Source organism: Nicotiana sylvestris, chromosome 5 (assembly GCF_000393655.2).
Source record: "Nicotiana sylvestris chromosome 5, ASM39365v2, whole genome shotgun sequence".
Lineage (NCBI taxonomy): Eukaryota > Viridiplantae > Streptophyta > Magnoliopsida > Solanales > Solanaceae > Nicotiana > Nicotiana sylvestris.
In genome coordinates, this window is record NC_091061.1 from 81,632,688 (window position 1) to 81,704,411 (window position 71,724).

The 71,724-nt window shown below is 39.3% G+C and overlaps 4 protein-coding genes across 9 annotated transcripts in view; 1 reads left to right on the plus strand and 3 right to left on the minus strand.

The window, feature by feature from the left end:
- LOC104244050 (protein DA1-related 2-like) overlaps positions 1 to 3,303 on the minus strand; it is a 5,348-nt gene extending 2,045 nt beyond the window's left edge. For 2 of the 4 annotated variants that reach the window (XM_070174500.1, XM_009799349.2), the window contains exons 1-10: positions 3,161 to 3,303; positions 2,863 to 3,026; positions 2,564 to 2,651; positions 2,340 to 2,469; positions 1,864 to 1,984; positions 1,640 to 1,723; positions 968 to 1,087; positions 666 to 878; positions 531 to 593; positions 298 to 413 (exon numbers count right to left, since the gene is read on the minus strand). In XM_070174500.1, the coding sequence (XP_070030601.1) occupies positions 298 to 413; positions 531 to 593; positions 666 to 878; positions 968 to 1,087; positions 1,640 to 1,723; positions 1,864 to 1,984; positions 2,340 to 2,469; positions 2,564 to 2,651; positions 2,863 to 3,026; positions 3,161 to 3,206 (1,145 nt within the window). In that variant the 5' untranslated portion in view covers positions 3,207 to 3,303. The remainder of the gene's footprint in view (positions 1 to 297; positions 414 to 530; positions 594 to 665; positions 879 to 967; positions 1,088 to 1,639; positions 1,724 to 1,863; positions 1,985 to 2,339; positions 2,470 to 2,563; positions 2,652 to 2,862; positions 3,027 to 3,160) is intronic. The other 2 variants (XM_009799351.2, XM_009799350.2) reach the window with 2 other exon arrangements.
- A 7,824-nt stretch (positions 3,304 to 11,127) lies between these two features.
- LOC104244053 (protein NEDD1) lies at positions 11,128 to 26,986 on the plus strand. Its single transcript, XM_009799354.2, has 10 exons — positions 11,128 to 11,426; positions 11,506 to 11,609; positions 20,252 to 20,512; positions 20,641 to 20,745; positions 22,079 to 22,144; positions 22,275 to 22,496; positions 24,201 to 24,752; positions 25,485 to 26,087; positions 26,293 to 26,469; positions 26,546 to 26,986. Exons 1-10 carry the CDS (start codon positions 11,279 to 11,281, stop codon positions 26,654 to 26,656), a joined length of 2,349 nt encoding a protein of 782 aa, XP_009797656.1. The 5' UTR covers positions 11,128 to 11,278; the 3' UTR covers positions 26,657 to 26,986.
- Positions 26,987 to 30,600: 3,614 nt separating this feature from the next.
- On the minus strand, positions 30,601 to 32,241 carry LOC104244054 (uncharacterized protein At2g39795, mitochondrial). The gene is made up of 3 exons (XM_009799357.2): positions 31,883 to 32,241; positions 31,087 to 31,427; positions 30,601 to 30,989 (listed from the first exon to the last, which is right to left on the minus strand). The coding sequence occupies exons 1-3, from the start codon at positions 32,153 to 32,155 to the stop codon at positions 30,830 to 30,832; spliced, it is 774 nt and encodes a 257-aa protein (XP_009797659.1). The 5' UTR covers positions 32,156 to 32,241; the 3' UTR covers positions 30,601 to 30,829.
- A 19,010-nt stretch (positions 32,242 to 51,251) lies between these two features.
- On the minus strand, positions 51,252 to 53,745 carry LOC104244055 (mannose-1-phosphate guanylyltransferase 1-like). Of its 3 annotated transcripts, none has more exons than XM_009799359.2 (5): positions 53,429 to 53,745; positions 53,078 to 53,209; positions 52,593 to 52,655; positions 52,279 to 52,518; positions 51,252 to 52,182 (listed from the first exon to the last, which is right to left on the minus strand). In XM_009799359.2, the coding sequence occupies exons 2-5, from the start codon at positions 53,186 to 53,188 to the stop codon at positions 51,511 to 51,513; spliced, it is 1,086 nt and encodes a 361-aa protein (XP_009797661.1). In that variant the 5' UTR covers positions 53,189 to 53,209; positions 53,429 to 53,745; the 3' UTR covers positions 51,252 to 51,510. The 3 variants fall into 3 exon arrangements, with proteins under 3 accessions (XP_009797661.1, XP_009797660.1, XP_009797662.1); XM_009799358.2 differs by having other exon boundaries at positions 53,078 to 53,206; positions 53,429 to 53,610; XM_009799360.2 differs by having other exon boundaries at positions 53,078 to 53,282; positions 53,429 to 53,525.
- Between the last annotated feature and the right edge of the window lie 17,979 nt (positions 53,746 to 71,724).

A 71,724-nucleotide genomic window follows, 5' to 3' on the forward strand; every position in this document is an offset into this window, starting at 1 on the left:
TAATGTTTAAATTGGTGTATGTTCACATTGGAATAGAGAAATGGAATTAATATTGACACTTTGTAGGTATATTTGTGTGAAGAGGGAAAGCTGCCTTAATAGACGTTGAATTGAAAAAGTTAGTTGAATGTCATAATAAGTTTGCTTTCTTTAATTCCTTATCCTTTGAGTTGATTCCTTCTCCTCTCGTCTTGTTTGGAGAGGAGGGTTCGCCACATTCCACGTAACACTTTTCGCTCTTTTGAGAATTATGTTAGAATAAAATAAACTGAAAGTAATTAACACAATGAAAGTTACCTTGGGAGACCAAACAACACTAGAATAGCTGTAACTTCACATTTTCTAGTTAGCTTCTGAGGATGTGTTCTGATTCCTACTACTTCACGACCACCCATTCTTGGCCTTTTGAGTATCTGGACATATGTTCAATAAGATGTCATAGCTCGTATTGCACGATTCAATAGGTTACCTATAGATTTGACAGTTCTAATCTAAATTGAAAATTGATTTCAAGTAAATGAAGAGCTTACACTGGTGACTGTCTGCTCTTCTGATAGGCATAGACCTCTCGTTTCAGGCATATGATGAAAACCCTACAAAAAAATTACGGTCAGAAATTTTCCAGACTAAAGAACAGAAAAACTACATTATGAAGTCACTCTTACATGCTTTTCCCCTTCAATGGCTTCATTAAGTGCTTGTCTTTCAACGAGAAGCATAGGAACTTGCTGATCTATTTTCATGTTCATGCCTTCATAATAGTCTCTGATTGAATGGTAAAGCGGTTGACAGTCCCCGGTATCCATGATAGCAGATTCCATGCACTCCAAACATAAGCTCCTACCATCCCCAAGCGATATATATCTTGCATTCCATGGCTTAAAGAAGATAAGAACAATATCAGCGTGAAGCATATTAGTTGAACGATAGGTGATCCAACATGTTTGATTTCAGCTGATAACCATACCTCCAGACGTTCACAACTACAGCATCGTTTTGTGACATCATTTTCATGTGAAGGACAATATTTCTGAGACCAAAACGGGTGGCACCTATACTCAATCAAGCCTGCTGCATTTGTTGGGATCTGAAAATGAAATGGTGGATCGTAAAACAAACTACTGCATGAGGGATTATAAGGTGAGAAATGGTACTCCTTTCAATATTTGTCTGTAAGTATATTTCAAATTTCATGAAATATTTCCAATACTTTAAACTGCTTCACCAAAAGATAGGATGCAATTTTTAGTGACACACAAAAAATGGCACTATAAGCTGGTTTCTAATCAGACAAAAAGTATTGCAGAACAATTTGACAAAAGATAATCTATGTAAAACATCTCTTTAGGATGGTGAACTAGACAACACTTTTACTCAAAGACGAAAACAGAATGCATCAATGGATATAATAATGACAGCAAGTGATCGATGACACTCTACGGGCACTTCAACAATCATGTGCCAGTACTGTATATGCATTTTTCTGTTTGACGAGCAAGAATCAGTATTATCCTAACAGAACATGCAGGAGAAGCTTATATCTGCAGATGCAGTCAAGATTAAAACCTTGAAATGTAAATTGGATTTGTGATGAGCAATTTCCGTTAACCAACTACATGAAGAAGCACCATGTCCTTACAAATTGGTAGCAAACTTCACATTTGGGGTGAGTCATTTCTCTGAAGCATGATTTGTGATAATAATTGTTCCCTGACAAAGAAAACTTGAATCAACAAAGAAACCAATGAGCTAAACACAAGAAAAGTTTCAAAACCATTAGGTCAATTGAAATTACAAGTTTAATTCAAATTTCATTTGGGAGAAAGATTGAGTGATAGTTAGAGACAAAGGACAAGAATGTACCTCATATTCAGTAATTGGATAACCACAAGCACGACAACGAAAGCAATTTGGATGAAAGAAAGTTCCCATGCATCCCAAATAATTGCCAGAGCCAATATCCCCATGGCAGCCACTACATATTCTGCAAATTATAAATGCGCTATATGTTCATCCGAAACAATCAGTAGTTTTCAACAGATACTCCTTCGAAAATTTGTTTGGATGTGCATATTAATTCAGGTCTTAAATTTGAATTTTGTTCATTCTCCATTTTTCAACTAAAGACAGATTGAAGTTTTCATCTATAATAGGTATTAGCATGCGACAGTTTCCATTTTCAGACAACACTGTCTCAGTAACACATATTGAATTTGATGCCCCGTGAATTTACCACTCTAAAAGGCAGCCTTCTATGAAATAGATAAATAAATGCTATAATTAAGCTGAATTTGAAATGACACAATGCACAAGAGGATATCTCAACAAAATCCAATTACCTATAACTTGTGGGATTATATTGCCAAGGTGCATATAAAGGAGCATAAGGAGGCGGATATGACGATGAAGTAAGGTCATGGTTAAGCGAACTTCCTACATCTTCATCATTCTCAGTCCTCCATTTGTATCCTGCAAAGCACACAACTCTCAGTCTTAACCTCAAAAGAGTGAAATTAGTCATATAAATAGATTCTATATACAAATAAAAACTTTTAATTTCCACCTGGTCTTTTCAAATCTTCGGCCAAAGATAATGCAGTTGCATTTTGGTCTAGTTCCTCTTTTTCTGTACTAGCCCTAGAGCGATCATCCTGATGAACTTTAAAATTGCGTTAAGAAACATTCAATCAGAGGAGCATGAAATTCAATTTAAAACGACAGAACAAAATTCCTATGAGTAAATCAGTCAGATGTTAGAAATAAGGATAAAGCAAAAGATTGAGTCATGACTAGTAGAATTTGACTTCTGAAGCAGCCAAAATTCCTGAATTCAAAATGAAAAGTTAAAAAAATTACTCCTACCAATGATCCGACTGGAGCGCGCCAAACCATATTTTCATCTTCTAGAAACTGGGGTTGACGTCCACGTGGAGATCCCCTATTACATGACCCACCCTTGAAAATCTTAGTCAGCCATTTCATAACCTTTGACTTTCTCTCTGCGTATGAAGAAACAAACTGACCTGCTTTAAACCCCATAAGAATATCAACAACAAAGATCAACTTTTTTCACATAAAAATAAACCAAGGTTCATTGTATACTCAAACGGGTATACGTAAATAGCAAAAAAGTCAAGTCTAGGAACTTTTGAAACATTACCATATATGCATGGCTGAGAAAAATGGTTGATATTTGAAGAAGACATGAGAAGAATTAAGGTGTGTATTGAGAGAGAGAGAGAGAGAGAGAGAGAGAGAGAATGGTACGTAATGTATTAATGGAACAGAAGAGAAGGTGGAGGAGAGAGAAGAAGAATGGCATGATTGATAAAAGGGTACGTAAGTTATAAGAGAAAGAAGAGAATAATTGAGAGAGAAAGAGATTCTTGGCTTGGGAGAAAGAAATAAAGGCTGGGGAGAATCTGCTGAGGCGGATCGTGATGGAAAGGGAAGGAGAAAGGCAAAGATAAACGAAGTGGCATATATACATGCAGTTTATATTTTGGACGGCTCAGAAATGGAGTATGAGTGAAGCCTTAAGAGAACCCATATACATGAAATATATGAAATTCTCAGCATTCAAGAATGTCTCTTCTTCCTGTTAGCATTTTCGAAAGTTGGATGCCGGGGAAAAGGATGTGCTTTTTACTAGTGCGGTTTCTTTTCTTTAAACTTACTCCTTGGTCTCAAATTGGTGATCATTTTAGGGGTCGTTTCGTTAGTTGTATTAAAATAATAATAATTAATCACAATATAATAAAATGACAGTGTTTAGTAATTCAACCTGTTTACCCTAAAAAAACGTATAACAATTGAATTTATACACGGTTTTAAGAATATGTGGATCAATTCAATACAAATGATTGATGACGTTAGTTAAGCAAATAAAAGATAAAATAAACAACCAAACCAGTAGTGATATTGAATCCGGGCTCGGTTGAAAGCTTAAGAAGAAGCCCACCTTCGGTTCCGGGCCAACACTTATGAAGGACTTATGAGCAAAAGTAAGAACTTTGAATAACAGAGAAAACAGATGTATATTGCCTTGGTATGGGTGTTACAGATTGTCCATTGAATAATAAACGTCCCCTTTATATAGTAGGGGAGTTTTACCCGAAGTACAATCCTAAGAAAAGTAAAAATCTTCATTTTCGCTAATCACTAATATGCGGCTGATATGGGCCGAGATCTACGCTGTGATATCCGATTGGGCACGGATATCATGACCCTTTGTTGATCGTGTGAGGTCGTTTGTCAACGCTTTTGGATTCACCATCGACCACCTACTCCGCTTATAAAATCCCCGAACTTTCCAAGAGGGACTACTCAAGCTCGCTCGACGGGCCAGCAAAGCCCCCTTTTCGAGCATTGACGTAGATCGAGACCGAGGCTGGCAGGGCCGCTTCGTTCGGGTAAAGACCGAAGACTTGATCCCTTCCGAGTTCATGCTATTCCCCGAGAAGTGGAATGCATCTATTAAGTGCAGCCTCTCCTTAAGTATTAATCTTTCTTCATTCTCTTCATTATCATTCATATTTGTGGTTGTGCACCTATTTTTCGGGTTCCAAATGCGGTCCCCCGGCTTAAGGAGTGGATCAAGGGCATCTGCAAAAAGATGACGTACTCCGAGCGCGCATGGCACAAGCTTTCAAAGGGTTGATGGGGCCCCGTTCTCATGGTAAGGTCCTCCTCCGAATAGTTAATACTAGGGGTGTACATAGGCCGGGTTGGTTCGATTTTTTCAATTACCAAACCAAACCAATTGTTTCAGATTTTTAAATTTATAAACAAAACCAAACCAACAAAAGTCGGGTTTTTCAATCACGATTTTTCTCGAGTTTTTCGATTTTCTAGAGTTTTTCTAGGTTTTTTCTTACAAAATCTTCATAGCATAAAATTTATAATTTGTGCCTAATATTTCTTAGGTCCTAGGAGGATAAAATTATATAAGATATTACCTAATAAAATAATACAAAATAATATGAGATGAGTCATAATTATACTAAAATACTCAACAAATCGCATAAGATAAATATTGCTAATTAATAAGCCATAATAAAAAATACACATAATCTAAAAGTACTAAGTCATGTGAAAATAAGTACGACTAATAACTACTAAGTATTAGTTATATGACTAAATAATATTAAAAGTGAGTTATGCATTTTCACTATCTAAATCAATGTGAAACTAAAAAAAAATATCCAATACTATTGTCATTTTTAATATTGAATTGATTTTTTTTGTTAGCATTAGTATTGATTTTATTTTCCTTTAGGCTTTATTTGAGTTACTAACTTTTATGGGCTATAAAACATATTTAACCATTCAAAAGTTCTAAGTCCAAACTTTAAATAATACATTAAAAGAGAGAATTATTAAAGAGTTTAAATTATATTTATAAATTACATTACAATAATTATTTTTATGTATAAAATATTTTTAAAACTTGTATACATGTAATGTCCGGTTGGTTTGGTTTCGATTTGACTTTTTTTAGTTAAAACCAAACCAAACCAATTATAGTCAGGTTGTTTTTTCTAACACCAAACCATAATTGAGTTTTTTTTCTCGGTTTGACTCGGATTATCGATTTGGTGCGGTTTGTCGATTTCCTTTGTACACACCTAGTTAATATCATGATTTTAATTTACATCATACAGACCTTTCTTCCTTCTTTTATAGGTTTGCCTAAGACCACTGAACTTGGGCCTTTGGAAGGGGGACGAGGACGTGTCCTTGTCCGTTGGTCCCTCCATTACGGGACAGCCCGGGGCTGCCGGGGGGGGGGGGAAGAAAAAGAATAAAAGAAAGCTTCTAGCTCCCCGAGCATAGTGGTGAAGCCAAAGAAAAGAGTGGCTCGTAAGCCCAAGAAGAGCTCCAATGAGGTCGTGCCTTTTCAATGAGGCGCAGCAGGTGCTGAACCAGGTAAGACATCATTACGTCTTTCTGAATTTTACTTAGGTTTTGATGTTTCTCACGTCTCTCATTGTTTTTCAAGCCTAGGTACTTCATAATGAGAGCTTCCTCCGATAACGGGTCGAGGTCAATCAGCTCGACCTCAAGGAGCAGGCTAAAAAAAAGGATATGTACAAGCTCCTCAGTGAGTAACAGGACGGGGCCACCAAGGACCTTCAGGCCGAGATGGATAGAGCTCTGAAGGAAGGGCAGAAACATGTCGACCTAGTCGAAAAGGTAAAGGTCTTTGAAGTTAGAAACGAGGAACTAGTCATCGCGACGAACGACCAAACCTCGCAGGTCTAGCAGAAGACCGACCTGATCGCCCAACTCCGAGTTGAAATGAATGAGGTCCAAGCCATGGCTGATGGTTGGAAGAGCAAAATGGACCGATTGGCTTCGGGGAAGGAAACCTCCCAAACAAAGTTGGCATCGGTAGAGGTTCAACTTTGGGTGGTGAAGGAGAAAGCCGACAAGAGGTCCCAGCTGAATGACGAACTCCGAGCACAACTGAGCTCGGCTCTAGCAGAACGGGACGCCCTCGGTAAGGAATACGAAGCAATAAAGTCCAAGTTGGACACAACTCCAAAAAGGTATTTTCAAAATTTTCACTTCAAATCACTCACAAAAATTTAAAAATAGCTCCAAAATTGTATTTATGTCCAAACACAACTCTAATTTTCAAATACCATTTTCTCTTAAAATTTCTTTTTTACTTTTTTGGAAAATTCTTCTTATGTCCTAATACCCACTTAAAATGGCAGTGATTCAAAATATAAATACTTAAAGAAAGATTGAGCTAAAAATAAGGAAAACTTTAAATAGGGAAAAGCTAAAAATATAAAAAGATCCGAGTAGCTAAGGAAAGATTGTCACGACCCAATCCTAAGGGTCGCGACGGGCACCCGGTGCCTTACTCAACCGAGTACCGACGTAACATATCTTTCTTATCATACTATCAGGGGTAAAAGATCCAGAAAACCCATCATGATATAACAAGAATAAAACATAAGAGAATACTCAATATATGACGACCCAATATGATATACAAACTTATACATGTGACATACAGACCTATAAGGCCGACAAGGCCATACAAGTATCCATACACCTGACATCTGTCTACAAGACTCTAAGAGTACATAAAATTATAAAGGTCGGGACAGGGCCCCACCACACCAATCAATACATATCCAAAGCTTACTGATGAAATAGGCAACTTCGGAGCAAGTGGAGTGCACCAACACTTTCCGCTGAGTTGATAGCCTACTAGAAGGACTGCCAACCTATCAATCCAGACATGCGGGCATGAAAAGCAGCATCCCTAGGCAAAATGGACGTCAGTACGAATAAAGTACCGAGTATGTAAGGCAGAAAAACATAAATAAGATTAGTAATGTAAAGAGAGGTAGATGAGATACAACATGTGACATCTGAGTGCCTCTGGGGCTACTGACATGAAATGCATAATACATATATATACATAAACTTTTAAAAACATACGCCTCAGTGGGCATCATCATCATCATATCGTACCCGGCCTCAAAGAGGACTAGGTAAAAATGTACCCCACCATCATAAGTCTCGGTAGAATCGTACTCGGCCACGTGGAGCTCGGTAAACCCAACTGATTAGTGGTTGCACAATTGGTGTCGTACCCAGCCGACTATAGTGCGACTAGGTATAGTAAAATAGATACATATATATATATATAATGCATGTAGGACTCGATGGAATCATATTCTGAACCTTTCGGAGTGACGTAAGGTCGATATTCTCCGTACACCTTCTTAGGAATAACTCTTCATCAAGAATCTTATAAGAATCATCAAGTACAAACAACATTGATAACATAAGAATAAGAGAAGCAACCTCAACATCAATTGTTCCATAAGAAGGGAAACAATGTAAGTACTGCTAGCTTCTAAGAGTTGAGTACCTTTGGATGCTCGTTCATTGCATTATGTACAATCGAAGTCATGCAAAAGAAGGAAAGGGATAGCCTCACATACCTTGTATATGTACTGCCAACCTCAAGCTATGAAAATGTCACGACTCCTTAGTCTACAATAAGAGAAATGACATTATCGTTATTGATTAAGCGTTGTAACTATTACATATCGACCAAAACCTATTTTACGATGAAACGGACATCACCTCCCCTATATATATGACTTCACACAAGTACAAACAATCACCAAACAACCCAACATAGCCCTATCATTTCATACACAACACGACAACCATACTAGTGTCAAACAATCTGAAAATGTTACGATGAACGACCAGCAAACAACCCTGCCATTATGTGGTATTTATCCACATCCTTCCTCCTCTCAACTCCATAAAAATAGTAGCAAAAGAGACAACCCAATAGCAACACGAAACATCCCACAAAATAGTCCCACAAGTTCAGCAACTCAAATTAATTTTTCAGTTTACTTAAACACGTTTCGACTTGTCTTTTCTTTCAAATTGAGAAACATAACCAAAAGTACATAATTATACCTCTTATCTAATAAACCAGCCATGAATTCAACTTAAAAATAAGTTCACAACCAGCTAACCATGACACAAGAACAAATAACATACCATTCTTTCGAAACTCGCTAGGTCTATTCTTTACGATCGAGTTACAACTCGCAAACGCATAGATAATGGAAGGAAAAGCATAACCTTACCTTGTACTGAGTATAACCCACGAAACCTGGTCCTTCTTCATAAAAAATCAGTTCCTTAACGCGGCTACAAGAAGGAGAAAGAGAAACTAGCAAACTGTCCGGACATTTCAGCACTAGAATCACGTCGTAACACCCGAAATACCCTAGGGTTTGTGTGGGATTTTTGGGGAGGAGTTGTAGGGGTTCAATTTGATTTTTAAGTTCTGAAAGATGGGTGAAATAAATGAGTTGATAATCCCTTAAAAGTCCCCTCTTGGACAACTCTGAGGCTTTTAATTCAGTCCTCTCATTTTGGCAAGTAGGTGATGCACCTACTTGTCACCTACCAATCTGTGCAGTCTCGCGAAATTGCGAATATCTCTATACTATGAGATCGTATTGGAAAACGGTTTAATGCATTGGAAACTAGACTCGTAGATCTTCAATTTTACATGTAGATAATCCCTTGATTCCAAGTATATTGGGAGAAAAGTGCAGCTACATTTGACCTAAATTTCAGGCACATTATGAATGCAACTTGTGATGACCTTTGCCAACTTTTTATTCCACAACTCGCTTGACTTAAAAACATAACACACGACTATCATACGACTAAAATAACTCATAACTTAACCTCCTCATCATATTAATCACCCTAGTCTCACCCTAAAAGTATATGTTATAACATTCCAACCTTGTCGACTTTCAACGAAATTTATTTTCTTCAATTCGTTTAGCGTCTAAGTTTTCCAACCCTTTTGGTACTTGTTATTCATGATCTTAAAGATTTGTAACCTCCAAAATAACATGATGAACTTACGTTATGTACTTTCAAAAATGATCTCATTTCCGAACTTACATCAATTGGCTTATGACGCACTCTCACGTACGAAAACATGAGATGTAATAAAGATGTTTATCCTTTTCAAATTCAACTAGTTAAGGAAACATGATCTTGTTCCATTCAAAAACCAAAAGTAGAAATGGCGTGGCATATCCACCTTTTAATGTGGTATTTAGTTTTTATCTAGTTTTTTAATATTGAGCAAAAATAGTCACTACTTTATTAAAATTAATACGAAAAGACATTTTTACCATTTCTTCATGAGCGCTGTGTAAATATTAAGGACATTTTGTCCTTAATATTACACTCATGAAGTTAAGGACACCATGTCCTCAGGTTTAACAATAGAAGGGCAAATACAAAACACTTTGGCCTTAATAGTTACATAACACTCATGAAGTTAAGGACACCATGTCTTTAATATTTACACAACACCCATGTCTAGCATAGGGGTATTTCGTTCGGACAGGTACAAATTTATTAAGCATTGGCTAAAGAGTAAATACATTTTAAACAATGGTTAAAGAATAAAGACATCTCTAATTAGTGGCTAACTGTGCATTTTCCCCAAACTAAAAAGGTCCACTTGGGTATGATCCAACAAATACAATATAGCATTTTAATCTAACAAATTAAAAATAACGTATTTAAAAATATCTAAATAGAATCAATTTAAATTATTCATCTTTACCAGTATTTTAAAAGGTGTACCAAAATGCCCCGGGGCGATGGTGTGGGACAAAAGTCTCAAGAGGCGTATATCCAGCAATTCGGGGCGTAAGCCCAGGTATTCGGGGTGTATGCCCGGGTATTTGAGGTGCGTTTTTGTAGTGAGGCGTAAGCCCCAGAGACTTTTTTAAATTAAAATAAAATTTGTTGAATAAGTCCTTCATATAATACTCAAAATCTCAGAAGTGAGCTCGTAATTACTCAAAAGTTTTAAAAAGGAATTGAAATGTATTAAAAAGTCAAGACCTTTTTTTATTGATTGAAGCCTTAATTTATGGTCTTTCCCAATTCTTTATCTTGTCCGCTAGTCTGCTGATATCTCCCAAAAGCAAAGAATATTCATTTTTTTACAAATACAAAGAAAACTCTATTCTCCTTCATAGGAACAAGTTCAAAGTTCAAATTGCAGGTTAGTCATCCTTTTGGTTCCTCCATGTAGAAAACTTTATTTTTTTCGACTCAAGTTGCTTGTACTTGTAAGTAGCGTATAATAGATTGTTTTGAATAGTTTTTTTGTAGGGATAGAGCGCGTGCGCGCATACACACACACCACACACACACACACACACACATATATATATATGCATACATACATATTTATAGTTTTCTTCAATTTTTATACAATTTTACATGTTTATAAATATTTATTGTAATTATATTATTTTATAATTAAATACCCATAAAACTTATGTTCCGTGCCTCAAAACTTACGTCTCGCTAATGCATATGTAAAATGACTCGCCTTAACCACACGCGTTTAAAAACACCGATCTTTACAAGTTAAGACGGTATTATTTTGAACTCAAGTATTCACAACAAAGTTTTTTTGTGCACTTTTAACTTTAACTTTATAGTCCAAACAATTATTTTTTAAAGTATTTATGCAGTTAAAAATTTATTTATTTTTATGCATTAGAGAGAGGGCGCCTACTTTTTGGCCCAGAACTTTTTTGAATTTCCTATATCCTCTTTCTCTCTTAGGTAGGGTTTCAAATCAAACACCTAAAATAGAAATACAAAATGCAGAATTACGCCACCAACTACTTCACTCTCACTTTCCCATTCATCTAAATTGTCAAAGCTAAAGATGGATTCGATAAAGAGCCTGTTGGCGGCAAGTGGGGGTGACACGGTGAAGCTATTTGACCTGTCATTGGAACCGCGTGATCCCTGCATTCTTAGCTACACTCCTTCCCCTGGCTTCCTTATCAACTCCCTCAAGTGGAACGTTACTAGTCAGTTGATTCAATTTATTTTATTTCAAATATTTAACAGTTTTTTGGGTTTTAATTTTGGATGTTTTGGTTGTTGTAGATTTAGTGGTGGCAAGCGCTGGAGACGACAAGAAGATATCTTTGTGGAGGAAAAATGGACAGAGTTTGGGGACTCTACCCACTGATGCTGGTGACAATATCGAGGTTCTTTTATTTTGCTATTTACCTTTTTGACCTTTTGTTGAAATTTAAGATTATTTAGTTTTACCAGCAACTGCAAAATATGCAAGTTTAAACCTTTTTTTTCATTTTTTTAAACATGATCAAGTTTAGTATTCGGCTGCCAATTATTTCAATGTATTTTGGTACAGCATTCTTTGTGAAATGGTGAATTTTGAGTGTAAAGATCTGCTGCATTGCAAGCCGTTTGGACCGACTTTTTTTTGTTTTTGTTTTTTTACCTCTATTTGCTGCTGAAATTTGTAGGAGGATTGGTGCTTTCATTAGGAATGGCAGGCGGGGCGGGTGCGGGGCGGGTCCTGTCTGAACCCGCGAAATTTAAACCCGCCCCGCACTCCACCCGCGTTCACCCGCCCCGCACCCGCATTTTTTTTTCTAATAAAATTTCTTTCTTTTTTAGAAAGCTAGACTTAAATTTGATTTTTTACTATGTGCTATAATTGTTTGTTTCCTCTTTTCACTACATGTGAGTAGGTAAAGTGATTTTATTATTGAATTGAATGGTTACCCCACTCCCTTTTCTCCACACGAGTACTAAATTCTTGACTTAGAAACGTTTAAGTAGTTTGCAATTGTAATTGTTCAATCTCGGACTCAATTACTCAAAAAACATTTGAAGTGACTTAAAATCTTATTTTTTCTGTGTTGAATTTAGTACTCATGCAAGCACTTAAAGCGGACCAGGCAGTGTAAAACTTCCGATAATTAAAAGCTACCAAAATGCAAATTTCAAACAAAGTTCATACCAAATATGTTTGAAATTCCTACCAAATGCATGTGACATAACTCGATCAAGGAAGGACTCATCTCAATGATAAACAGTCACACTGACAAGACTGTTTCACAAGCCAATTAAAAACTATTTCCCAGGAAAAAGCAAAGCATCAACTAGGCTAAACATTAAGCAAAACAGGTTTAGAAACATCAGAATAAACTCTACATTTATCGACACAGGTGCCATTGAGCAGGCTGCTGTGGGAGTTCCAATTGTTGTATTCAATAGGGATGGAAATAAAAGCAAGGAGCAGAATGAAGGAGATGCAGCATCTCAGATGCCGAAGCAATGGATACAGAATGTCAGAATCAGAACTCAATGCCAGAACCAACAACGCTGGACCATAGACCATAGTGTTGAAGCAAAAACACATCTCAAAAGGCATAGAAGTAGTAGCTTTAACAAACTACAATGTCTATTCAGCAAAACAACAAGTCTATACTCGAACAAAATCTATCAACAAATGAAATTCTCTTCCTCTTCTACGACCACTTGAATCCGGCTCTTCCTCTTCGTCAAGTAATGATGGACATGAAACTTTGTTGACCGTTGAAGCCAAACCTAAAAAGAAACATATATAGTATTAAAAATTGAAAATCACTATTAACATTACAAGTCATTGAAAAAATCACTTACCATTTATTTCATTCCATAACCAAGTGCGAGCACACATTAAAGCCTCCAAAGTAGTAGGATAAAGTCTACTACGATGCGGACTAATCAATCTCCCACTAGTACTAAATGTAGATTCTGAAGCAACGGTAGAGACAGGAATGGCTAAGAGGTCACGAGCCATTTTTTGTAAAGTAGGAAATTTCAATCTGTTTGTCTTCCACCAACTTAAAGTGTCAAATGATGGTGTGCGGGGTAGCACATTTTCTTCTAAATAAGAATCCAATTCCGATCTTGTGTCCACGTTCGAGCTACTCGACGCGACAAACCTATCAAAACTAGACAGTCGGTCACCCTCAACATGACCAACAACTTCACTAGAACTAGATGCTTGGGATGACTCAGCTCCTCTACTCTTATATTCTTGAAAGAGATCAACACAATAGTTTCGAACTTCTTGAATTTTATTTGAAGCAGCTTCTCCACCATAAATATGTGTAAGATAGAACTCCACCAACCTCATCTTATACCTCGGATCAAAGATAGCAGCTACACCCATCAAAATATGCACTTCATCCCAATATTTCTTAAATTTCAACAACATTGATGATGCCATAGAGCTAATCAAAGGATTTAAACTTTTCACCAAGGCTTCCAATTCTAGCTTAATATCACAAACTTTAGAAAAGTATAGAGTAGAAGTGGGATATTGAGTCCCTGAGAACTCTTCAGTGATATGATAGAAAAGCTTTAATGTATCACAAACTTCTTTTGCTGCACTCCATTGCCCTTCGCTTGGAAAACAACGATAACTAAGGTCACTTAGGCTCAACTTCATAAACACATCTTTGTATTCCAGGGTTGTTCTCAACATTAGATATGTTAAGTTCCACCGAGTAGGGCAATCATACTCTAACTTTTTGTTACAAGAAATATGTAGCAATCGTGCAGCTTCTTCAAACCTTTCGATTCTGCCTGAAGACCCTATCCAATATAAGACACTGTCACGCACATTATTTATACTATCTTGTATCACCTTTAGTCCTTCTTGCACAATCAAATTCAAGATATGTGCGGCACATCGTACATGTAACATTCGACCCATCAACAATAAATCCCTTTTACAAAGTTTCTCATCTAGCAAGGTTTTCATCATAGCATTGTTTGTGCTACAATTATCAACTGTAATTGTTGAAGTTCTTCTTTCAAGATTCCACTCTAACAAGCAATTAAGCAACGCACTACACAAAGTATCCTTATCATGTGGAGCAGGAACATAAACAAATCTAAGAATATGGCTTTGAAGTCTCCATGAATCATCAATAAAATGTGCTGTAATAGCCATGAACCCTTTTTTGGTGTTGTCCGAAGTCCACATATCAGTTGTTATTGCAATTTTACTTGTAAGTTTTTCCAATAACATAGAAGTTTTTGATTTCAAATTGTCGAAAATCTTCAGTATATCATTCTTGATTGTGTTCCTAGACACCATTTTGAACAACGGTTGGAGACTAGCAACAAACTTCTTAAATCCTACATGATCAACAATAGACAATGGATACTCGTGCAAAATGATAGCATGAGCAAGCTCTCTGCGTGAAACATCTTGATCAAAATAGTGTTGTTGACTACCATCACCCCCCGAACTAACCTCATTGTCTAAGTTACTTGGCTTTTTGCGACATCGACTACGGATATGATCTAACATGGACGATGTCCCACAATTTCTTGTTGATTTGATACGAGTATTACAATACTTACAAACACCAAAACGAACACCATTAATCATCACCGGTGTAAAATGATTCCATGCGTCAGAAATAAGTTTTCTTTTCCCAGTTTCCTCAACAACTTCATCGACTTGGATAGGCAATTGACTGTCACTCTCTATAGGAAAAGTACTAGAAGATGAACCAACCGGATTCTCTTCATTTTGAGACTTCATACTTTTCTACAAAAAATAAGCTAAATTAATATTATGAGACATTTCTAAGTGCACATGGAAAATGAAAAAAGAGTCAATTAATTAGTAAATCCAACTTAGTCAGTTATACTCAGTTTGATCCAAAAGAGTCAAATAATTACATTACATACAACTACAACAGAATAATGCTTGCAACTCTGTGAGCTAAAAATCAGCAATAATGAGGCAAGCCCGTTTATCTTTAGATGTAATATAAATATGTAATTCACATGTCAACTACAATCAACATCATTATTGACAAAATTTTAGTTTTATTTCAACATAAATTGACATGAGACTTAAATTAAGCTACATCATTGAGTCAAATTAAGCTACTATAAACTTGAGCTTACAGGAGTTATCACTATTTTCAGAATCCGAAAATCAATCCAATAAAAATAATCTCCAGAAGAAAAAAAGAACACAATATTTCACCAAAAAGAATCAAATTCAGCAATCAACAATAAACAGAAATTCAAGACAATAAAAAGGCAGAGAAAAGAACCGATGGAGAATCAAACAGGAGAAAGTCGCCGACGGTCCACCTTCTGAGAATTGAAGAACCGTTGGAGAATCAAACACCGTGTTACGGCCGAAAAACAAGAGTTTGAGAGAAAAATTGAGACGAGAGTTTGAGAGTCGACGACGAGTACCTATTCACGAGGACGAAGGAGCGTCTCTGCGTCCGTCGTCTGAGAGAGAATGAGAGATGACTGTCTGGCTAGTGACTGACGAGCCGTTTAAGTCTGAGTGAAATTGGGAGTATTTGGGACTTGAGTTTTAAATATTATTCAGGCTTTTAAAATTAAATCCCCAGTCCCCACCCGCGCCCCGCCCCGCCCCGCATATTTTTTTTAATTTAAAAATTGAACCCGCCCTGCCCCAACCCGCACCGCCCCGCTAACGTTCAAACCCGCCCCGCACCTGCACCGCCCCATTGCCATCCCTAGCTTTCATACGATAAATTTTCTTTTAGAATGCACAGGCACATATTAGGGATATTAAAATCAGGTTCCAAAACTTAATAGCATAAATTGACCAGGTTGCTTTTGCTATATACATTTTATGCAACATGGATCATTCTGTGCGGGGCTCATAATACAGAAAAGTATACTAAAGGGAAAATAGAAAAAGATTTCAGTTGTTTTGCTTGTAGTAGCTTCAATTGTTGATTTTTTTTTCCAACGAAGTAACTTCAAATATTGATTATGATAAATTGTCCCACGGGCAGGGCTTTGGTCTAGTGGTAAGAGAGCAATATGCAATGAATGGCTTAGGCAAACTTCATGTGTTACATGGTATTTACGTGGAGAAGGTAGATGGTTTGGCCCATTATCTACCGAGTTTTGAACCATTCACCACGGGCCCTTGGTGGTTTCTCGGTTATAAACAAAATATTGATTATGATAAATTATGCATGTATCATCTAATACACTGATGGTGTCACTTTGATTAGTGGATGTTGCACTCAAACATTCTCCAATAATTAGTTGTCTTTAGGGGTTTCTCTATTTCAGGTGTTTAATGGTAAGTTTTTTAAATACTGTTAAGAGTGTTAATACGCCAACTGCAAGGTTGCAGGTTCAAGTTCACTAAAGAAAGACATCTAGATGAGATCGTTCAACAACAACAACAACAAATCCAGTAGTTTCCCACAAATGGGGTCTGGGGAGGGTAAGATGTACGCAGTCTTACCCTTATCCTAGAAAGGGCAGAGAGGCTGTTTCTGATAGACTCTCGGCTAGAGAACGACCGAAAAAGAAAAGGTAATTGCAACAACTAGGAATAACAGCAATATCAAATAAGATTGAATCCAAGAATGCAGTCAAACTCTAGGTAGTAATAGCCATCTATGATTAAAAGATATCATACATGCTACCGAACTGAGCAAGACAAAGAGAAACGCTCGACTGCCTACGAACCTTCTACCCTAATCTTTGACATCCACACCCTCTTGTCTATGGCCATGTTCTCAGTCAGCTCCATCTGCGCCATGTCCCGCCTAATAACCTCTCCCCAAGACTTCTTAGGCCTACCCCTATCCCTCCTGCTGGCCACCGAGGCTAACCGCTCGCACCTTCTAACGGAGACTTCTATACTTCTCCCCTTAGCATGCCCGAACCATCTCAACATCGCCTCCCGCATCTTATCCTCCACAGGGGCCACTCCCACCTTTTCCCGAATAACTTCATTCCTAATCTTATCCAACCGGGTATGCCCACATATCCACCTCAACATCCTCATCTCAATTACTTTTAGCTTCTAGGTATAAGAGCCAACACTCTGCTCCATACAACATAGTCGGTCTAACTACAACATTGTAAAACTTACCTTTAAGTCTCAGTGACACATTCTTATCACACAAGACACCGAAAGCGAGCCTCCGCTTCATCCATCTTGCTCCGATACTATTCGTGACATCTTCATCAATCTCTCCATTACCTTGTATTATAAATCCAAGATACTTGAAACTACCTCTCTTGGGGATGACTTGCGTATCAAGCCTCACCTCCATATTCCCTTCCTGGGTACCATTGCTGAACTTGCACTCCATGTATTCCGTTTTGGTCCTGCTCAACTTGAAACTCTTAGACTCTAGGGTTTGCCTCCAAAACCTCCAGCCTCTCGTTAACACCACCCCGCGTCTCGTCAATTAAAGCTATGTCATCCGCAAATAACATACATCATGGCGCCTCACCTTAAATGTGTCTCGTCAATGCGTCAATCGCCAAGGAAAATAGCAATGGACTAAGAGATGATCCCTGGTGCAACCCCATCATAACCGAAAAGTGTTTCGAGTCTCCTCCTGCTGCCCTAACTCAAGTCTTAGATTCATCATACATGTCCTTAATCACCCTAATGTAGGCTACTGGGACCCCTTTAGCCTTCAAGCATCGCCAGAGCACCTCTCTCGGGACTTTGTCATATGCTTTCTCTAGGTCAATGAACACCATGTGCAAGTCCTTCTTCATCTCCCTATACCGCTCTACCAATCTCCTTACAATGTGAATGGCTTCCATAGTCGAATGCCCCCGCATGAAACCGAACTGGTTCTCAGAAAGGGACACACTGGTCCTCACTCTCACTTCAACCACCCTTTCCCAAACTTTCATAGTATGGCTTAGCAGCTTAATCCCCCTATAATTAATGTTATCAAAGGTGAAAAGTGCAAAAAAGCTTTAAGGTCCGTTGGAGCTTTAAGCGCAAAGCGCAAATAAAGCGTGAGCTTTAATGAAAAAAGGCGCAACTGGAGAAAAAGTAAAAATATATATATGTAGTCCAAAACTAATAATTATAAGCATGAATAACAAATATATGGACAAAGAAATTGAATTTTTTTTACGATAAAGTGAAATATCAATTGTTTAATATTGCCTTTTCATGATACACTCATTGATAAAGAATAGTATGCCTTAGAGACTTGATGCGATACTAAAGCGCTCACAAAGCGAGGCAAAGCACTCGACATATTTTGAGCCTCGCTTCAGGGCTTAAACACGCTTTAAGCGCACCTTTGACAACATTGCCTATAATTATTGTAACTTTGGATATCGCCCTTGTTTTTATACAGAGGAATCATCGTACTCCACCTTCATTCATCGGACATCTTCTTCGTCCTAAAAATGACGTTGAATAGCCTAGCGAGCCACTCCAAACTTGCCCTACCTGCATTCTTCCGAAATTCCGCAGGTATTTCATTTGGCCCGGTAGCTCTACCCCTGTGCATCTTACACATAGCCCCCTCGACCTCCTCTACTCTTATGCGCCTACAATACCCGAAATCCCGACGGCCGACGTATTTCGGAGTGCTCCAAGTCGCCCAACACAATGTCCCTATCACCTTCTTTGTTCAGGAGTTTATGGAAATATGCCTGTCATCTTCGTCTAATCTGAGCCTCTTCCATCAAAACTCTACCTTCCTCTTCTTTGATACTCTTAACTTGATCCAGATCACGGGTCTTCCTCTCTCTCACCTTGGCTAGCCTGTATAGCTTCTTGTCCCTGCCTTTGGCCCCAAGCTCTTCATACAAACGCCCAAACGCCACAGTCTTAGCCGCAGTAACCGCTAACTTCGCCTCCTTCTTAGCCCTCCTATACCCCTTCCTGTTCATCCTCTTCGCCTCCTCGTCCATGCTCTCTATAAGCGTCAAGTACGCCGCTTGCTCGGCTTCCACTTTCTCTTGTACCTCCTCACTCCACCACCAGTTACCTTTGTGGCCGCCAGAGAAACCCTTCGAGACCCTAACACTTCTCTCGCAGCTACTCTAGTACACTCCGCAGTCGTGGTCCACATACAGCTCGCGTCCCCACTGCTCCTCCAGGTTCCCATAGCTAACAACTTCTCCCCCAACTCCTGCGCTTTGTCACTAGTCAAAGCACCCCTCCTGATCTTGGGTTGACAAAACGCAGCCCTCTTCCTCCTCTTCCTCACGATCTCTAAGTCCATTACCAATAATCTATGCTGAGTCGTGAGATTCTCGCTTGGTATAACCTTGCAATCCATGCACAGGCTCCTATCACACTTCCGGAGGAGTAGATAATCAATTTGAGTCTTGGCCAACGAACTTCGGAATGTAACCAAGTGCTCCTCCCTTTTCGAAAAACACGAGTTGGCAATCACCAAATCAAAGGCTTTAGCATAGTCCAACAACGAAGTACCTCCTCCGTTTCCTAACTCTAAAGCCAAAGCCGCCATGCACACCGTCATAACCCCCAGATGTCGCCCTAATGTGACCATTGAAGTCACCTCCTATGAATAACTTCTAGATGAGATCGTTCGAACCACAAAAGTTTTGTTAAGTGGTAGTCAAAATGATGTCATTATTGCTAAATAACAGCGTTTTTGTTGTTGGCTTATCAAGAAATCCATAGTTTACTACTTTATTTACTCTAAAAAAAGAGTCTGTACTTTACATCTTTGTATTTTTAATCCACTGTCATAGAATTTGTGTTCGCCTCTGGGTTTGAATGGGACGAAGATAGGGTTTAGTAGGGTAAAGAAATGGATCCCTGAAGGTTCGATTATCCTATATAGGTTTATGAAAATACGGATGCTGGATTAATGTGTGCTATATTGCTATCCGTGGCAAAAAGGTGAAGACAAGACGATTGGTTAGAATAAAGTTAGCTTCCTATCCCATCTGCCACAACCTAACATGGTTCTATAGTATAAGCTGTCAACATTTATTGGAGTCCACCTTGTTTAGTGGGCTATCAATCAATTATCCACAAGTAGTTACTTTATATCACTTGCAGGAGTCTATTTCAACAATTAACTTTAGCAGCAAAGCATCCAGATACATTTGTTCTGGAGGCAGTGGTCAAGTTGTACGAATATGGGATTTGCAGCGGAAGCGTTGCATCAAATGGTTGAAAGGTCATACTGATACTATTAGCGGTGTAATGTACAATTGCAAAGATGAGCACTTAGCTTCTATCAGTCTTAATGGGAATCTCATACTTCACAACCTGGCTTCTGGTGCGAAGGCTGCTGAACTCAAGGATCCAAATGAGCAGGTTAATTCATTCTTTCTAAGTCCTACTTTGCTGTAAAGCTGCTTATAGCTGCAATTTGCTTTTGGTGTTTGCTACGATGCTTTGTTTTTCTGATGCCATCTATCTTTGTCTAATTATCACAAGACCAGGTTTTGAGAGTCCTTGATTATTCCAAGATTAGCAGGCACTTATTGGTGACGGCTGGTGATGATGGATCGATCCACCTGTGGGATACTACTGGTCGCACTCCCAAGGTTTGTTGTATGTCATTTTGGTGTTTTGAGACGATAAAATTTGATCTCGTTACATCTCCTGCTAGTGCCTATATCCGTCTTGGTTAAATGGGTTATCGGTTTAAAAGTACTAGGGAATTCTTTTCTTTCTCCTCGACATCTGCATGTGCAAGTCAAATCTCATCTGGCTAATTTGGTATAGGCACTAGGCTATGATATAGAACATTTCTGGCAGAGTGTTTTCTGAAACAAGCATCCACTATCCATTTGCAACTTACAACTGTTACATCTCAAAGGGCTTGACAGTTTTAAGAAACTCATCACTGCTCTTTGGGGGTCTCACAGTGTTTTACTCACAACAACAACAACAACAACAACGACCCAGTATAAATCCCACAAGTGGGGTCTGGGGAGGGTAATATGTACGCAGACCTTACCCCTACCCCAAAGTGTTTTACTCACGAAAAGAGAAATTCTTACTGCTATTGGTGCGGTGACTGTTTGAAGCACTATTCTTTATAGCTTGCGGACTTCAAAGATGGAATGTGAGCTTGCACGTGACACTGAATAATGGTTATGAATTTTCTGAAGTTTCAGATAGATAATTATTTCGGAACCTCCAAGCCCCTGTCTCAATACTTATTTTGCCTCCCCACCTGACGAAGTTGAGAACATGTCATGGTTCTTCCTCTGATCCTTCTCCACTGCTCTTCCTTTTCCTACTCTTCCCTCCCTTTATTTATTTGAAAGATGAGACGTGGATGTCCTTTTTTTTATAAGGTAAAAGTTTTATTAATAAAGGTACCAAGAAGGTACTCAACAATACAACCAAACAAGTCAGCCCCTACAACAATTTCTAGTTACATATTTCCAAGTGGTCCAGAAATTCCATATACTGATCAATACTCTCTAGTGTACTCCTTTTACACCAAAAAACAGATTTTGCAAACAAAGGTTCCTGACTCCAGAGATGCGGTTCTTTTTATTCTCGAAACAACCACTGTTTCTCTCTATCCAAATAGTCCAGAAGACGCATAAAGGGATAGTTCTCCAGATCTGCTTTTGTATCCTTCCAATCCTCTGTCCGTTCCAGCTCTCCAACAAACTCTTAACATCTGATGGCATAACCCAAGCCACACCATCATCAGACATGCTTTGATAGCCATAATGGTTGAATTTTCCAAGTTCCTGAAACTTTCTTGCTTTGCATTTGTGTCAATCTTTTATTAACCTTTAATTTAGTGGTTGGCTTCTTTGGGGTTGTTGTCTCTCTCTCTCTTATGCAGTTATATCTGTCTTGCCAGCTGTAAAATTTGTTTCATTGGATAACTGGTAGTTATTTTTATCTCTATAGGTTTCTTGGCTAAAGCAGCATTCTGCACCAACTTCTGGCGTTAGTTTCTCACCATCAAATGACAAGGTTTTCTCTATTTTACTCATTAACTAGTACACCTATTGCATACCTGTTCTAGTGAAGAATTGTAAATCCTTCCTCAGGCCAAATGATTGTAAGCATTTTCTTAGGTATGGTTTTACTCTTATGATTGCAGATTGTTGCTAGTGTTGGTATGGATAAGAAGTTGTACACTTTTGACTCAGGGTCAAGAAGGCCATCATTTTGCATTCCTTATGAGGCACCTTTTTCTTCACTGGCATTTACTGATGATGGCTTCACTCTAGCAGCTGGAACAAGTAGTGGCCGTGTGGTATTCTACGACGTTCGTGGAAAACCACAACCTTTGACTGTTTTACGTGCTTATGGAACTTCTGAGGTCTTTTATTCTTCTCTTCTTAATAAAGTATTTGTGTTGAGGATCAATTTCTCCTTACTGTGTACTTGACTCGTCATTTCATTACCTTGGTTGGCAAAACATGAGATAAAAAAAAGAAAATTAAAGAAAAGATTTAGTTCCCTATTACTAAGGGTGGAGATACCTAACCATATACCAAATTCCATTTGGTGTGGGTATGCATATCAGGGTTCAGAAAAGCGCCCGCTTCCTCGCTTTAAGCGAGAAACGAAGCGGAGCGGGAGGTTGGGCACTACTCCAATTAAAAGCGGCTCAGGTAAAGAAAAGCGCCCGCTTCTCTCTAAAAAGCGAGAAGCGGAAGAAGCTTTCGCTTTTTGAATTAAAAGACCTAAAGTCTTTTTTCAATTAAAAGACCAAATCGCTAACTTCTGTTCCGGACCCAGTAGTTTCTTCGACTTCTTCAGCAGCAAACTAGGGTTCTAAACTAGCGATTTCTTCCTCACTAAAACGGTAAAACCAGCAATTTCTTCAAGCAAACTAGGGTTCTTCTTTTCTTCTTCAACACTACAACAACAGCTTTCAAGTTTCAACAGGTATGTTTTGCTTTTGCACTTTTTATTTTCATTCTTCTTCTTTTTCTTTTTCTTTCTAAAAGTCCAAAAGAGCCGAAATGCTGGCGAATTTTTTTCAGAAAAATTTTGCCCAGTTTCTGCCCAAATTCTGCCCAATGATAGTGGAATAAAAGAATTTGACAATCTTGTAGAAGAATAGGATGCTCATTTTGTGTTTTAATTGATGCTACTCTTTAGTTTTTTAATTGAAGTATTGAACATTTGCTTACAATTACATGTGTTGTCTATGCCGTATTTATTTTAATTTTTTTTTAAATTCCGCTTCACTTAAAAAAAGCGAGCGCTTTGCTTCTCGCTTCTCGCTTTTCGTGAAATGGGGGTTATCGCTTTTCCTCGCTTCACGCTATTTTTAACACTGATGCATATAGACTTTAGCCCACTTGTTGTCTTCAAATTATACCTTCCAGTGATGATAGAAGTGGATATGCATGCAATGGTAAATGGGGCAAGAGGAGATGGGGAGGAGATGAGGCGGACAGGTAGGTGATCCATGTGCCATTCTGCGGCTTCTGCCAATATATGGCATGTATTGAGAGGTTAAAGATAGCCAGCATTTGCTTTGGGGAAGGGGTGGTCCACAAGCTATTGACCACCTACCCTGATTCACTCAGAATGCAGCAATAGGGTACAAAAGCAGCACCTCACTCAGTCAGGCATGACAACCAAATTTCTGCTCAGTCAAAACGTGGAAAATAATTTAAGGCACTTCTCAATTTCCTGAAATTGGAAAACATTGTGAGGATATCCTTATTCCTTGTTTCTTCCTTGGCTAAATGTTTCTTTGTGTCATTACTGTATCAAGGTAGACCGATGTGTATAATCTGATTGATGAGCTGGAAGATGGTATGCAACGTTGGTTTTTGGAGTTTGGGTGGGGGAGCTGGACTGAGAACTCTCTCTCTCTCTCTCTCTCTCTGCAGAACAACACAGCGTGGTGTTTCTTTATCTATTTGTGCAATTATCATGTTCTGGTTGTCTTATAATATACATTGTTTATCAGCTTGTAAAATCCAGCTGTGTTCCTATTCTTGACACTAGCCTTCTTACTCTTATTTATTTCCTCTTACTAGTAAAGTCTGATATGAATTAACAGGCTGTGACAAGTCTATGCTGGCAAAGAGCAAAACCTGTAATGGTCAATGAAAACAATTGCACAACAGAAATAGCTCTTCTGGGCGGTGCTGTGGAGGATTCGATTTTAATGCCTGACCCACTTCCTACTACGACATCATCAAGCCTATCAACTTCCATGACAACATCAGGTTCCAGAACCACTGTTCGTTCAGGTTCTGTGGACTCATTTTCTTTTCCAGCAGGCAATACGGGATCTACATCTGGGACACTAGGTTTGTCTCCATCCGAGGAAACACCCATACGAAGTAGTTTGTGGAAAGGTGGATCTTTGACACGATTACACGCTCCTCGTAACTTCAAGGATGATATGGAAGTCTTTTCTCCTCTTAATGAAGTTCAGCCAATTACACCTTCACTTGATAAGTTTTGGGATGATCAGGAAGGTTTTAAAAAGGATCTTGATAAGAGATCATCTTTGCTATTTCCTTCTCTAAGGTTTCCACTTCCAGTTGAGGGTGGCAATGACAACCGCCCCATATTTGATTGGAAATCAAGTTCCTTGCCCAAACAGGTTTGCATCTTGTCTGGTTGATGTACCTTGATTTATTTGCTTTTGGAGAGCAAATTATTTCATTGTTTGCCGGACACTTAGTGAAGTTGTGAGTTGCTGTTCTACATGCAGAAACTTGTTTTGTTAAAATTTTCTAAGTTGATTTGCTGCAAATGGTGCTTTCAATATCCAGTGTTGTCAAAGGTGAAAAGCTCTAAGAAGCCTCCAAGTCTATTGATTGGGGCACTTTAAGCGCAAAGTGCAATTCAGGTGTGAGCTTTAGTGAAAAAAAGGCGCAATGACAAAAAATAAAAATATATGTAATTTAAGAAAGTAAAAAATTAGTTCATATTGTTTTCCTTAACAACTATTACACTTATTTGCCGATTATATTTGTTTAGTACACTCGACTCAAGATAGAGCTCATGGGCAATGAGTGTGCACGCGTCAGTGCCTTGCACTACACTGAAGTGCAACTTAAGCAAGGTGAAGGGCTCTCCACGAGGTTTTCTGAGCGTCAGGCTTAAGTGCACCTTAAATGAGCCTTTGACAACACTGTCGATATGTAGTTTAAGTAAATAATTTCTTAACTCGCAACTTCTACCCAGATTCTTGGGTGCTAAATAATTTGTGAAGTCGGTCCAAAAAGTGGCGTCAGTATTCTGATACTGAAGTCAATGACTGGATTAACATCAAATGCATGAGTAATTTTCCTTTCTTGACAAGTATTTCATATCTTTGACATTCCTGCAGGAGAATACTTCTTCGGCACAGTTATCTTCTACTCCTACATCTTTCCGTAGGGATGATTCTTCCTCCATAACTCCTCCAGAAGCTTGGGGTGGTGAGAGATTATCTGATAGATTATCTCACCTTCGGCAGTCAGGAAACATGCCTTCTCGTTTTGCAACATCGACATCTGGCCCTCTTGCACCAGGAACAATGTTCTCTGGATTACAGGATACTTCTCCAGCAACTCAGAGTATCAGCTCTTTGAGCAATTCTAGTCTGAGTTTGGCAAATTTGCGCATTAAAGAAAATTCAAATGAAGAAACTTCTCTAGGATCGTCAGAACACATCCCCTCTAGTTCCACATCTTTTTCAGTTGGAACAAAAGGCATTACAGGGCAGGGTACTCTTGATTCTCTTGGTTCAACTATGACCCTTCCACGAAGATTTTCCAGTTATGCTGAGAGAATAAGCACCAAGCCGTCCTTCAGTGATGGAACCCTTTCTGTTGGTTCTCCAAAAACTAAGAAAACTGGAGCTGAAACACGGGAGGAGCTTCTGAATAGCTTGTTGTCTAGGTCTGACACGTCATCTGCTGCAGGAGCTGGTGCTTTCCAAGCAATGAATGTATGAAACAGGAAAACCTGGCTGTTCCTCTTTATCTTAGGCGTCATCTGTTATGATTCATCATGGATTGTTTTCACCTTTGTGTTTTTCGAAGAGAATCTTGGAAGCATGAGCTGGTGAAAAGAGCCTTAATGATGAATCATTCCAAATGCCATAGGCTTATCTTTTCAATAGAAAGTTTTCATTTGACCTAAGAATTTTACAGGGTGAAGTCAGACAATCACAAACATCCACACTGCCTGAATTGCAGCAGGGAAGTTCCTTTCAACTCCAGCTGTTTGAACGTAAGCAGGAAGAAACTTTGTCTTTCATTCAAAGAACCGTTCATGAGCAAATGAGGAATCTTCATTTAGAATTGATAAGTCAAAATCATATGCTGCAGGTACATTTCTTAAGTTTGTACTATCTAGTTCTTTGGTTGTATAGTATCTGTAACTTAGATTTGGAAACATATACAGATGGAAATGTCTAGTCGTCATAACTTGATCTTGGACAACCAGAAGGTTCTCTTTGATCGCCAGACTTTGATATTGGAAAACCTAGCAGAGCTGATGAAGAGGTTCAATTAGTTTGAAGAGAAACACGGAAGCTTCGTAGCTAGAGGTCCTGCTCTAAAATAAGTAGGTCATTTTCATTATGTATTCCTCTAGTTTTAGCCATGTACTGCAATATTGTTTTGAGAGACTTGTATTGACAGGCGTGTAGTAACTAGAGAATGGAAAGAAGTGTTATTCTGTGTTTATCTAAATGTGGGAGATTTTGGGGTTTATTTTGTCCTAATATAGTAAAAGAGAGAGGGAAGGCTGATCAATATTTGAGATTAGAGCGTTGTATGGTTATGTACAGAAGTTGGTATACGCCAATTTAATTTAATGTACAGATCATCTGATTCACTTTGATTAGCATACTTCTTAGTTGAGCATTCTCATCTTTGTACCAGGTTTGCAGCTTTCTTTAGTTCATTACAGAGATGTTCACGAGCTATTTGTCAGTTTTAGATAATCCCCAAGTCTTAAAATGTCTAGTTTCATAAGCAATTAATTATAGTATGATAAGTAGGTAGTACTAATTGGTTTTAGAAATTGTTTAATTAATGCAAGTAAAATGAGCACGTATTACAACATTATGAAGTGTTGGAGCAGGCTGAAGTCAAGTGTGAGACTTAGCTGCCGCGCGGGTTGTTTTTGTGTGACATAAAACACGCCTGTGACAACTGGTATCAGTGCGGAGCAGGTTCGTGACGGAGACACGGCGGGCAGTGGCAGATTTTGTGGTCTTGTTTGAAGACATGGCCGGTGGTAACAACGAACTGCGGGAAAGGCTAATGAAACTAGAGGCATTGGTGGGAAATGTTCCTGATGGTGAAGAAATTCAGACTCTCGTGACAAGGCTTGCCTACCTTGAGGCAGAATTGGCAAGGCTAAGTCGAGAGAACGCAGATCTGAAGGCCGAGACAGTGGTACTACGATATGCTGTGGGCGAGGATGCTCCTCAACGTGGTGCTGAACGTCTCAAGGTGAAAATTCCTGAACCTAAGGCATTTGGTGGTGCAAGGAGTGCACGTGAATTGGAGAATTTTGTTTGGGATATGGAGCAGTACTTTCATGCTATTCGTGTGCAAGATGAGAAGTAGAAAGTAACCTTGACTAGCATGTATTAGAGTGACGATGCTAAGTTATGGTGGCGCACTTGTGTGGCTGAAGATGAAAGTTTGGGCAAACCAAAGATTGAGTCATGGGACCGGCTTAAAAAGGAATTGAAGGATCAGTTCCTTCCTAGCAATACGTCTTGGATTGCTAGGGACAAACTGAAAAAGTTGAGGCAAACCGGATCAGTTAGAGCATATGTGAAAGAGTTCACTTCTTTGATGTTGAGCATCAGCAACATGTCGGAAGAAGACAAGTTGCACAACTTCATGAGCGGGCTGCAACAGTGGGCACAACTTGAGTTGCGAAGGTAGAATATTCAAAACCTCGCAAGTGTTGTGGCTGCGGCTGATGCATTGAGCGATTTTCATTTGAGTGATGAGATTTATGCTTCAAAGTCCAACGACAGAAAGAAGGACAAGGCTAAGGAGTGGAAGAAATGTGAAAACAACAATGCAAATGAAGACAAGGGGAAGAGAAAGCATGAGGCTGGAACTTCAAAATGCAAGGAGAAGGGCAACAAATTAAGTGGTTGTTTCCTTTGTGATGGACCACATCGAGCAAGGGACTGCCCAAAGAAGGTAGTGTTAAATGCTATGACTGCCGCAGATTAGAGGGCTGCATTGGAGGCAATGACCAGTGACAAACAAACTGTTGGTGTCAATGCAATTGTGGCTGAAAAGAAGGGAGGCCAAGGGGCGTTGCTTGTCAACCCCTTAGGACTCATAAACTGAGCTAACCTCAACGAGGACGTCAAGTTTCAAAGGGTGTGGGTGGTTTGTTAGACCTCCGCCAATTGAGCTCGACTTGACAACAAGAGTGTTGTCATGGGGCAACAAGAGTGTTGCTAAGCTAAGGTGCATGAGCAACACCAAGGCAAAAATGGGAAACGAGCAAGTGATGGCCAAGGCTTTGACGGAGGTGAGACAGCTTGGCAAGGGCTTGACAATGAGTTACGGGCTGAGGATGACACTTGATCATGGCAAAGGCATCAAGGCATGAGGCAGTGATGCCAAGGCAAGGCAAAAATGTAATAACAAAGGCAGACCAAAGTGCAACGAGAAGGCAGTGTGCGGGCTGACTTGTCATGGCATTGAGTTGCGGCAAACGGGCCAAGTTCGTGGGCAATGGCATAGGCAAATGTGGCTACAATGCAGCTGGATACAATGGCATTGGCGCCTGATTCAAGCCAAGGCACGAAAATGGGCACCAAGCTTCAGATTGACTAAGTCAAGGGCGGTTACGGCACATGGGTAGCAGTTGAGCTTTGCTAAAATGCTGGCAGGAGTGTTAGCACGTTTTGGGGGCCATGATCCCACTATTCTTTAGCATGATTTACATGATCCTAGTAGTTGGGGGTTGTCAACTACACTAGACTAAAGTAGTGGGCTGAGTGGGCAAGTGTCTAAGCCTAAAAATGGGCTGTCTCATGTTATTATAAAATGGACAGCACCCTTATACTTTTATATAGAGTGAAAAATGTGTAAGAGTACACATTGAGTTAGGAAGGAGTCCTAAATCTGGTTTTCAAGAGTGAAAACATCTAAGGCTAAGAGTAATCTTGTGAGGGTCAAGAGTGATCTTCTTTTTGTACCCGGATGTACCTTGAGTTGAGTTTCTTTGTATGCTCGAGTTAAATACAAAGTTGGGAAAAGAGTTTCCTGTATATTATGCCTTGTGTTCACTTTTATTTTCTCTTGCCTTTACTTATATTTCGTTGCCTAAAATCAGTCCTAAACTTACTACGTTGAAAGCTGCCTAAAATATTCTAAGTCTAAAGTTACTGAAATTTTGGCTAAGTGTTGGAGCAGGCTGAAGTCAAGTGTGAGACTTGGCTGCCGCTGGCTGTTTTTGTGCGACATAAAACACGCCTATGACACAAGCCATGGTGCTTAAATCTTCATGATCGCTGAGAGTGGAGAAATATACTTAGGATCTGTAAAACTAGAGTTTCTCCTTCCTTATTTATTAAGTTCTTTATTTGTAAAACTTACGGCTAGTAATAACTAAAATGTAATTTTTTTTTATTGTTGTGATAAATCAAGCTTGAAAGCTCATTGACAACAAGATTGCTTAATGTTCTACCGCCAGTTTTTTCTTTCCGTGTAATTTGCTAAGCTTAAAGTTTAGTGCTTTGTGATTTTGTCGCCATATCTGGCGTCTTGTCATTCCTAAAGCACTTGGAAAGTCATAGATTTCATCAAGTACAAGCCGATATTAGCAGTAAAGCAAATGCATTTTAGGCATTTTACTATCGTAGTTTTCCTCTTTTTCTTTGAATAAACACGGCCTTTTTGGGTGGGAGTGAATAAAATTGATAGTTGACAAATAAGGAATGCTTTTGAATCCATCAATCTTCAACAGATAACCAGTCCCCATACTAGATTCTCGATGGAGAAACCCCATGGTCCAGTCAAGCTTAGAACTGACAACTGAAGAAGCAAGCCAGTACAAGTTCCAAAAATCTGTATGCCAAGGGACTGATGAAGATCACCAGCATACATGTCTATACTGATTTGTGTAGGAAACAACCTAGGTAAGTAATAAGATAGCGACGTCCTAATGAATATAAGACACCAAACGAGAAACAGAGCTAGGGGCCTACTAAAGGCCAAGGACTAAGTAATAGATAACCGGAAGATTAGCGAATTTGACAAAGCAGGCCTTAAATCAAGGCAAGGCATTGACAAAAGAAAAACATACCAAATGAGACGTAGAGAAGAACTCAATAGTCAAAAGATGGTAAGAAAGGGAGTACAACATTAGAGATGATACTCTGGAAATTCCATGAGAGAATAAACTTACACTATTGTAGCAAAATATGCAGGCAAAGAAGACAATAACTAGAACTAGCTGACAAAGCATAATGAAACAAAACTCCCAATGGACAACTCTAATATATGGGTGTATTGAGTTCACCAAAGACTTGGATATCTCATGGTAAAGCAACTTTATCAATGATAGACAGTAAGATTAACCAAAAGGACTTCGCAATCAAGGTATTGATTGATGACAGATAGTAAGATGTAGCCAAAATAACATTACCCTACTAAAACATCAAGAATTTTTGGGACAATTGTTCACAGAAAGTAGGATCTATGCCTCAATGAATTTCTTCAGATTCTTAAGCCACATCATGTATTCCCTGCCGTCCTTGTTGATCATGTACTCGTGCAAGAAGTTAGTTGCGCTGGGTTTGATCCCCCTAATCTCCAGATACTTGTGGAAAGCCTTTTGGAGGTTTTCATCCAAATCCCTAATCGAGAAAGCACATCTTCTATTAGTATACCAAAAAAAAAATTGACCGATATGGATGTAAGCCACAGCCATTTTAATAAAATTTCAAGACTTACGAGAAATCAGGTCCTTCATAAGCAATCTGATCCTCAGAAGCATTAGGATCTTTGATTGACAAAGTTTCGATAGCAATCTCATCAGCAAAAGCTGTGCAACCAAACTCCAAAGAAGGTCCATTCTTCTTAGACACCCTAACAACAAGAGGAATTTGAGACTGATTGGCCCTTTCTCTATCATTGTCATCGTTGTCATTCTCAACTTCATCACCCGTGACAAGGTCAGGCATGTGAACTTCGACATCAATAGATTCACCTTGATACTCTCTTGTCAATGTTACAGTCTGTTGTCCCGGATGGTCTTCAATCTTGAAGGGAAAACCCTCAGGAGCCTCCTCAACCTGCAATCATAACAAAAAATAATGATAATAGTCTTAAGTCTGCTAATGTAGTACTAGCACTTTTTTCATAAAATAAAAAACAGCATAAATTTTAAAAACTTCGAGTAAATTATACTCTAAATTTGCTTTTTAAGGTAAAATTACTCCAAAACTGGGCGTTTTTCTTACAGGTGGAGGGAGTAAGATTAAAAGAGAAAAACAAAAATCCTTGAAATAAATAAATTTTCTCCATAAATCAAGATACATATAGGAACTAAAAACCAGAGACAAATATTAGAATCCACAAATTACAGCGTAGCTATAAACAAACGAAATAAGGTCAATATGTACTACTAGACAATAACTCAAAACCTTCTTTTTACTCATTTAATTAACTTTCTATTCAAAAAACAAAAAGAACAGAGAAGAAATATTAGAATCCAATTTTTCATTTAATATGAAGGTAAAAAAAAAACCTCGTCATGTTCGTCAGATTCCTCGGCACATAAGATTTCGGACTGAATGATTTTAAGGAGTGACTCATCAGAACTGGGCCGCTTGGTCGAATAGCAATGAAGGGTAGAGGGTAATGAGCTTCGGAAGAAGTTTCTAGACGCAGCGCCACGGTTAGCTATGGTGGAGAACAGAGCAGAGGATCGATGGTGGTAGCTCTGAGTTCTACCGATGACTCGAACAGCTAAAGGTACAACTTGAGAAGCTGTTCGTCTAATTATGTTAGTGACAGCCATTTTTTGGGGATTTTCAGAGGGGTAAGAGATTTCAGGGTTTAAGGAGAAAGGGAGGCTTGGGCTTTAGGGTTTTGGCGACATGTTATAATAGGGCGATTCTGGACTTTTTCGGAAAATTAGAACTTGAAGTGGGGGTAGAATGGGAAGTGCAAATTAAAAAAAAAAATGCAAATACGAGCATAAGACTTTTTAAAAAATCTTTCCAACTCTATGTGTTATTTATTGTAATTGTTATAAATAAATTTGTATTTAAAGTGAATGTCTATTTTATTTTATTTATGACTAAGTCACTTTTTCCTATAAATAGAGTGATTTTATCACATTGTAATTCATCTCAAAATCAATAGAATTTTCTCGCTCCTTTCTGTTTAATATTCTTCTTTTCCTTTATTGCTTTATTCCACTTTATCAACACGAGACCTTACCGTCTCAAGAAGCTCTTTGAGAAGATTAAGGGTATAATTTTTCTCCTCTTTTAACTATGATTAATATTATGAAACGAAAGTTCGTTGCCCTTGAAATTTTGTGCAAGAACTATATGTCATGAGTGTTGGATGCTGAAATTCATTTAGATGCAATGGGTGTTGGAGACGTCATTAAAGATAAAAATAAAGCATCTATCCAAGACTGTGCTAAGGCCTTAATTTTCTTGTGCCATCACCTTGATAAATGGTTGAAAATAGAATTTCGCAGTCAAAGATCCACTTGTTTTGTAGAATGGCTTAGAGGAAAGATATGACAACCTAAAGTTGGGAACATTTCCACAAGCACGATATGATTGGGCTTATCTGAGGCTCCAAGACTTTAAGTCTATTTCTGAATACAAAAAGGTACTTATGGGCATATAAATTTTATCGGAATAAAATCCGTAAACTAATATGGACTATATCTCAATATATTAATCCAAATAAATATTATGGGCTAATATAATTGGATTAATTATATAAAGCAAATATATATGAATTAAATAAATAAATCTTAATCTAATGGGCTAGCCCATTTAATTGGACTAAAGTGATGAGCCCACTTCATTAAGCTCAAGATGTCATCTTCCTAGAGGCTCAGTTTGGTGCCACGTGTCAAATGACATGACACGCCAAGTCAAGCGGAAGAGCCAATAGGACCATGCCACGTGTCAAAATGACAAGGCATGCCCAGTTACACTGAAAGGCCAATGAAATCGCGCCACGTGTACAAGTGACATGTTCTGGCCAATCAAATGCGGCCATGTCACACTTCAATTTGATTGGTCGGAAAGAGTTTGTTCTTATCATGACTCCTTCCTTCCACAACTATAAATGGGGGTCTTCATAACTCAGAAAAGACACCAGAAGTTATAACAAAAAAAAGGAAAGAGCTCGTGGATCAAACATTGCAAATTCCTCCACAAGATTCAAGATTCAAGCTCAAGAACGAAGAACAAATCAAGTTTAAGCTCAAGAACGAAGAACGAATCAAGGTCAAGTTCAAGCAATCAAGCTAAAGCTCAAGAACAAGATCATCGTTCCTGGCGGCAACAAACGTAGATTCAAGATCAAGCTCAAAGGCCCTTGAATTTATTTAATATTGAAAAGAAGAATCAGAGGATTCATAGAGATTGTAACACTCAAATATTCGAAATAAAATACTACGATTGTTGTAATATTTTTCGGTCCTGATTTTATTTTCTCGACGCAATTTTATTGTCTACAAATTCTGGCACGTCCAGTGGGACAATCTCTACCTCTCATCTCAACCTTTCAATCACCAAAGTTCAAGAACATTAAAATGGTTTCAAAGAAAATCAACTTCGGTTCAACTTTCACTAAGACTGCTAACTCCAGGTTCTATGTTGATGTGAAAAGCATCCTCGATGTTACCTTTGGAAGCTTTGGACCAGTTACGAGGAGCAAAGGAATCTTTTAGGACAACAAGCACCCCAAGTGCCGTCCGCATCAACCCCTATTTTGGATCTTTATCCTCAAAAGGAGCAAGATCTTCCACAAATACACTTGAAAGAGGAAATGATGTTGCTGAAAAGATAAAAAAAACTCTTGCTCTGCTTGACCTCTCTGGATCCAAGCACTCTGCTGTGAAGGAAGATGATGATGCTTCAAGTGATGGATCCTCCTCACTTACACCGCATAGAGTGAGCCAATCAAGGATCAATCTATGTGAAAATCCATCTACTCTCCATCGTCCACGGCAATCATGCAAGCCATGATGACAAACACTTCATCTGTGAAGGAGCAATTGGCAAACTTGACGGAAGCAATCGCTGGCTTAACCAAATGCATGCAAAATCAAGAGGTTAGAATTGACAAGCTAACAGACAGGGTGGGAATCTTTATGGAAGAAGAATCCACTCATGCACCCGGCAAACTCCTAGAAGTTCAAGAGATTGATCCTCCCCCACGACAAGTTGCATCCACTAAGGAAATTCCAGTCTCTTCGGAAGGGATGATTCCAATCAATCAATTAAAGGAGTTCATTGAAGGGACTATAAAAAACAAATATGAAGTCGCTTCCAAGTCCTCTTTTACCTACACAAAGCCATACACTTCAAGGATCGATATGTTGAAGATGCTTGCTGGCTATCTACCTCCAAAATTTCAACAGTTTGATGGCAAAGGCAATCCAAATCAACATGTGGCGCACTTCGTTGAGACATGCAACAATGCTAGGACTTATGGAGATTACCTCGTTAAGCAGTTTGTCCTCTCATTAAAAGGAAATGTTTTTGATTGGTACACAAACCTCGAGGCTGGATCTGTTGATAGCTGGGATCAACTATAGCAAGAATTCCTCAATCACTTGTATAGCACGAGACGTACTGTGAGTATGATAGAACTTACAAATACTCGTCAACTACAGGGTGAACTAGTTATCGACTTTATCAATTGTTGGAGGAATGCAAGCCTCAACTGCAAAGATAGGCTTAGTGAAGCTTCGGGCATAGAGATGTGCCTCCAAGGCATGCATTGGGGGCTATGCTATATCTTGCAAGGTATCAAGCCTGGCACATTTGAAGAACTTGTGACTCGTGCCCATAAAATGGAGTTGAGCATGGCCTCCGCTGGAAATGAAAGGTTGCCTATCTATGAGCCTCGAAAAAGGAACGACAAGCAAGAAGTTAGGAAATTGAGCAAGTTTGTACCCAAATCTGAAAACAAAGAAGCTATGAATGTCAACACATCACTTGTGAAGTTCAAACGAAGGTGAGCAAGAAGCAGAGTATAAAATCCACTTCTTTCAAGATAAGCCAAGTGAAAAGTTGACTCTAAAAGAAATGGAAGAGAAAGAGTACCCATTTCTGGATTCTGATGTGCCAGCTATTTTTGAAGAACTCTTCGAGTTAAATCTCATTGAGCTTCCAGAGATGAAGCGACCAAATGAAGCTGGGAAAACAAATGACTCAAATTACTGCAAATACTATTGACTTGTGAGCCACCCTCTGTAGAAGTGCTTTGTCTTCAAGGACAAAGTCATGAACTTAGCTCGCGAAAAGAAGATCGTGCTTGAAAATGAGAAAGCAAGCGCAAACCAAGTCTCTATCACCTTTGGCTCATTCAGTCCGAATGAATTATGAGGTTTTAAAGAAAGTAAAGATGAAGAATTACTGGAGAATGACAAAGCTAAAGTCAATCAACCTGATGATCATGAAGGTTGGACGTTGGTGACTTGTCGTAGGCACCACAAAAGGAGCCCACGAAAAGAATCAATAGAACAACCAACAAGAAAAATGATGGTGAAAAGACCAAGGAGATGGAATCCAGTTAAATATTTGAAGAAAGCAAAAGTGGAGGTGCCCCATTCTCAAAAGCCACGAAATCCAGTGACCTTGGAGGAGTTTTTACCAAGTTGGTTCAGCACAAAGATTTCCTATGAGGGTATCGATGCCTCTTGTTGCCATGCTGACAAAGGTGAAGAAAAGAGTGATGACCTACCGTTGGCACCATCTTCGGGAAAGCTCATCGAGTCCACTCCTCAAGAAGTTAATGCTTGTGAGGGAAAAGTCACGTTCACAAACGATGATCTTCTGCTAAGTGACACTCTTCATAACCTCCCATTGTACCTGATTGGCTATATGCGTGATGAAAGGGTAAATGGAATTTTGGTTGATGGAGGATCCTTAGTGAACATTTTGCCAATTCGCACTGTGAAAGAACTTGGTATTCCCATGAACGAACTCTCAGAAAGTCGTGTGATAATCCAAGGATTCAACCAAGGCGGGCAAAGAGCTATAGGCACAATCAGGCTAGAAATCACCATTGAAGATATGCAATCAAGTGCGTGGCTACATGTGATTGATCCAAAGACTTCATACAACGTCCTGCTTGGAAGGCCTTGGATACATGAGAACAAAGTGGTTCCATCTACCTACCATCAATGTTTAAAATACTACGAGGGTGAAGTCAAGAAGAAGATAGTTGCTGATGATGAGCCATTCACCGAGGCCGAGTCACACTTCGCTGATGTAAAGTTCTACTTGAAGAATCGCATTGTAAGGAGCTAAAAGCTGATGATGGCATAAAAGCAAGAATGACGAGCCCATAACTAAAAGAGCAGAGGTGACTACTGGTGAAGCCAAAGCTGTTACTGAAGAGGTACAACCCAACGTGAATAAATCTTATAGAGGGAATATTGCGTCTTATGACAATAAAGTAAGTCATGCGCTCCAATATGTCCCTAAAAGGAAGAAATATGAAAATGAATCATCTAATCCCCAAACTAACATGCTAAAGGAGTTAACTCTTTTGGTAAAACGAATCGAGGCAGTAAAGTTGTCCTCAAAGTCACTTGCAGGGCTTGTAGCCCAAAATCGTTTGCAGAATGTGGCACTCCCTACAAAGCGAACAGATGAAAGTTTTGATCCTAATGCTTACATGCTATTTGCAAAAGCTGGATACAATCCTAATGAGCCGTCAAAGTTAGGGAAGCTACCATCAGAAGCTGTGACGAGACAACCACATGAAGGTTTAGGATACAAGCAATCGTCACCAGTGCGCATCTCCATAAGAAGGGCGAGTAGCAATTATATCACTGTAGAAGATGAATCAGTCGCTTCTAACAAGCTTTCTATCTTTGATCGACTTGGAAAAATACTTGTGAGGACCTCCGTGTTTGAGAGATTGGGTCCATTAAAGAAAGGGAACAAGTTCTAGAGAAATTTTCAAAGGATAAGAACACTCGATTCGCCCAAAATCCAGAAGATCTCTAAGGATTTCCAAAGTTTGGTTCCTTCTAGAATGAGGCAACAAACAAAACTTGTGGTTTCATATAAAGAAGTACTGAAGGTAAAGCCATATACTGTGGTCTACACTAAGGAACGTGACAAAAATGAAGAAAGTGTGGGTTCTTCATATCATGTTACTGTACAAGGCGAGAATGGTGTTCCATCTTCAATGGAGGATAATGTAGAATTGGAGGATGTTTCACCGTGTTATCACATATCCTTCAACGATGGGGACCCTCAAGAAGATAAAGATGCGAAAGATGCTCCACCTGAACTTGAAGAAGGAGTGAAGGCGATAGTTGATGCCTTAAAAGAAGTTAACCTTGGCACTGATGAAGAACCAAAACCCACCTACCTAAGTGCTTTATTAGAAATTGATGAAGAGAGCACTTATATTGAGTTACCCAAGGAGTTCATGGATGTTTTTGCTTGGAGTTACAAAGAGATTCTTGGCTTGGACCCGAAAGTAGCAGTCCATCACCTTGTGGTTAAAAATGGCACTCGCCCTGTTAAACAAGCTCAAAGGCGCTTTAAGCCAAACTTGGTTCCCTTGATTGAAATAGAAGTTAACAAACTCATCGAAGCTGGCTTTAGTCGTGAAGTTAAATATCCAACATGGGTTTCAAGTATTGTCCCTGTAAGGAAGAAAAATGGCCAGATTCGAGTGTGCGTTGACTTTAGGGATCTTAACAATGCATTTCCGAAAGATGAATTCCTGCTTCCCATTCTAGAACTAATGATCGATGCTACTATCGGGTACAAGGCAATGTCATTTATGGATGGTTCATCGGGCTATAACCAAATTTGTATGACGCTAAAAGATGAAGATCTTACTGTATTCCATACCTCTATGGGTATTTATTGCTACAAGGTAATGCCTTTTGGCTTGAAGAATGCTGGTGCTACTTACTAAAGAGCTATGCAGAATATCTTTGATGAAAGATGACCTTCTCCACAAGAATGTCGAATGCTATGTTGATGACTTGATGGTAAAATCAAGAAAGAAAAGCGGCCACTTGAAAGACTTGAGAATGATGTTTGAGTTGCTCCGGAGATACCAACTTACGATGAATCCATTAAAATGCGCCTTTGGAGTTACCTTTGAAAAGTTCTTAGGTTTCATTTTTCGACATCGAGGGATTGAAATAGATCAAGCTAAAGTAGATGCAATCTTGAAAATGCCCGAGCCCCGCAATATTCATGAATTGAAAAGTCTGCAAGGAAAGCTAGCATACCTTAGGAGATTCATCTCAAACCTAGCTGAGAGGTGCCAACCATTCAGTCGCCTTATGAAGAAAGGTGTCTCTTTCAAATAGGACCAAGCGTGTAGCAATGCCTTTGAGAGCATTAAATCCTATTTGATGAAGCCTCTAGTTTTGACAGCCCCTATACTTCGAAAGCCGCTGATACTATATATTTCAGCACAAGAAAGATCTGTTGGAGCGATGTTGGCCCAAGAAAATAGTGAAGGGAAAGAAAACTCCCTTTACTACTTGAGCAGGATGATGATACCAAAGGAGCTAAATTATTCGCCAATCGAAAAGTAATGTTTGGCGCTAGTCTTCTCAATCCAAAAATTGAAGCACTAGTTTCAAGCTCAAGTCATTTATTTGGTTTCTAGAGCAAATCCCATCAAGTTCGTGATGTCAAAACCTGTCCTCAATGATCAACTAGCAAGGTAGTACCTCCAGTTTCAACAATTTGAAATCGTGTACATCCCTCAAAAGGGTATAAAAGGATAAGCGTTAGCGGACTTCCTGGTAGATCACCCTATACTTGATGATTAGGAGCGAACTGACGAACTACCTAATGAGGACGCAATGGTCGTTGAAGTTCAACCTTCATGGAAGATGTATTTTGATGGTGCTGCGCATCGTGGGAGAGCTGGTGCTGGTGTAGTATTTGTCACTTCCCAAGGTGAAGTCTTACCCTACTCCTTCACCTTAACAGAACTCTGTTCCAACAATGTTGCTGAGTATCAAACATTAATACTTGGGCTTGAAATGGCCGTTGATATGAAGCAATTACAATTGCAAGTCTTTGGTGACTCCCAGTCTGTGGTCAATCAGCTTATAGGTAGTTACGAGGTCAAGAAGCTTGAACTACTCCCATATCATGATTACGCAAAAATATTAATAGGTGGCTCGATGATGTGACTATTCAGCATGTGCCAAGGAAAGAAAATAAGAAGGCTGATGCTTTAGCTGCCCTAGCTTCATCGTTAATCCTGCCTGATCAAGCGCAAGTTACTGCCTGCCAAAAATGGGTAGTACAACTGCCAAATGAGGTTGAAGGTGAAGAAAATGAACTCAAGCATCTTGTTGTTGTTTCTGAAGTTGAGAAAGAAGAATGGCGACAACCCATTGTCGACTACTTATGCTATGGGATACTTCTAGAAAATCCGCGGAGAAGGACTAAAATCCGTCGTCGTGCACCTCGCTTCCTTTATTACAAAGATATCTTATACAGAAGATCATTCGAGGGAGTAGTTTTGCGATGCTTAGGGGAAGATGAAGCACTCCAAGCTTTGCAAGAGGCACATTATGGGGTATGTGGGTCACACCAGTCTTGACCAAAGCTCCACTTCCATATAAAAAGGTGGGATATTATTGGCCAACGATGGTAAAAGATTGCTTGGACTACACTCGAAGATGCAAGGGTTGTCCATTCCATACAAATTTTATTCATCAACCTCCTGAAGTGTTGCACCCGACTATTACATCCTGGCCATTTGACGCTTGGGGATTGGATATTGTTGGACCACTGCCAAAGTCCTCTGGTGGGCACCTATACATCTTGGCTGCAACTGACTACTCAAAATAGGCTGAAGCTGTTGCTCTTAAGGAATTAAAGAAGGAAAATGTTGCAAGTTTCAACCGAGTAAACATTATTTATCGCTTTGGCATTCCTCGTTACATAATAACGGATAATGGAAAGCCATTCGATAATAGGTTGATGAATAAGATTTGTGATCTCTTTGCCTTCAAGCAACGTAACTCTTCGATATACAATGCTGCCACCAATGGTCTAGCTGAGGCATTCAACAAAACTCTATGCAACTTGTTAAAGAAAGTCGTTTCCAAATACAAACGAGATTGGAATGACCGTAAGCAAGCTCAGTGGGCATATAGGACAACTCACCACACGCCAACACAAGCGACCCCTTATGCACTCATTTATGGAGTTGAAGCCGTCTTGCCACTTGAGCATCAAATACCATCATTATGATTAGCTATTCAAGAAGGCATCACTGATGAAGAAAATGTTCGACTTCGATTAGCAGAGTTGGAGGCTCTTGATGAGAAAAGGTTGGAAGCTCAACAGAGTCTTGAATGTTATCAAGCTAGATTGTCTCGCACCTTCAATAAAAGAGTTCGCCTAAGATCCTTTCAAGGGATATCAAGTCCTTGTCGTACGAAGACCCATAATTACTTTCCAGAAACTTGTAGGGAAGTTCACTTCAAAATGGGATAGGCCATATGTCGTACAAGAATCTTACTCAAGTGGGGCTTAAAAGTTGGTTGATGCAGATGGCATGAAAATCGGCCCTATCAATGGCAAGTTTTTGAAGAAGTATTATCCTTGAAGTTCTTACGCTCCTCGAGGTACGAGCCTAAACTGCAAGTCTAGATGCTCCTTGACACACGAGCCTAAACTGCACGTTCCTATACTCCTGGCCCGCATGAGTCTAAACTGTGTATGACCCCCACAAAAAAAGAGTCTGCTAGATGGAAAACCTCGAAAGAGGCGGCCTAGGAAAAAGTTAGGACATAAAAAAATCAAAATAAATAAATAAATAAATAAAAATTCTACCTAGTCTGAACTACGGTATGACTTGATCCTCTTCACCGAGGTACATAGGAAGCTTAGAGTTTCATTCTAAGTTCAGTCGCATAAGTTCAAAAGATATATAATTCCCCAATCGTTGTCCGAATGAAGTACGATGGAATGTAATGCATTCAATCAACATTTGAAAATCAAGTTGAGATACCATTATTCTATTAAACTTTGGATCCTATTTGATTTAAAGGGGGCAAGCTGCTATGGTAAATTAGTGTCTTCAATGAAATGATTAATGTCTTTTAGGAGGTTGCCAAGCATTTGCATTGAAGTTCGGGAATTCTCTATAGCTTCATGTTCGCCAAACCTCCAAGTATTTTTTGGTGTGCCTTCACGACGTTTCAAATTCAGTGAAACTTGAAACCAAGATGGTTGGTGAGAATGAAGTTCTTGAATTTTAATTTCTGACAATTAAAAAATTCTTATAATTGCAAGGCTTCCACACCAAGATACAAAAATTTTGGTGAAGTCGCGCTAACTTGGAACTGTCGGCATATCAGAAACCCAAGTCGATTTCGAAATATTATCTGAAATTATCCTTAAGGCATTAAATTCTACATTTTTGATATGTTTTAGATTTCGAAGTTAAGTTTCCAATATATAAATGGTTCATGATTTTGACATTCCTACACCAAGATACAAAAGTTTTGGTAAGGTTATGCAAATATGAAACTATCAACGTGTTGGAATTTAAAGTTAGATTCAAAATAATATCTGAGACGATTCTCAAAGTATTTGATTCCAAATTTTGGATATGTCTCAGATCTTGAAGTCTAGTTTCTATGACATCAAACGGTTCATAATTTCGACGTTTCTACACCAAGATACAATTTTTTTGGTGAACGCAAATCTGAAACTATCAACGTGTCGGAATTTAAAGTTAGATTCAAAATAATATCTAGGGTGATTCTCAAAGTGTTTGATTCTGAATTTTGGATATGTCCTAGATTTTGAAGTCTAGTTTCCATGAAATCAAACGGTTCCTAATTTTGACTGTTCTACACCAAGATATGATTTTTTTGGTGAGACCGCGCAAATCTAAAATTTTCAACGTGGTGGAATCTAAAGTTAGTTTCAAAATATTATCTGGGCGATTATAAAGGCGTTTGATTCTAAATTTTGGATATATTTTATATATTGAAGTCTAATTTTCGAGAAATTAAATGGTTCATTATTTGGACTCTCCCACGACAAAATATGAATCTTTTGTTTCACGCGCTTAAAGCTGAAAATTATGCGACTAAGATAAAAGACAATGTAAAGCAAAAGAGAAGCTGAAACATTTAAGCCCTCGAAGTCTCCAAGTTGAAATTTTCAAGTTCGTCGGTCTCCAAGTTGAAGTCTTCACGTTCGCCACCCTTCAAGTTGAGATATCTAAGCCCTCAAGGTCTCCAAGTTGAAGTCTTCAAGTTGAGGTCCTCAAACTCGTCGGTCTTCAAGTGGAAGTATTTGAGCCCTCAAAGTTTCAGACTGAAACATCAGAGTCCTCCGAATCTTCAAGTTTGTTGGTCTTCAAGTTGAAGTCTGCAAAGTCCGCCGAATCTTCAAAGTTTTCCAAGTGTTCAAGTCGACGTCATCAAGTCCATGAAGTCTTCGAGTTGAAGCTTTATAACTTTCCAATCTTAAGGTGGACATATAAGTCCCTTTGCACCTTAAGTGAGTCTCTTCATGAGTTTGTCCTTAAAAAGAACTATAACTTTCCAATCTTAAGGTGGACATATAAGTCCCTTTGCACCTTAAGTTGGCTTCTACGTGGGTTTGTCGTTAAAAGGAACTATAACTTTCCAATCTTAAGGTGGACATAAGAGTCCCTTTGCACCTTAAGTTGGCATTTCCGGTAGTCGGGTCACATTGAGAGTAATCTCTCCGGTAGTCGGACCATTTTGAGAGTAATCTCTTTAATAATCAGGTCATTTTGAGAGTAATCTCTCCGATAGTCGGGTTATTTTGAGAGCAATCTCTCCGATAGTTGGGCCGCCTTGAGAGTAATCTCTTCGATAGTTGGATCATTTTGAGAGTAATCTCTCCAATAATCGGGTCATTTTGAGAGTAATCTCTCCGATAGTTGGGTCATTTTGAGAGTAATATCTCCGATAGTCCGGCCACATTGAGAGTAATTTCTCTAATAGTCGGGTCATTTTGAGAGTAATCTCTGCGATAATCGAGCCACATTGAGAGTAATCTCTCCGATAGTCGAGCCACTGAGAGTAATTTCTCCGATATTTAGACAGGGATGAGTACCCATCCCCTCACACCCTAGGACCATCTTATTGAACAAGAATATATGTTTCTTGCTTGACCTACAAAAAATAAAAAAAGACAACAAAATAAGAAAAGCACAAGAAAAGAAGAAGAAATCACCTTTGCGTTAATGCTTCCGAGTCCATAAAAATAGATTCAAGTGGCTTGCAAATAATGGAAATTGATGCTAACAAATATGAGCATATGGGTTTATATAGGCATGGCAGAGACGATTTAAAAGAGTAACTTTCGATGTGGGATCGTATGTTTTGCAATCATTTTCCGCATAGAATTTGACTTCTGGCCAATATATTTTCGAAAAAGGATAGGTCTCGTCTCGGCGGAAACACATGAATGCTAAAGCAACTCCAATTGTTATTGGGATTAGGAACTTCACGTGAAATGTACCTAATAATTATGATAGGAGGAAATTCACTTCTTAGTGGGGTATATAGATTTCACTGATGGTTATAATTTATATAGTTTGCATGGTTGTGTCTTTTTCCTTGTTCAAAAGTAATGGTTATTAATTGCTATACATGTAACAAATTGCATGGGGTGACAATACTTCAGGCTTCGTTTTCGATTACGACAAATCTATACTTCAACGTGTTTTGAAGCAGAGAGCATTTGTGAGCATATAAATTTTATCGGAATAAAATCTATAAAATAATATGGACTATATCTCAATATATTAATTCAAATATTATGAGCTAATATAATTAGATTAATTATATAAATCAAATATATATGGATTAAATAAATAAAGTCTTAATCCAATGGGCTAGCCCATTTAATTGGGCTAAAGTAATGAGCCCACTTCATTAAGCCCAAGATGTCATCTTCCTAGAGGCCTAGTTTGGTGCCACGTGTCAAATGACATGGCGCGCCAAGTCAAGTGAAAGAGCCCGTAGGACCATGCCACATGTCAAAATGACAAGACATGTCCAGTCACACTGAAAGACCAATGAAATCGCGCCACGTGTGCAAGTGACATGTTCTGCCAATCAAATGCGACCATGTCACTCTTCAATTTGATTGGTCGGAAAGTGTTTGTTCTTATCATGACTCATCCCTTCCACAACTATAAAAAGGGGTCTTCATAACTCAGAAAAGACATCAGAAGTTATAACAAGAAGCAGGAAAGAGCTCGTGGATCAAACACTGCAAATCCCTCCACAAGATTCAAGATTCAAGCAATCAAGTTCAAGCTCAAGAACGAAGAACAAATCAAGTTCAAGCTCAAGAACGAAGAACGAATCAAGTTCAAGTTCAAGCAATCAAGCTGAAGCTCAAGAACAAGATCATCGTTCATGGCGACAACAAACATAGATTCAAGATCAAGCTCAAAGGCCCTTGAATATATTTACTATTGAAAAGAAGAATCAGAGGATTCATAGAGATTGTAACACTCAAATATTCGAAATAAAATACTACGATTGTTGCAATATTTTTCGGTCCTGATTTTATTTTTTCGACGCAATTTTATTGTCTACAGTACTCTGAGTTGATATCTCTTCTCCTTGTAGCTGAATGAAACAATGAGTTGCTCATGAGAAATCACAATAATCAACCCACTAGGTCTACACCCATTGCACGAATTGAATGAGATATATTCCCATTATGCTAAGCGTGAAAAAAGTCATGGTCAAGGAAGAAAGTTTCTAGTGTTAATCATCCCTCAAAGAAAAATAACCACCAAAAGTGAAAAAAGAAAGATGAGAAGCTAAAAGCAAAGGAATCAAAAACTAGATGCTATCGTTGCGGTGGAAAATGACATTGGACAAATATTTATCGTACACAAGATATTTGGCTGAGCTTTAACAAGCATCTCTAAAGAATTAAGGCCTTAAAGTTAATTTTGTCTCAGACAATGAATTTGACATCACCCACTTGGATGTGACAGACTTCTTTGAGTACCTTGATGAAAAAATGTACCACTTGAACGGTGATGAATATGTGGTTAAAGATGATTGAGTAATTTGATTTTTATTTTTTCCTATTTATAGTAGTTAGTGAATAAAAATCATGTAATCGTCTTTACATGAGTACTAATTTTTCAATTAGTCTTAGTTAGTTTAGCTATAGTCGTTTATTTAATAAAGCTTTCGTTTAGCTATGTTGGCCGGTAAAGAACTCACACACCCAGAAGATGAAAGTAGCAGAGATGAGGATGTTAAGGTGGATGTGCGGGCATACAAGGATGGATAAGATTAGGAATGCAGATATTCGAGAGAAGGTGGGTGTGGCCCCCATGGAGGACAAGATGCGGGAAGTAAGACTCAGATGGTTTGGGCACATTCAGAGGAGGAGCACTGATGCACCGGTGAGGAGGTGTGAGCGACTGGCTGTAGTGGGCACGCGGAGAGGTAGAGGGAGACCTAAGAAGTATTGGGGAGAGGTGATCAGACATGACATGACGCGACTTAGGATTACGGAGGACATGGCCCTTGATAGGGAATTATGGAGGTCGAGCATTAAGGTTGTAGGTTAGGGGAGAGGGTGAATATTTTTACAGCACAACTGAGAGAGACTATCTAGTTAGGAGTTAGACTAGGAATGTCAGTGGTCGTCTATTGATGCAGGGCTTTACCTTCTAGTTGTACTATACCAGCCATCTAATTCGTATTTCGTATTTCGTATCCTGTGTTTCATATTTCGTATCTCCTATATATTGTTGTTATTTTATTACGCATTTTTATGGTACTAATATATTATCTCCTATTGCTTTTTTTGAGCCTTTTGAGCCGAGGGTCTCCTGGAAACAGCCTCTCTATCCTTCGGGGTAGGGGTAAGGTCTGCGTACATATTACCCTCCCCAGACCCCACTTGTGGGATTATACTGGGTCGTTGTTGTTGTTGTTGTTGTTGTTTCGTTTAGTCTGTTTTTGTCTCGATTAAATCATTGTTTGTTATTAATTTGGTTCACTTAGCTTTTCTGTTGATTAGCAAAATATTTATTGTAAGTTTTGAGAGGCACTTTGACAAAAGAAAAAAAATGGTTTTTCAAGTTTACTGTTTTGGAACCATAATAATGAACGTGAGGTATGACTACAGTTTAGTCCTTTATGTTAATATGACCATGTCAATCTTTAGTCACCTGTCTGTTATGTATCTTTACATTATAAATATATATAAAAAAAGATAAAATATGAAGTGCATCTCGCTAATGCTAGAATTTATTTGAGAATATGTGTATCTGTTAGTAATAATTATTTTGCCCCAATCATATTGGAAGTTAAATTATTAAGATAGAGTCCAATAATAATACTACTAAGAGGTTTAAGCGTTTTTAGTTGGTTGTCCACTATTTATATTTTTATATTATATTTACCATATCAATTATTGGTATATGTTCAATAGAAAACAAGTTGAAACGTTTTTGTTACTGGGAACGTAGCAGCATTAATTTATAATTAAATTGTTCAGTCTTATCGTTGTCTATTGTATCATTGATTTTTAATTTATTTTCCTTTTTTGGACACTAATAATATTTATTGTGTTATCTTTTACGTTGTATTAGTCACACGTGTAGTGTACTTAGAATTGCATTATTTTTAGTTACGTAATTGTTTGTATCATAATCAGAGTATGCTCGAAATTGCATCAAAAGATCATTATTGAATCATTGAATTAACTTTATATATCTTTTCCTTTTTCTCTGAAAATACTAATGTTCATTTGTATATTTTCTTTTGTATGTCAAACCATGGGAAGCAAATATGGATATCTCTCAAAGCAAACTTGGATCAAAGTTCAATTGTAAAAGTATTTATTTAATTGATTCATGTACGACACATACATTATTCAAATAGAAGAAATATTTCACTTATTTAATATGTGTAAGGCAGATGTTACTACAATTTCTAGTAGTAGTAATTTAATTGAGGACTGTGGAAGAGCTACTATAACTCTGCCTAGGGAAATAATACTTATCACAGATAATACAACATTTTCTCCCAAGTCCAGGAGTAACTTGTTGATTTTTAAAGATATCGCCGAAATGGATATCACATTGAGACTATAGAAGAGAGTAATCTTGAATATCTCATCGTTATCAAGAATGCCTCTGGCTAGAAAATAATTATTGAGAAGTTCCCATATTTGTCTTGCGGCCTGTATTGGACAAGAATTAATGCAGTTTAAGGCACATTCTTTCGTAAACTAAAAGGTTACTGATTCCAATATGTTTGTACTTTGGCATGATCGATTGAGACATCCCGAATCAATTATGATGAGACAAATTATATAAAACTCAAATAGACATCCATTAAAGAACTTAAAGATTCTTTTAAATAATGAATTTTCTTATGCTTCTAGTTATCAAGGCAAGTTAAGTATTAGATAATCACCAATATAGGTTGGGATTAAGTCTCATGCATTTTTGGAACGTATATAAGGGGATATTTGTGGACCTATTCACCCATCTAGTGGGCCGTTTAGATATTTTATGGTCTTAATAAATGCATCTTCTAGATGGTCTCATGTGGCTTATTATCATCTCGCAACCTGGCGTTTGTAAAAATAATGACACAAATAATTCGATTACGGGCACAGTTTCCCGATAATTCAATTAAGTTTATTCGACTTGATAATGCTGTTGAGTTTTCATCCCAAACATTTATTGATTATTGCTTATCAACTGGGATAAAAGTTAAATTTCTTATAGCTCATGTTCACACTCAAAATGGCCTTGCAAAGTCTTTGATTTAACGTATACAATTGATAGCAAGACCATTACTCATGAAAATGAGATTGCTCACTTCTGTTTGGGGTTATGCCATTTTGCATGCAGCAATACTAGTTTGTCTCAGACCGACAAATCACCATAAATATTCCCAGTTAGAATTAGCTTTGCGTCATGAACCTAATATATCCCATTTAAGAATTTTTGGATGTGCAGTTCTGTAGCATAGTCGTATCGCATCCCTAAAAAATGTTAGGAATATATGTTGGGTTTGAATCGCCCTCCATTATTTGCTACCTCGAAGCATTAACAGAAAATTTATTCGCTACTCGATTTGCAGATTATTGATTTGATGAGACATTTTCCCCAAAATTAGGAGGAGAAAATGGTGAGACCAAATGAAAAATTTGTAGAAAAATCAATCATTGTCTGATCTTGATCCACGTGCCTCTATCATAATCCAGTATCTCTCATGTGCTCCAACATAATCCAGCATATCCCACGTGCTCAACGTGATACGCGCATCACCTGTGCTCATATGGCCCAATATAGTATGGGTAATCACCTGACTCCAGAGAGACAAATCCATATCCACGCGCTGTATGAAAATCCATCATGCCATAACATATCAATATCATAATAACCGCACGAAAATATCTATTGTGCCATAACAATATCAACCTGCTCAAATGTTCAAATATGCCATAATCATATCAATCTGTATCAACATCACAATCTCTAAGAATGTATGTATATATTCAAGAAATTACAAATAAAATATACAAGGACATAATAAATAAAAACACAAATGCGTGCTCATGATATAGAGTATGGCTACGGCTAAATCAAGTATATCAACAATCTCAAAAATAGCACATCATGCCTGAATATGATGTCAGAAGCTAAACTATAATTTTTAGTATGATAATAGAGTTCACTTAACATACAATCAAATAAAGCATAAGTCAAGAATGACAACAATCAAACAAGGCAAAAAGCAGCCTAAAACTACCCAAATATGGTATAGCCTTAGTGTATGTATGTACGCTTCTCACATCACATATACATTACTCCTAAATCATGTAGCATGTAGTACATGAGTCCGATTTGTAGAAAATTCTCCCTGAACAAGGTTAGACAAGAGACTTACCTCACGCGGAACTGCTTCAACCCTCAAATACCTCTTTTTCTTTGTAATTTTCCCCAAATGACTCAAATCTAACCGAATAATACTTAACGAGATCCAATAAAGTCATAGAAATCAATTTCAAACAATAAAACTTCAAATTTTAATCAAATTTCAAAAGTCAACAAAAAGTTAACCTAGTCTTACATTGTCAAAACCCGAGTCCAAAGTCAAAACTCTTTGACCCATAGTCTCACGAGTCCAAATATGTGATTAGTTTTAAATTCAAGTTCAAATAGGTGTTCAAAACCTCAAAATACATTTTCTTAAGTTATATACAAAACCCCTAAATTTCACTTTTAAATTTCATATTTTAGGTATAGAAATTCATGAAAAATCAAAATATATAATCAAAAAAGTAAGAATTGCTTACAACTTGGAGTGAAAATCTCCTCAAAAGTCACCTCCTCCCGAAGTCTAGGTCTCAAAAACAGTATGAAATAAGGTAAATTCTGAAATTTGGACATTAAATACCCCTGGTCCGAAATCCTTAATTGCGAATGCGACATGCCCATTGCAAACGCAATTCACCAGCTACCTCAAGCTACGTGATCGCGAAGAGCAACACCCTAGCCCTAAAATCCTCCTACGTGATCGCAGTGCTTCGCCAGCCAACACTATGCGATTGTGGACCTTCCTCCGCCGGCACATGCCTCGTGATCAAAATTCACACCCCTGCATTAGAAAATCAGCAATCCAATCTTAGCTCAAAGTGATCCAAGAGCACTCTGAAACTCACCCGAGCCCTTCGGGACTCTGTCCAATCATCCTAACAAGTATATATACCTTATAAAGACTTGTCCAAATGCTCAAAATACCAAAAACAATATCAAAACCAAGAAATACACATCAAACTAAGAATCTCAAATACTCTGAAGTTCAAAATTCAAGCTTTTTACTAGAAGCGACTAATCAACCGTGCCACCCGAGATCGAACCGAACATACGTACAAGTCCAAAATTATCATATGAACCCAGTAGAACCTTCAATATACCAATCCGGGATCGTTAACCCGCAATTTTAATTTTGGTAAACTCTTCCAACTTTAAGCTTCAACTTAGGAACTAAGTGTTCCAAATCACTCCCAAATCTCTTGGAAACCAAACCACTCATCCGACATGTCATAAATTATCAAACCAACCTATCGGAAGTCTAAAATAAGGAAATGGGGTTCTAGAACTCCAAAAGACTGGTCAGGTCATTATGAACAAAATCAATATTTCTTCGTTGAAGGGGTTTATCCCATATTGACCCAGTTCCTAGCAAGGATTTTAGCTTCAATTTAGGAACTATGTGTTCCAAATCTCTCGAAAACTAAGTTACTCTTCCCACCAGATATAAATTATCAAACCAACATCCCGGAAGTCTTAAATAAGAGAATGAGGTTCTAGAACTCAAACGATTGATCGGGTCGTTCCCGCATACAAAATCAATATTTCTTCGTGGAAGGGGTTTGTCCCGCATTGACCTAGTTCCTAGCAAGGATTTTACTTGAAAGAAGATCAATGTGGGACCAAATAACTATTTTATGCTCCAATTTCTTGACTATTGATAAAAAATTACAGGCACGAGATGCTATTTCCTTTTCTTTAGGAGTTGGTGGAACAGCAAAATGGAGCTGTCAATTGGCCCTCCCTCTTTTATTTTTATCTTGCCTAGATCTCATCGTGTCCTAAGTGAGAACATCACCGACGCATGCTAGATACAAACAGGACTATTAAAAAATCGTGGAGATAATATTCTTTAACACATAATTATTTCCTATTGATGATTAGAGAGGATTCATATATTATGTACATAATTATTGTTATTGTGCAAGTAGATGGGCAATAAACCACACACTTATTTGAAGCATCATAGAGTTAGAAAATAGAGGGAAAATAAAAGAACGAGAAGTCACAAGCTGTACATGATTAGTCCAAACAAGTATAGGAAACCACATGGAGAACTTTTATTTCTATGTACACACACACAAAAAAAAATTACTCATTTCCTAATCTCTACATCATATCTAAGAAAGCAGCAATTCAGCACAAAAGTTTGCACCACTCAATTACCAGTACTGACTTATATATATACTTGAAGAATAGGAAACTGGAAAGCAACCAAAAAAGGAATAGCAAAGGGAAAACACATTTTAAAGAAGGTGAATACATAATATCTCCCTAGTGCTAACAATCATATCCTCACATCACTATTTCAGGTTTCAATATGCTAGATTTGATCTCCTTGTGGGGCAAAACTACACCTCCATTGCTGTAAATTTCATCACAAACATGGACATCTTCTCCAAGAATGGTCATGTTCTCAACACGAGCCCATTGTCCAACTGTAGAATGCCAGCCAATGATGCTACTTGAGATGCAGGCATGTTTCTTGATGCGGACTCCTCGCATCACAGTGCACCGGGAGAGTCTAACTCCAGATTCAATAACACAACCAGAACCAATTGCAACATCTGGTCCTATCAAACAACCCTCTCCAATCTTTGCAGACTCATCCACTATGACATTTCCAACAATGTGAGATCCTGAAGCCAATTTAGGTGAAGAATTCTTCTTTAAAGAATCCAGGTAGAGTCTGAGGCCAGTAATGTAATCTCTTGGCTGACCAATGTCCATCCAAAAACCTGGTAAGACCATAGCATACAGTTTCTTCTCTGCTGCAATTTTTGGGAAAACCTCTTTCTCAATTGATGTTGGCCGTAATTGAATTCTCTCTAGGACAGAAGGATTCAGCAGGTAAAATCCAGCATTGATCTTGTTGCCAACAAATAACTTTGGCTTCTCTACAAATCTCTCTACTTGCCCTGTCGATTCTTCCATGACGACAACACCATATTTAGAAGGCTCATCCACCTACATCAACCGGAGAACTTTTACCTTTTGCCTCAGAGATGTTGGAATATCCAAAATTAAGTTTAATTCCAACAGAATTAAAGCTAGGAATTTTACCTTGGTGACCATCAAGGAAGCCTCACCTCCATGGGATTTGTGGAAAGCAATCATCTCCTTGAAAGGATATTCACTGATAACATCACTATTAAGAACAAAAAAAGGTTCACCGGAGTCATCAATCAGCTTATCTCTAGCCAAAGCAAGGGGACCTGCAGTGCCAAGTGGTTCAGTTTCTTGAGAACAGGTGATCTTGATTCCAAGGTTTGCCTCAAATTCTTTCAAGAAGTTCAGCATCTCCTGCACCAAAAGACGCTTCTATTCTGTTAAGTTTTAAACTATCAAGACAAATTTGTAAGGGGTAAGAAAATGACCTCAGGTTGGTAATTAATAGCCAGTACAACTTCAGTTACTCCGACTGCCTTGAGAGCCTCAATCTGAAGAAAAAAGCTTAAGTCAAGATGAATCGTTTAACCACAAAAGAGACACAAAGATCATTGTACTACATATGCTTTGCTTGCTTCTATTTTACTTTACTTTTTGGGATCATAATAGAACAGGGGGAAAGCTCAGTACAGTATTTAAGGATTCTATAGCAATGAGAGAATTAACTATAACACAAATATAACAAATTTGATGATATACTTAGCTAGAGCAATAAGACAAGTAAAATTGTCTGATACAATTCCAAACCAGAACAAATAGTGTTTGTAGTAATAACAATCCAACAACCAAATATATTTCACGAAAACAGGATTAATAAAATAGGCGTATTTGGAGGAATAGGATTGTAAATTGAATAAGCCATAACAAAGCATCATCAATATTAATGAAACTAGAGGGTATTGTGGAAAAGTACCTGATGCAAAATCATGGGTTTGTTGGCAAATTCAACTAATGGCTTTGGGACACTGAGCGTCAATGGCCTCAACCGAGTACCGAACCCTCCAACAAGAATAAGCGCCTTCATTCTGATATATCAAAGCTCCTGCTAAAATAATAAGGCAGAATTTCAGCACAAGAGCCTGACGCATCAGATCCAACGAGTAAAGCTTCATGCAATTCTAACAGAAATATGGCATTAATTAGAGAAACTACATTATCAAATTAACCATAATAGACAGAGATGAGGCGTTGAAATATAGATATTAAAAATGAAAACCGAGATCCAGAAGAAAACTCAAATTAAAGAATGAGTAGCAGGATTCACCTTAGATCTAGAAAATCCAAAGACTGAGGTGCAGAAAACGGATGGACTAAAGCAACGACGGAGTCAGAGAATTTTCCTGAACCAAATAACAACAGCGCTTTCTGTGGTGTTAGAAGATGGTTGGATAATGGACGGATATTATATATACACACAGCTTTGTTAATGTATATGTAATTAACAATGACTTTTTATTTTTGAAACTCGGATTACATTTTCAAGAAATCGGTTGGCGTTCGATTGCTTTTCTTTTTCTTCTGATAGAGTAAGATTTTAATTTCTGAGCTGGCATTATGGGGAACGGTGATTGGGTTGCTTCTAATCACGGGTTAATCATGAGGCTGGCGTATGCTCTGCCTTGTTGGCCTAACAGCGATAAACTGAAGTCCAGTAGGTGGAAAGGCCCCTAGGAATTAGGATTATAGAATATAGATTTACAGTTTAGTCACACTTTCGATTTCTCATAGTTGCAGTGTCACTGGATTTCAGTATTTTAAATACCAGTAAAATGTTACTTAATAAAGAACAATTGTTTGAGCAATATTACAAGTGAAATAATGATTTTTTGTGTTTAGAGAAAGTTGTTTACCCTTAAATTGGATAACAATCAAATTTATACGCGATTTTAAGGATACGTGGATTAATTTAACACAAATAACCAAGAATATTAGATAAATAAGTTAAAGACAAAATAAATTATCAAACCAGTTGCAATGTTATGGCCTAACCCGAACCTAGGTTGAATAGTAACTTTGCCCTCGATTGGATCCTTGGTTCGGGCCCAGTTGTGAATGAAGAATAGAACATTTAGTTAAGAACTTTTGTGGTAGCTAGAAAGCAGAAAATGAATTTCTATTGCTTTGATTCGGGTGTTACAAAAGAAAAACTTCCCCTTTATATGGTAGGAGAGTTTCATCCCTAGTACAAGTCTAAAAAGGATAAAAATCTTCCTTTCTCGTTAATTACTAATCCGCAAACCGACATCGAGCGAGATTTACGTCGTGATATCCGATTAGATACGGATATCACGACCCTCTATCCATCGTGCGTAACCATTTACCATATTTTCCGAGGTCTTAGAACTCGTTCTGAGTCCGGGGAGCGTTGCTTTATCACGCCCGATGATGAACACATCGTTCACCTTTCATGGATCTCGATACGAAGGGCTCCGGGCCTCGATTTCAACCTCGTGCGTCCATGCCCTTCTTCCATTTTCTTCACCTGGAAATCGGGGTATGCATTATCCTCGATTTTACCCTTATACAAATAGTCTCCTCGTTTTCCGGAGAGTAGGTTTGCCGAAACAATGGGAAATAATAGATGAACCCCGATTCCTTCTTTCATACGTTACAACTGAGATGACAGGTAAATCGAAACGTCCCATCAGTCACGTTGTTCTGGCTTCGAATACGTGTCAGTCAACCGTTGGCTGCCTTCGAATGTGAAACGCCACGCATTGATTGTTTTTCCCCTATAAAAGCTTCAACCTTTTTCACTTCTTCCACTTTCCAACTCTAGATTTTACTCCCAAACTTTCAAACAGTTTTCAACTTCTCCAGGTCTTCATACATTGTTCTCTGAGCCTTCATATCTTCATCTTCAATCATCATACATTTCCTTTGAACTTTCAAGCCAGACCTTCATACCTTCATACCATCTTCAAATCATCATATTTTTCTTCAAACCCTCATACTCTACTTCAGACCTTCATATTTCTCAAACAATAATGGCGAAAACCTCCAAGTCAGTGCCTCAGCAGGCTGCCCCTTCATCTTTCTACCAGGCCACAGATGCCGAGGTAGCTGTCCCCAAAGTGGCTCAGGAGCCTCCCATGAAGAGCTTCATACTCGGGGGTTGCTCTATGGGGGACGACTTCAAAGTCGAGAGGGCCTCTAGTCAACAAAACCGAGGCAAGGGAGCATGGAGATACATATGCTACGTCACTGAAGAAACCCTACCCATAGTCCGAGCTAAATGTAAATGGGAGGGTAAGGATGTGGTCGTTCCCGGGCCCAATGATGATATTACTACTCACATGAAGGAGTATTTGAGTGTTTACACTTACCCCTTCATGCTCGTCCCGGTAGACCCCATATTTCTTACTTTCTGCAAAAAGGTACAAGGTGTGCCTTAGGCAAATCCACCCGTCCTTCTGGAGGATCGTGATCCTCTTACGCTATTTCGTGAACAATACCAAAGCCCCTAGGTTCAATATCGACTATCTACTCCGCCTATATAATCCCTGAATCTTCCGAGGGGGACTAATCAAGCTCGTTCGCTAAGAAAGCTAGGCTCCTTTCTCGAGCATCGATGAGGATCGAGACCAAGGCTAGCAGGGGATATTCGTTCGGGTGAAAACCATAGACCTGATCCCTCCCGAGTTTCTACCGTTCTCTGAGGAGTGGAACGCATCCTTTAAGTATTATCTTTTTTCATTATTCTTTTCTTTTTATTCTTTTTCGCATTGTATGTGTTTATGGTCGTGCAATTGTTGCCCAAGTTCCTAATTCAATTCCTCGATTTAAGGAGTGGATTGAGGGGATCTGTAAGCAAATGTCGTACTCCAAGCACGCAAGGTGCAAGCTTTCGAAGGGCAAATGGGAGGTCCGTTCTCATGGTGATGTTCTTTCCTGAATAGTTATCACCATGCTCTTAACTTATACAATGCTAACTCTTTCTCTTTTCTTATAGGTTTGCCTAAGACCACCAAACTTAGGCCGTTGGATGAGGACGAGGATTCGTCCTCGCTTGCCAAACCCTCCATTTTGAGGCAGCCCGGGGCCACTACAAAGGAGGAGAAAAAGAAGAAGAAGAGCAATTCTTCGGTTCCTCGGACGCTGAGGCGAAGAAGAAGAAAGTGACAATCTGGGTCCGGAAGCCCAAAAAGAACAACAAGTTCAGGGTACCGAACCCCGATTCTCTCTATCGACTCAGGGACGAGCCCGAAGATGACGACCTTTTCATCGCTCATGGGTCGATCCTTACTGAGGAGGAGCAGGTGACGATTGGGAAAGAGGACCATGAGGTCGATCCCCCTCTAACTCGGGAACCAGATAGAGAGACGGAGGGTGCGACTATTACATCTCGCGTTTTCGTACGTTAAAATTTTATTTTCAGTTAACCGACGTAGACCGAGGATGAGATCATTTTGACGTTAATGTACTTATGCTATTTATAACAAGCAATTAATAAGTGTTATGAAATATAAAGGGGTACACAGAGTAAAGAAAACGAGTTTCGTTGAAAGTGGCCAATTTGGAATAAAATACGGGTCGAGCGATAATACCCGATAAATATGAACTAGTACCATGCAAGGTACCATATAACCACGGTAATATAATATATAAAGTATATATGAAGTATTTTTTAAAAATAAATAGAATTTTAAGTAATTTATGGTAATTTTTAAATTATGCGGGTAATTGATTAATTACCGGATAACATAATATTACCCGGTTAACTAATAAGTGGATAAAAAAAATTATTAAAATAACCCCCCTTACGTGGCAAAAAGCCACACAATTAGAAATGGCTAAGTAGTCATTTCTGCCAGACGGCTCTTTATGATTTCAAACAAGGCATGGCTTAAATGTCTTAGCAAATAAGACTTATCATTACCTAGAAAACTAAGCAACACATTAAATGAAAGCATTATGTATTTGGTTTCAAAAGAAAGACATGAGAAGTAGAATAAGTTCGTCCAAATTCTTTAGCCAAATTTCGAATTGAAAATTTAAAGAACAACAACAATTTTGTTAAATCCATAGCAAGGTTTCGTTCAAATTCAAAAGCTGAAGCTTCATCCTCTCGTTGCAACGTATTTCACGGAAGCAGAAGCTTCACTTCGATCAAATAATTCAAGGAATAGGTATGTTAAGGACTTCCCTTCTTTCTTTTGGCATGGTCCAAATTTTATTGCAAAAACGAGCAAATACACAGTTTCCATAAATACTCTATTCATAGAATTATTAAGGGTGTCTATATTCTTGATTCCCCATGAAAACTATTATTATTTTCTGTTCATGGGTCTAAGAATAATATGTAATTGGAAAAGTTTATCCGGACGGAATATTGAGATTATTACGTATTTTTCATGCATTTCACTCATGTGCATTGACCCATGACTAGATGGCGTTATATATGCGTATATATGTAAATATATGTATATGGGATATGGGAAAAGGTTACGGCGTTATATACGCACCACCACCAGATCAACTGGTATATGTTGAAGTTGCCCATAGTGGCCGAGATGATATGATGGGATGCCCTCAGTGGCTTGATGATATTATATACACCCATACCTATGCATGGCACGATATTTATATGCACGTGCATGACATTATAAACGTTTCAGAATTTATAAAGTTATTCAGATCTAAAGATATGTTTCTGTATTCCATATTTCATCTATGTCTTTTACGTACTGATTTTCATGCCTTACATACTCAGTACATTTTTCGTACGGGTGACCTATTTCACGGAGCCTGCGTTTCATGCCTGCAGGTGCAGGTAGGCAAGCTGACGGTCCCTCTTCTTAGGATCCCTGATCAGCGAGAGTTAGCGTGCTTTATTTGATCCGGAGCTGCTTTTGATTTTGGCACGATACATTTGTGTATATATATGTATATGGCTATGGCGTGGCTCAATCCCATCCTTGTACAGTTATGTTTCTGTTAGAGGTCTGTGGGCAATATGTCTAGTTGGGTTGTATGTGGCCTCGTCGGCTTTCAGTTTTGGGTGTATAGTTGTCCATAACATCCTTGCCAGCTCGCCCACTGTATTCTGCATGTATATGCCTTGATGGCAGGTTTCCTTCACGTATGTTAATTTCGTAATGCAGAAGACGTTATTTAGGTTCATATCTTAGACGCATGATTAGGGGTGTTTTACAGGTAGGACTCAGGCACCCGTCGCGGCCCATCGGTTTGGGTCGTGACAAAAGTGGTATCAGAGCACTTCTGTCCTAGGGTTGTCTATAGACTGTATCTAGTAGAGTCTTGTTTATGGGTGTGTCGTGCACCGCACTTATAAACAGGAGGATACATGACATATAGGATGTTATCCTCTCTTTTTATCTCAGATCGTGCGATACAAGAATTCATGTTCCTAACAATATGCTATATTTTTAGCGATGCCTCCAAAGAGTACGGCTGCCCAGAAAGGAAAGTTTGTGGCAGGGCAGACTACTAGTCGAGCGCCATGAGTTACCAGGGCTCGGGGAGAGTCTCATGGTGAGGTTCCATCTCAAACTTCACATACCCCGCCTTTTCCAAATGAGCTCTAAGGGGCACTAGCTCCAGCGCCCGCCCCTGTACATTCAACACCTCAGCCGGATGCGCCGGGTCAGGAAATGAGAGATGATATTCAGTTATTGACCCGATTAGTATCCGCACAGGCTCGACGTCAGGATGTAGATATTGGTCACGCAGATAGGTCCATGAGTACGAGGGTTCGTGACTTTATTAATTTAGACCCTCCGGTATTCACTAGAGCAGATCCAAATTTAGACCCTCAAGTATTTATTGATAGAGTGAAGAGGACGTTACGAGTAATGAAGGCCACTGCGACTGATTCAGTTGATCTAGCTTCTTATAGACTCCGAGATGTTGCAGTTAATTGGTATGAGTCTTAGGAATTGTCCAGAGGTGAGGATGCCCCTTCAACGGTATGGCAGGAGTTTACAGAAGCTTTTTTTCGTCATTATCTACCACTAGAGCTTAGTCGAGCCAAAATTGATAGGTTTTTGACCCTTCGACAGGGTAACATGAGTGTTCGGGAGTATAGTCTTCAGTTTGGTTCATTGGCTAGGTATGCTCCCACTATTGTATCTAAGATGGAGGATCGGGTTCACCGGTTCGTGATGGGATTAGAGCCTCACTTGCTTAACGATTTTATGTCGGTCTCACTTCAGTCAGACAAGGATATTTCTCGTATTCAAGCATATGCTTAGGGTGTAAAGGAGCGTAAACAAAAATAGAGGGCTGATCGTGAGCATGATAGGGCCCAGAATAAGAGAGTAAGGTCTTCGGGTCCTTCTGGTGAGTTTAGAGGTGGTCAGAGGCAACAATACCCGAGATATCCAACCCAGCCATCGGCTAGCACACCCTCTCAATTTGGCGGTAAGAGATTTGATCGTTCTACATATTCTGGGTCTGGTCGGAATTTTAGGGCCTCAAGTTCTCAGTATAAGGGTGAGTCAAATCAAATGAGGCCACCTTTGCCACGATGTATTCAATGTGGTAAGCAGCATATCGGGAAGTGCCGTATGGGATTAGATGGTTGTTATACTTGTGGTTATCAAGGCCACGTTATGAGGGATTGTCCGATGAGAGGTGATGCAAGCATAGCTCATCCAGCGGGATCTGTAGCTGGTTTGTCATCATCAGTACGCCCCCCTGGGCAAGGTCCCCAAGCACCAATGAGTCGTGGTAGAGGCAGAGGCGGAGCATCTAGCTCGAGCAGCCCTCAGAATCGCATTTATGCGTTGGCAGGATGACAGGACCAGGAGTCATCGCCTGATGTTGTTACAAGTATATTATCAGTCTTTTCATACAATGTATATGCACTGATTGACCCAGGTTCCACCTTATCATACGTTACTCTGTTAGTTGCTGGTAAATTTGGAATAAACCTGAATTAGTTAAACCTTTTGAGGTGTCTACACCTGTTGGGGACTCGGTGATAGCTTAACAGGTATATAAGGGTTGTATAATAATAGTTTATGGTCGACCTACCGTATCAGACATAATTGAGTTAGATATGGTAGTATTTGATGTTATAATGGGTATGGATTGGTTGGCTTCTTGTCATGCCAACGTTGATTGTAGATCAAAGATAGTCCGATTTCAATTTTCAAGGGAGCCTGTTTTGGAGTGGAAAGGTAACACGACATCGCCGAGAGGTAGATTTACTTCCTATTTCAAGACAAGGAAGATGATCAGAAAGGGATGTATTTATCACTTAGTTCAGGTTCAGGATATGGAAGTGGAGTCACTAACCATTCGGTCCATCCCTGTGGTGAATGAGTTTCCCGATGAGCTTCCGGGTCTCTTGCTAGAGCGAGAAATTGAGTTTTCTATTGACCTACTACCAGATACTCACCCAATATCTATTCCTCCCTATAGAATGGCCCCGCAAAGCTGAAAGAGTTGAAAGAACAACTAAAGGACTTGCTTGAAAAAGGCTTTATCAGTCCTAACACGTCACCGTGGGGAGCACCTGTTTTGTTTGTAAGAAAGAAAGATGGTTCCTTACGAATGTGTATTGATTATAGGCAGCTGAATAAGGTGATGATCAAGAATAAGTACCCGCTCCCGAGAATTGATGATTTATTTGATCAGTTGCAAGGTGCCAAGTGTTTTTTAAAAATAGACTTGAGGTCTGGGTATCATCAGGTAAGGGTTAAGGATGAAGATATTCCAAAGACAACATTCAGGACTAGATATGGGCACTTTGAGTTTCGGGTTATGTCGTTCGGTCTGACCAATGCCCCAATAGTATTCATGGATTTGATGAACCGTGTGTTCATGCCCTTTTTAGATCTGTTCGTTATTGTATTTATTGACGATATATTGGTATATTCTCGTTCAGAGGATGAACATGCTGGTCATCTACATACTGTGCTCAGAGTTCTACAAGAAGGGAAGTTGTATGCAAAATTTTTTAAATGTGAATTTTGGTTGAACTCTGTAACTTTCCTTGGGCATATCATTTCGGGTGAGGGCATCTGGGTGGATACACAAAAGATTGAGGCAGTGAAGGCTTGGCCTAGACCCACAACACCGATGGAGGTTCGTAGCTTTCTTGGTTTGGTAGGTTATTACAGGAGATTTGTAGAGGGATTTTCTTCCCTTTCAGCACCTTTGACAAAGTTGACTCAGAAGGGAGCAAAGTTACAATGGACTGATGCTTGCAAACGGAGTTTCCAGGCATTAAAGAACAGGCTAACTTCAGCACCAGTTCTAACACTCCCAGAAGGGACTGATGGTTATGTGATCTATTTTGATACTTTAGGCATTGGATTGGGTTGTGTGCTGATGCAGCATGGTAAAGTTGTAGCTTACGCTTCTAGACAACTAAGAAAGCGCGAGAAGAACTACCCGACCCACGATTTAGAGTTAGCTGCGGTGATTCATGCACTAAAGATGTGGAGGCACTACTTGTATGGCATTCATGTTGATATTTATACGGATCATAAGAGCCTCCAATACATCTTTAAGAAAAAGGAATTGAATATACGTCAAAGGATATGGTTGGAGCTACTTAAAGACTATGACGTTGATATTTTATACCATCCGGGGAAGGCAAAAGTCGTAGCCGACGCCCTCAGCCGTAGATCTATGGGCATCCTGTCATATTTACGACCAAAAAAGAGGGGAATAGCCCATGAGGTTCATCAGCTAGCTAGCCTTGGAGTTCGGTTACTGGACTTAGGTGATGTTGGAATTACTTTTCAGGATACGACAACATCCTCTTTAGTAACTGAAGTAAAGGAACACCAGTACGATGATCCTGTGCTATTTCATTATAGGGATACCACTCTTCAAAAAGAGAAGACACTGTTTGAAATTACAGAAGATGGGGTCCTCAGATATCAAGGGCGATTGTGTGTGCCTAATATTGCAGGGCTGCGTGGGCAGGTTATGTGAGAAACTCACTATTCTCGTTATTTTATCCATCTAGGAGCAACAAAGATGTATCATGATATCAAGGAGGTGTATTGGTGGGATAGAATAAAAAAGGATATAACAGAGTTTGTTGCTTAGTGTCCTAACTGTCAGCAGGTTAAAGTTGATCATCAGAAACCCGGTGGATTATTGCAGGCTATGGAGATTCGACTTGGAAATGGAAAATAATCAATATGGACTTCATCGTAGGCTTACCTCGTACCCAGCGTAAGTTCGATTCGATATGGGTTATTGTGGATAGGCTTACAAAGTCAGCCCATTTTCTGCCCGTTAGAACTACATATTCCTCAGAGGATTATGCGAGGCTTTATATCAAGGAGATAGTATGATTGCATGGTGTCCAAGTATCTATTATCTCGGACAGAGGAGCTCAATTTACAGCTAACTTCTGAAGGTCCTTCCAAAAAGGATTGGGGACTCAAGTAAGTCTTAGTACAATATTTTATCCCCAGATAGACGCACAGGCTGAGCGTACTATTCAAACATTAGAGGATATGTTACGAGCTTGTGCAATAGACTTCAAAGGTAGCTGGGATGATCATCTGCTGCTTATTGAGTTCGCATATAATAATAGTTATCATTCCAGTATTTAGATGGATCCATACGAAGCTCTTTACGGACGGAAGTGTGGGTCACCTATAGGGTGGTTTGATATTGGAGAATCTGGATTATACGGGCCAGACCTGGTTCAGCGAGCCATAGAAAAAGTAAAGTTGATTCGGGATCGACTATTGACAGCTCAGAGTCATCAGAAGTCATATTCTGACGTGCAGCGGCGAGACTTAGAGTTCGAGGTTGATGACTGGGTATTATTAAAGGTGTCGCCTATGAAAGGTGTGATGAGGTTTGGCAAGAAAGGCAAACTTAGCCCATGGTATATTGGGCCTTATAGGATCATTCGGAGAGTGGGCCGAGTAGCTTATGAGTTAGAATTTCCCTCAGAACTGGAGTCTAACTATCCGGTTTTTCACGTATCTATGTTACGAAAGTGCATTGGAAATCCTACCCGTGTGGTGCCCACGAATGATGAACAGATTACAGAGGACTTGTCATACGAGGAAATTACGATTGCCATTCTAGACCGTCAAATCCGCAAGCTACGGAATAAGGAGGTAGCCTCCGTGAAAGTACTTTGAAGGAACAACAATGTGGAAGAAATAACTTGGGAGGCCAAGGAAGACATGAATTCTAGATATCCCTACTTATTTCCTCCTCCAGAGAAGGGTCCGACTGAGACGTCATAGCCATAAGGTACGTGTATAAATTCCTGTGTCGGTTATTGTCGTTATTCATAATTATGGTCCTGTGTGTCGTTGGATTATTAAGCTTCTACGGGAAAAGTTGGTAGTGGTGTTATTACAGAGGCGACCCTGCCAAAGTTATATGGATCACAAGGAGTTGAACATTTGAGGACGAATGTTTCTAAGGGGGAAGGATGTTACATCTCGCGTTTTCGTACGTTAAAATTTCGTTTTCAGTTAACCGACGTAGACTTGGGGATGAGATCATTATGACGTTAATGTACTTACGCTATTTATAACAAGCGATAAATAAGAGTTATGAAGGATAAATGAGTACACGGAGTAAAGAAAACGAGTTTCGTTGAAAGTGACCAATTTGGAATAAAATACGGGTCGAGCGATAATACCCGATAATTATGAACTAGTACCATGCAAGGTACCATATGACTATGGTGGTATAATATATAAAGTATATATGAAGTATTTTTTAAAAAATAAATAGAATTTTAAGTAATTTGTGGTAATTTTTAAATTATGCGGGTAATTGATTAATGATCGGGTAACATAACATTACCCGGTTAACTAATAAGTGGATAAAAAAATTATTAAAATACCCCCCCTCCCCAACGTGGCAAAAATCCACACAATTAGAAATGACTACTAGATGGCTCTTTAGGATTTCAACCAAGGCATGACTTAAATGTCTTAGCAAATAAGACTTATCATTACCTAGAAAACTAAGCAAGCAACACATTAAATGAAAGCATTCTGTATTTGGTTTCAAAAGAAAGAAGTGAGAAGCAGAATAAGTTCGTCCAAATTCTTTAGCCAAATTTCGAATTGAAAATTCAAAGAACAACAACAATTTTGTTAAATCCATAGCAAGGTTTCGTTCAAATTCAGAAGCTGAAGCTTCATCCTCTCATTCCAATGTATTTCACGGAAGCAGAAGCTTCACTTCGATCAAATAATTCATGGAACAAGTATGTTAAGGCCCTCCTTTCTTTCTTTTGGCATAGTACAAATTATATTGAAGAAACGAGCAAATACACAATTTCCATAAATACTCTATTCATAAAATTATTAAGGGTGTCTATATTCTTGATTTCCCATAAAATATATTATTATTTTCTGTTCATGGGTTTCAGACAGTTGGTAAAGTTTATCCAGAAGGAATATTGAGATTATTACGTATTTTTCATGTATTTCACTCATGTGCATTGACCCATGACCAGATGGCGTTATATACGCGTATATATGTAAATATATCTATTTGGGATATGAGAAAAGGTTATGGCATTATATACGCACCACCACCTGATCAGCTGTTATATGTTTATGATGTTGCCCACAATGGCCGAGATGATATGATTGGATGCCCTCAGTGGCTTGATGATATTATGTACACCTATACCTATGCATGACACGACATTTATACGCATGTCCATGATATTATAAACGTTTCAGAATTTATAAAGTTATTTAAATCTAAAGATATGTTTCTGTATTCCATGTTTCATCTAGGTCTTTTACGTACTAATTTTCATGCCTTACATACTCAGTACATTTTTCGTACTGATGCCCTATTTCACGGGGCCTACATTTCATGCCCACAGGTGCAGGTAGGCAAGCTGACGGCCCCCCTTCTTAGGATCCCTGATCAGCGAGAGTTGACGTGCTCCATTTGATCTGGAGCTGCTTTTAATTTTGGTACGACACATTTGTATATATATATGTATATGGGTATAACGTGACTCAGTCCCGTCTTTGTACAGTTAAGTTTCTGTTAGAGGTATGTGGACAGTATGTCTAGTTGGTTTGTATGTGGCCTTGTCGGCTTTTAGTTTTGGGTGTAAATTTGTCTATAGCAGCCTTGCTGGCTCGCCTAGTGGATTCTGCATGTATACGTACATATGCCTTGATGGCAGGTTTCCTTCACGTATGTTAATTTCGTAATACAACAGATGTTATTCAGGTTCATATCTTAGATGCATTCTTAGGGGTGTTTGACAGGTAGGACTCAGGCACACATCACGGCCCATCAGTTTAGGTCGTGACAACGACCTCCCAGGAAGACACTCCCATTCCGAACGAGGCAACTAGTGTCATTGACCTCTCAAAGACGCCCTCATATACTGATTCTATGCTCAAAGAGGCCCATGAGGGCAAAGAAAAGTCAAGCGAGGTGGCGCAGGGCCTACACGACGCCCTCAACACGTTCTTTAGTGGTATGGATATGGTCGCACTGGAGGATTTTTACGGGCTTGGTCTCCTGGAGTTCCCGAAGATGGATGTGTCCTCAGGAGTAGGCAAGCCAAGTTGGAGCCCAAAACTAGTGAAGCAATTCCCTGCTTTGAGCGTGTACCTCGAGTGCAAGAGAACAGTCATTCTTACAATCCTGGTGGATGCCCGAGTCCTGTCTGCTCCGGTGGGCGTAGCCAGCTACCTTTGATGCCTGGTGATCAAGAAAGACCTGGCAAAGACGAACAAAGAGGGCATGTTGGGCCTCTTCAATGAGGCGCAACAGGCGCTGAATCGGGTATGGCATCAACCCTTTTGTACCCCTTTGTGAATCTCACTTTGGTTTTTGATGTCCTCTACTAGCCAGCTCGAGTCTCAAAGAGCAGGTCCGAAAGAAGGACATGTACAGGGCTCTTAGTGAGTAGTAGGACAAGGACCTCAAAGACCTCTCGATTCTCGAGGCCAAGCTGGAAAAAGCTTATAAGGAGGCCTCATCCCTAAAGTGGGAACACACCGACCTGTTTGAGAAGGTAAAGATCTTTGAGGATAAAAACAAGCAGCTAGTCGTGGTGACTAACAACACAACTTTGCAGGTCCAACAGAAGATAGACCTGATCGACCAGCTTCGAGCTGAGATGGACGAGGTCAAGGTCACGACCCAAGTGTGGAAGGGAAAGATGGACCTACTGGCTTCGGAGAAGGAAGTCACAAAAGTGGAACTAGCATCGGTCGAGAACCAACTTCGGGTGGCAAAGGACAAAGATGATAAGTGATCTCGGTTGAATGATGATCTCCAGGCACAACTGAGCTCCGCCGCCACCTATATGATGCTTTCAAACAAGAATATGTGGCACTGAGGTCCAAATTGGATGCAACCTCTTCTGATGCCGAGGAAATGGTGGCCCAGTACAAGGATGATGTGGAGGTAGCCGAGACCCGCTTATAGACAAAGACTGAGTACATAAAGCAACTATCAGGGAGAGAGACCCTCAAATAGATCCATGCCCGAGATTTTTAATCTATCAGTAGATATTGAAGAATCTAGGAGGCTCAAGGCCGACGAAAAGGAGCTCTACAAGCTTGATGGTCCTGAAGGCTCCGAGGGTTCCGAGGGCTCTGACGGTTCTGGCGACGAGTCGGGCCCTGGTGCATATCAGGCGTAGATGCCTTAGTATTTTTCTAGTTTTTCCTTATGTATTTTTTTGTTTGTTTTGAGGTCATTCTATCGGGCCTTTGTAAATATATTTTGGAGTATATCTGGCAACACCGTTTCTTTACTTTTCCAGCATCATCTTGAAATTTTTATTTGCGTATTGTTTTTGATGCCTTAGCATAAAATCAGATGTAGTTCCGGAGCATTCGTTTTTTGGAGGTTCGAACGAAACCCGACATCGATGCAACTTTGGTTTACTTGCTCGAAAGTATTTAAGATGCTTAAGTTTTTTTAAACGATGTTTTTGCCTAGGGTAACCATTTAGTAGGTTTCCAATTTTCGTAAGAGCCTTACTTTTTGGTTATGGACTTCGAACGTCTCTAAGTCATTTTTAGGGTGGCTGTAGTCTTTTATATTTGGGCACCGCCTAATTGGTTTAGTGCCTCTAGGATTTGGTATCCCAGTCGTTCGAATTCTCATTGGGCGACAATCCCCGAGTAGAGGTAGCCCGTGGGCTTGTTAGTCCTCGAGTAGGGGTAACCCGTGGGCTTTAGGATCCAGGATCAAAGAAGCAAAATGCACAGTAACAAAGTGTAAGGGAAGTAGATATTCTTTCATTGCCTAGTATGCAAGTTACACGATCAAAGGCGCATAGAAACTTGTGCCATGGTTAGACTGGACTATGTAGGCACAGTTCATACGACTGTGTGGCCCTTACAATGAATCCTAACCACCAAGCTGTAGCTTTTAGCATATAAAATTTTCTTTTTTCCTTGCTAAAGTTCTTAATCCGAGGGTAATGGCCCCCAGTATTCGAGGTCGAACTTGTGACGCTCGGAAACTATCGACCTGGAGAAAATGATCATTGATTCTGGTTTGAAATCTATCTTCAAATCTAAGATAGCATGTTTTACTATTGCCTCGTTAAAAACCTTACCAAAAAACCCACTTCGAGACAAAATTGATTCAAGATAAAAAGAGTGCAACACGTGCTTTCAAACCTAATAGCCACATTCGTCCTTGGCTGATTACCTGCATACATTAGTCTGATTTATAACATGATTAAAAAGTAATTAAGTTCGTACCTTAGCAGTAGTACCACTTTAAGTGTGTCACATTCTAGTTGTTTGGTAGTTGCACGCCGTTTCCCGCTTTGAATTTATATGAGCCTTAGCTGGTTACTCCGATGAATCGATATGGTCCTTCCATTCGGGGCCAGTTTCCTTTTGTTCAAGTTCCTGGTGTGTAGTGTTACTTTTCTTAACACCAAGTCCCCGACTTGAAAGTGTCGGAAGCTGGCTCTTCGGTTGTAATACCTTTCTATTCGCTGCTTCTAGGTGGCCAACCGGACTAGGGCGTCCTCCCCCCTTTTATCAAATAGTTCCAAGCTCGTGATCATGACCTTGCCGTTTTGCTCTCGGTCACGTACTGGATCCTTGGGCTTGGTTCTCCCACTTTGACTAGTATTAAGGCTTCATCTCTGTAGACCAAAGTAAACGGGGTGGCCCTGGTGCTCGATTTCAAAATCATACGGTATGCCCACAGGACTTCGGGCAGGATATCGTTCCATTTCCCTTTCGAACCGGTCAACCTCTTCTTCAGGTTTTGAAGTATAGTCTTGTTCGTTGATTCCACCTGCTCGTTTCCACTAGGATGATAAGGCGTCGATAGTATCTTATTGATCTTGTGGTCTTCGAAAAGCTTACTCACCTTACTGCCGACGAACTATTTTTCATTGTCGCAAACAATTTCTGTTGTTGTAAACAATCTCAGCCGGTATCCCAAATCGACATATTATGTGGTACCAGATGATGTCAATGACTTCTTTCTCTCGGACCTTTTTGAACGCTTGGGCCTTAACCTATTTGAAAAAATAATCGGTCCTGAATAGTATGAATTGAGCTTTATCGGGTGCCCATAGCAGGGGACCGACGATGTCTATTCCCCAATTCATAAATGGACATAGAAACAGGACCAAGTGGAGCATTTTCTCCGGTTGATGGATCATCGGGGCGTGTCTTTGGCACTCGTCGCATTTCCGTACGAAGTCCTTTGCATCCTTCTCTATTTCGGTCTAGTAGTAGCCAACTTTAATCATTTTTCAACCCAAGGATTCTTTCCCCGAATGATTCCCCCAAGTGCCTTCGTGAACTTTCCTTATGGTGTATTTGGTCTCTCTCGATCCTAAGCATATGTCTAGTGGGCCAAAGAAGGTTCTCCTGAACAATGACCCTTCAACCAAGATAAATCTGGAGTTTTGGTGCGCATGGCTCTCGATTCTTTAGGATCCGAATGTAGTTCTTCCTGCTTTGAAGTAGTCTATGTACTTGTTTCTTCAATCCTAAGTTAAACTCGTTGAGTTCACTTCGGCATGGCCCTCTTCTATCACCGAGCTCATTAGCTGAACTACTGCTCTTAAATTGAATTCATCAGTATTGACCGATGACCCTAAGTTAGCCAGTGCATCGGCCTTACTGTTTTGATCTCAGGGTAAATGCTTCAGGGTCCATTCCCTGAATGGTTACCTGTAATTTTTCCAAGAACCTTTGCATCCATTCTTCTTTTACTTCGAACATCCTGTTAACTTGACTTACCACGAGGAGAGAATCACACTTGGCTTTGATTATCTTGGCCCCAAGGCTTTTATCCAGTTCTTGACCTACAATCACGGCCTCATACTCGGCCTCATTGTTAGTCAATTTCGCAGTTCTAATAGATTGCCTAATTACATTTCCCATAGGTGGCTTTAATACGATACCGAGCCCGGACCCCTTCGCGTTCGAGGCACTGTCTGTGAAAAGGGTCCAGATTCCCGAAGTGTTCCCTGAGGTTAACGGTAATTCTCTTTCGACTTCAGGTATTAAGACCGGCATAAAGTCGGCCACAAAGTCTGCCAAAATCTAAGATTTTATGGCGATTCAGGGTCGATACTCGATATCGTACCCGCTAATTTACACGACCCATGTGGCCAAATGGCCTGAAAGCTTGGGCTTGGGCATGATGTTACTTAGCAAATGTTACAAATGGTCCTCTGCTCGCAGGGAATTAATCAACATGTTATCAATATAAACATCCATTGATTTTCCTATTTGCTCTTCGAACATCTAGTTTACTAGGCGTTGATAGGTGGCACCAACATTATTTAATCCAAACAGCATTACGTTATAATAGTAGGTGCCGGATTTTGGTGATGAAAGAAGTCTTTTCTTGATCGTCCGGGTCCATCTGAATTTAGTTGTACCCGGAGAAGGCATCAAGAAAGCTGAATATCTCGTGCCCGGCCGTTACGTCGATTATTCGATCGATGTTAGGCAAATGGAAAGAATCTTTAGGGCATGATTTGTTTAGGTCTTTATAATCTACACACATTCTTAGCTTATTCCCTTTTTAAGGTACTACCACTACGTTAGCTAACCAGTCTGGGTATTTAACTTCCTAGATGGATCCTATTTTTAGAAGTTTGGATACCTCATCCTTGATGAATGCATGTTTGATCTCGCATTGTGGCCTTCTCTTCTACTTAATCGAGTGGAACTTTGGGTCCAAACTCAACTTATGAGTGGTTACCTCCGGTGGGATCCCTGTCATGTCACGGTGGGACCAAACGAAATAATCTATGTTAGCTTTAAGAAAATTAATAAGTTTTTTCCTGATCTTGGGGGTTAACCGGGTGCCCAGGTATACCTTTCGATCTGGTAGGTGTTCGATTAATATGACGTGCTCCAACTTTTCGACCGTCGATTTGGTAGCGTCAGAGTTATCAGGGGCTATGAATGATCTCGGGACACCATAATCATCCTCCTCATCTATGCCTCGTTCTTCCGATTTGGCTGAGGCAATTGCTATTTAATTTTTTCCTTTCTAGTCAGCTCTGCATTCCTTGATGTCGAAACTGTGGTCACTGAGATTACCTTGCCGACCGTGAACATCTCCTTTTCGGCCGGCTGCTCTTCATAGACCGTCTTGACTCCCCCGGTGTAGGGAATTTCAATGCTTGTTGCAAGGCCAAGGGCACGTCCCTCATGTTGTGAACCCATGACCAACTCGAATAGAGCGTTATATCTCATGTCCCCCTCGATCACATAGAATTTTGTTTCTTGGGTCGTCCCGGTGGTGTTCACTAGCAGAGTTATCTCCCCTTTAGTGGTTTCGCATGCCATGTTAAATCCGTTCTACACCCGGATTGCCAGCACGATTTGGTCTTGTAACCCCAATTGCTCTACGATCCTTGATCTAATGATGTTGGCCTAACTACTAGGATCAATCAACACACATTTAACTGTAGACTTGTTGATAAGTACGCGTATTAATAGTGTATCATTGTGAGGTTGCACGATGCCTTCAGTATCCTCATCGCTGAACAAAATGGCTCCCTCCGGAACATAATCTCGGGTGTGTTTTCCCTTGTGATAGATACTTTAGTGGGCTTTATCATTGGTCCTTGGGGGAAATCAACTCCTCCTATGATCATGTTGATGACATGCTAAGCCTCCTCTTGTTCGACCTGTTTGTTGGCGTCCCTGTTCCTGAAGTGGTTTTTGGCTTGATCGCTCAGAAATTCTCGAAGGTGCCTGTTGTTGAACAACCAGACAGCTTCTTCTCTCAATTATCGTCAATCCTCGGTCCTGTGATACTTACACATCAATTTAGGATCTCTTTGGGTAGGGTCGGACTGCAATGGTTGAGGGCCACTTAGTCTCTTTGATGCACCCGATGGCTGACATGATGCTGGCAGCATCAGCGTTGAAGTTATACTCTGATAATATTGGTGCTTCCCTACCCTGAGCGGCCTGTCGAACATCTTTTTCCACATCAGACCTCGGCTATTGGGTCCTGGTAGCTTCTCTTCTCATTCCTTGTAGGGTGACACCCAAACCCGTTTCCCCTTCGGTCGATGCTGTATGGTTGGTACCGATACTGGACCAATATTTGCTCATGATCAACGACTCTCTTATACTTATCATTGGCCCTGAC

Excerpts from the sequence above, each read along its gene's own strand:
- LOC104244053 (XM_009799354.2), top strand. The coding sequence starts at position 11,279 with ATGGATTCGATAAAGAGCCTGTTGGCGGCAAGTGGGGGTGACACGGTG. Across the intron at positions 11,610-20,251 it reads ATGCTGGTGACAATATCGAG|GAGTCTATTTCAACAATTAA; the intron begins GTTCTTTTATTT and ends TATCACTTGCAG. Across the intron at positions 20,746-22,078 it reads CTACTGGTCGCACTCCCAAG|GTTTCTTGGCTAAAGCAGCA; the intron begins GTTTGTTGTATG and ends TTATCTCTATAG.
- LOC104244054 (XM_009799357.2), bottom strand. The coding sequence starts at position 32,155 with ATGGCTGTCACTAACATAATTAGACGAACAGCTTCTCAAGTTGTACCT. Across the intron at positions 31,428-31,882 it reads AATCTGACGAACATGACGAG|GTTGAGGAGGCTCCTGAGGG; the intron begins GTTTTTTTTTTA and ends TTATGATTGCAG. Across the intron at positions 30,990-31,086 it reads TATGAAGGACCTGATTTCTC|GGATTTGGATGAAAACCTCC; the intron begins GTAAGTCTTGAA and ends TTTCTCGATTAG.
- LOC104244055 (XM_009799359.2), bottom strand. The coding sequence starts at position 53,188 with ATGAAGGCGCTTATTCTTGTTGGAGGGTTCGGTACTCGGTTGAGGCCA. Across the intron at positions 52,656-53,077 it reads AACCCATGATTTTGCATCAG|ATTGAGGCTCTCAAGGCAGT; the intron begins GTACTTTTCCAC and ends TTTTTTCTTCAG. Across the intron at positions 52,519-52,592 it reads CTATTAATTACCAACCTGAG|GAGATGCTGAACTTCTTGAA; the intron begins GTCATTTTCTTA and ends CTTTTGGTGCAG.